Raw genomic sequence first — 60,948 nt, forward strand, 5'->3', positions numbered from 1 at the left:
TACAATGTGAGAAAGCCTATTTTGAATTACCGATGAAGGAACCCAATTCAGTGGGAAGGGGGCGCTCATGTTTTGTGAGAAGGTGTCTTATTTGCATATATTTACATATTTTTGCACATAATTTACGTTCTATCAGTGTGCACGATACTGCATTTAGCAAATATCGCATCTGTTGCTCTGGCATGGGTTGCGTAACTTTACGAGTCCCCAAAATGAAGTTGTGTCAAAGATATTACTGTAGTTAAGATATGTATTTAATACATGGATGTTGTCTCAAATTTAGTAACAACATTATATTTTAAAAATTAGTCACTGGAGTGATTCACTCTCATAAGTTGGGGAAACAGGTCTTACTGCATCAGATTGTTGTTTAGGTATGACGAAACGTTACTGGCCAATTCCAATTTTCCTAAAAAAATAGTCTTTCGGTTTAAAGGTTTTGCAACTAAATCTTCTGGCTAGATTTTGGTTTTGTGGGAGATTATCGTAAAATATCTGAAGAGTGTAACTCTCCTCTTCACTTACTTCTACATTACACCATGATTATGGTAACAAGTGATTGCAAACGACCATGAACAGCAGTGACCTTCCCCATGTCTTTGTTCTATATGTAAATACAGTTCCTGAAATCATGTTAAAGTACTTCATATTGTGATGCTCAGAGTCTAACCCCTTCGTATTATTTACTGTTGAGAGATTGCAGAGGCAGGCAGTACTGTGACTGCACATCCTTGAAGTTACTGTGCTATGCTACTGCTCAACTATATTGACCACATTTCAGAGGGTCTGTACTATAACTGTGCGAATTTGGCACAAATACTGGTCATCATTAAGGATTCAAGTGCAGTTGTGTACTATTGCAAGTATACAGAAATGATAGAAATATTAAATATTTATCAACAATATTCATAAGAATACATTTATTAAAACAGGGTCTGGTCTACAGCTGGGTGAATTTCGCATTAATACTGACCATCATTCGGGATTTGAGTGCACACGGTACTTTTGTAAGTATACAATAATGATACAAATATTAAGTTTTTATCAACAGTATTCATAATCATATTTTTATTTTTACACTCTTGCTATGACATATAACAAATAAACTTCAATATATTGAAACACATTTAACAGGTGAAATTACTCCTGACGCAGCAATATAAAACTGTATCATCCATAAATATAGTTCCCCTGGGTCCTATTTCATTTATTGATATATCATCACCTGAATTTTTCTTCATTGAACATGACAGACACGTTATCATGGAATTCGGGCTTCGTAAAGATGACAGGCCAAAGTACTCAGACACTCTGGCGCTATGGGCGACTGTAACTTAGCGAACACTCCCCGACTTTCTGTCGTGGCGAACACATTTTAGCTTTAAGTGTTGTTTTGTCGCTGTTGTCGCTGCATTTTAATGGCCACACCTAGGGAGTATAGTCACCTCACGCACTGAGAGCGTTCCGTCAGGGTTCGAACAGCAACATTATGATCGGGAAGAAGTATCAACGCCTAGGGGGGAGAGAGAGAGAGAGAGAGAGAGAGAGAGAGAGAGAGAGAGAGAGAGAGAGAGAGAGAGAGAGAGAGAGAGCGGAGCGCAACGCCTAACCAAAAGATAAGAGAAACATAAGACAGATAGAGAGTTAGATTTTATGAAAAAATATTTTTACAATTATTGACAGCTTATTGATGATAATGCACCTGGAAGGAATGACCAAGGCATTCAACTTTTTGACGTGACCCGCATATGTGTAGTATCAAAAGTTATTGTTGACAACTGATTTTTTTGTCCGGACTCAGTAGACTGTATTAGTCAACAATAACATCGCAGTATTTACTCAGTGCTGTTATGTTGGCAAGGATACTTCTTTTTGTTACAACTCACTTTAGGGAGAGAAGTAGAAGATGTATTTGTTTAATCGAGCAGATATGATGAAAACAATATCAAAAGAACCATTTACGGCAACTTATAGCAGATGTCACAGGGTGACGGTTTAATGACACACGGGAAAGTGAGCCGAGCACAACTGACGTATAAGTTCAGTAACCTCTGAGAATAGGACAGGACTTAGACGTCTGATGGATGGCTGGTCCACATAGTATGCGTGGAGAAAGGATAGCAGATTATTGAACAAAGCGTTCGATCCACCGAGGTTCTTCCACCTATTAAAATCCCCATGAGCCCCTTGAAGGATCAATTGCTCATTCAGTTCCCGGTGGCCTCGTTGGTGTATCTCGTCCCTGCCGTGGGCGGGTTGCACAGAAGATGATCGTAAAACGTTGGGTTCATGACATAGAACGCTACAGGCTGCGTTAAACTCCTCGCCAATCGTTTCCCATTAAAAACATCTTAAGTTACAGTTTGTCATCGTGTCTCCAGACAGCTTGAGCGGACGTATAGAAATTTGCATAATTCAATAGGCTGCAGAGCCTCGTTCTGAATGTAAACAAGCAATATGTCGGAATACACGTCGTTCGAGCGACTTGGTCGTGAAAATGGGCTCGAAAGCTCACAAATATGATTATTTAATGCGACATTGAACATGCTATGAGGTAATGTACACTTTTGAGAGTAATTTCATCGTATCTATGCATGATAGAAATAAATACTAATGATAATTGACAACTGAATTCGTACGTTGCAATGATGGTTTATACCTCTCAGCTGTGTGCTATTTTTAGACTGTGACCCGAAACACACTGATACAGGTCTTGAACAAAAATAATACTTGTTGTGTCAAACCACTTGCTATTGAACAACGCTTGTGACAAGTTTCGTGAATTTCTGACAGTGCGCATATATTTGCGGCATGATTTCATGATGCCATGTATGCGCTGTTAGTGTTACCGTACAAGGCTGATCGTACAGCCCAGTGTACGCGAGTACAGCGTACAACGCTATGGCACTGAAACTCGCCTTTATGTTATCGGACTTCAGTCAACATTGACGAGTTGAAACATGGTAACTGAACAGTGATATACTACCCGTTACCAGTGAAAAGGAAAACTGTGACAAATCACGGTCACTCAAATCCACTCTTACAACGATATTATTATCTTGAAAGGCTGAGGGGTCAGTAAAATCAGGCGTGGGAATGTCCGACCACCACATCCTGCATCGACTCCAAACAGACAGACACTGACAGTTGACAATGACCGAATACAAGAGAAGTCGGCCAGTACAGTATGCACCCTATTAGAATGTATGCTCCATATTAGTGTTTCTTTTTTTGAAGTCTCACTTAAGTTATATACGAAAGCGATCTAAATGTCATTCATAAGATGAGCGTAATGTTTGCAAACTTCACAGATCACAGTTCAACGCACGTATGGGTAAAATTAAAGATGGCGGTGTATCGCGATCGTGGTAGCGAGTTTTGCAGTCTTCGTCATAGTTACACTTGAAGTTCGTTAAAAAGTCATAGGAGATGGCGAAGCAACTTAGTTAAGAGTCATCAAGCCATGAATTTTACTGAAGAAATGGCATAATGTTTGCCTGAACTTTAATACGGTACGCGCGCGATCTGCAGAAACACGGAGGCAGACCGTACATGTTTTGCAGGGTGGACGTGGGAGCTCTTCGACTTTGAGTTGTTTTCTGAATGTTCGTAGTACCCGGTAGTATTAAACCGACAAAATAACAAAAACTATGGTAGTAAAAAGTTAAAATTGTTTGGCATATTCAACTGTGAAGAGAATGCGTATGCAATCATATTGCTTTGTTGCGAGTGGCAGACTTCTCCTGGCCGAGTCCCACTGCACTGGCCGAGTTGGTCGGCACCATCGGCGCTGGCCGAGTTCGCAACTGCCCGACTTCTCCGGTTACCCAATGGAATATTGGTAGCCAATGCCTACGAGGACTACCGCGAAATTGTAACCCAAGCATCAAATATAAATATAACATAAGTTGGATTGACAACAGTAAAATATGTGATATTGTGCAATCTTTGGGCCTAAACAATTTGTAAACGTGAGCAAGGCGTCAGCGGAGTGCAACACGTTCCTCACTATAAGCGGCCATCTTGTCTTCTGATGGCGGGACGGTGTACGACCTACACGAGGCCAAAGCAGTGATTTGCAGGGCATGAACAAGAATAAAACTAAGTTAGGGGGCTTAAATAATGATTAGACTGTCTAACTATGTAAAAATATTCACAAGAATCAGCTGTGCATGTAGTTGCGGCAGCTCAAAAGTAGGCCTATGTTTAGCGAGCCATAGATCGACAATACACACATAGCACCAAAAGTAAGCCGTAGAAGTTGATAAAAATCATAGGCACAAACTTAACTGCTTTATATGACCATAGAAACGTCTCTGACATCGTTTGTTGGGAAAAAATGGGCTGAAATTGCCCCCCAAAAAACAGGAAAAATCACACTAACGGTCAAGTAGAACAGCGCCCTCATCACTTCCATTTGAACGAAATTCTAATATAAATATGCAATAGGGGTATCTCCGCTCAAGCTGAGAGCAAACACCCATGATTAGTGTTTGTTCGCAAATGTAGATACAAGCATGATGCAAACTCACTCAAACACAGAAATGACAACCCAAGGGACGTTGGATATACACTCACTTGAGGGGATTTTAAAATCGGTCATCTTTGGAATCATATTTGGACATGAATAATCTGTAATTAAAGGAGTGAATATTAATATCAATATCACAACATTTTACAGATGCATCTTCAAACATTCCAGTCGAGCTTTCATCGTTCCGTTTTCAGTTTTATTCACTAGATAAGTTTAAGTTGGACCATTTTTGTTTCAATCTATTGATGATTATTTTATTTAAATCGATGGGAGAGTATCGAACCATAGTGACCCTCTCGCCCACCCAAAGTTAAAGGGACAAAGTCGGCCATTTTTCATGAATTTTGTTTGATGTGAGATACTACTATATTGTTTGACATGTTGAAAGATACTGAATGAATGGGTGACCATAAATATGTTCGACCACGGTTTTAGACAAATTAAATGAAACCCTAGCAAAAATGAATTAATGGTCATGACCATTAATTCATTTCGCCATGGCTTTCATGGTGACTCATAGTAGTATCTCGCATCAAACAAAATTCATGAAAAATGGCTGACTTTGTCCTTTTAATCGAAAAGGGCGATGACTTTCTATGCAGTGACAATTCGAAAGCGGCAATATCTGTCGAGCTATAAAATGTTTGTGTGCGAAACTAAGAGAAGAACATAGCTCCTCTACAACATTAGAGCTCCTTAAACTCATGATTGACACAGGAAAGCGGCCATATTTTGTGGGGAAAGAAATAAAATGAATTTATAAAATTTACACTGGCGGAAAGCAGGTTACGGAGCAGTTTTGGAGACTTTGAATGACGCCTTTCACTGGGTTTGGTCAGAACCATCTCCGTTTCTTTCTAGCCTTTTGAGGACTCTCTTGATTCTATATGATCAGAGGCATATTCAAAATCCACTCAAACGAAGAAACATTAATTGCATTTGACAGGGCATCTCACACAGAATTACACGGCATTTAGTGTCGAGCTAGCGATGAACTGTTCAACGTGACGGCAAAGCTGTTGCTATGAGAGTTAGTGAGTGGGGTTTCCGCCCTAACACATCTAGAGGGCAGAATTCAGTAAACTGAGTTTCCACTAAGTATAAATTGCAAGACATTCAAGGAGATACAACATTTCCAGGAGAATTTTCGTCGACATCATGATGGACTTCACTGGCCATAACTCTGCTAAGGTTCTGATCATTAACTTTCCTTGTGCATTTTTGTAGCATCAAAATCGCGGCATTTACATGCCTGTCACCATGAAGGGCCCTTGTAGACTTAATCATCAAGATGTCGAGTGGAACTACTCGAAGCACTCGTGGTCTTGCTGAACGCGCGTTGAATAAAAAGTAAAGCGAACGGCAGTGTTGTTAATCACGGACCTTCTATGTTGCAGTGACAACATGCAAATTGTGAATTCTATGACCCAGCCTTCGTTAGTGTACGCTCTTCGATAACGTGAAACTTTGGTGTGTGTCAATAGAGTACTGAAAATAAATTCTGCCTCTATAGCAACGTCAACAATTAGAACCCCTGCTACACGTAAAGGGTGTTTTTCCCGCGTTTTAGTCATCCGTGTACTAGCTTGGCTCTAGGTCTGCGGGTCCCTCTTCAAAGTCTTTTTTTTTCTATTTCAATTTGGAAATTGTTCACATTAAGTTTTAAACACCTGTCGCTGCACATGCTGCGGTTTTTTGAAAAGTCAACTAAATTTTCTTGATTTATTTCCCAAAACGCGTTCCAATACCAAGTATTCTGCTGGTCAACATAAGATACGTACGTGTGGTGCTATTCTTATCGCTGGCTTCATAAAGTCAAATCCCCGGACCCGACTTTGTCATTTTCAAGCAATTCATGTCGAAAACTCAGTATTCAACATCAGCAGTGTGGAAGTAGGTCGGTGAACAGAACATAAAAAGATCTTCACGAGATTATTATTTTTTGTTGAAATCAGGAACCAAAACAACGCAGTGTTTTCAGACTACTTGTCAGAAGTCCAAGTTTATTAGTAATTGTGCAGTTTTCACCTGACTTTTCGAGGACTAGGAAAACCTTTGGCGTGCCGTGGATAGTGATTCTTTTAGGCCGTTTAATTGTGCGAGTAAACGCGCTCTCTCGAATTACAGCGTCTGTGTATTTTACCGGCAACTTTACTGAGCGAAATGAATTCATGGGATCGCATAATTGAGCGCTGGAAATGCCTGCCTTTTTTACATGGAAGTTAAAATCAGATTCTGTCTAGTCTGAAAAATGCGCATAGACTTTGTTGGCGTTTCGCGCCACACGGAGACAAAGCTGACGATCAAAAGAGGACTGTACCATTCTCCGGTTGACTATTACTTTGGCTCTTCCATCATTAGTCGTCTTGCATTCGACCTGAGCCTTTCAGTCGGTCGATCGACGTTTGTAATGCAAGGTTGTGCGAGTTTAAGCGTTCCATTTTCTAGGGTAATTTCGGATGACTTTAGCAGAGACGGCCACGGTGACTTAGCCGAGGTTTAATTGACTATAAATAAAAACGGGATCGCCAGATATCGGGGAGCCATTTAGCCAGATTGCAGCATTACGATTACAATCTCTACAGAACTCTAAGCGAATCAATTCTGCACTCGTCGGGCAGTTTCCCGCTATTAAAAGGATCTTGCAGCAGGGTTAGCTTTTGACTTTCGGATCGGCGCGAAACGGTGCGAGTATAAAGGAAAGGGGCAGTGTTCCTGCTGGAGTCGAGATGAACAAGAACGAACTGGAGACTGATTGCCAAGGGCCGCGAAATGTAATTATCCTTCAGAGGACGACGGTTATCCTGGTGGTGTCAGCTGTTGTTTTATTATTCGTTGCTATGGCTCTAGCTTTCTACTTCATACCACTTCGGTCTAAGTCGACCGAATGCGGTGAACTTTCTCCGGCAACTACGATGCAGCCGCAAGACGACCGAAAGCCATTGGCTCCGATCCCGTCAAACCACAGCAATATCTCCCTCGACGCGATGTTGCCGACGTACGACCCTTTCCTCGGACGTCTGCCGGAGTCTCTCGTACCGGAGCATTACGATATATGGATTAAGGTGTATATGGATGAAGAGGAATACGACAGGGCGTTCACTTACACCGGGAGAGTGTCTATCGTTCTGAGATGTGATGAAGAGACGTCGATAATAAAGATCCATGCTTGGTGGCTCAAGGTCGACTTCGACTCCGTGGTGGTCCGTCATCGGGGAAATTCGGATGAAGTGGCGCTCCAGGGCGTGAAGTTTGACGAAACATACCAATTTTTGATCATTGACACCGAAGAGCCGCTGGAACCGACGGAGAAATACGTCATCGAAATGAGCTACGACGGAGAGTTGACAGAATATAATCTTTGTGGGTTTTACCCGTCTTCTCATAAATACGGCAAGGAAGCCAGGTCAGTAAATTTCACCTTTAAGATGCGTTCTAGATTTTACATTCAACTAGATTCCAACGACTTTTCACAGTAAAAATTTTACCACATAATGTATATTAAGGACCATCAAAATATATATGTAAGGTCAGTTTTCCTTCTCCGTCCATAAGTAGGCTTAATGCGATCTAAAATCTTTTTTTGTGTGAAACTGAAGAGGCGAGGACTAACGGCCAGAAATACAGTTACATCAGAAAAGTCAAATTGAAAGGGGGGGGTTTTATTACGACTTCGGAGAAACGTTTGACAAAGCCTTTACAGGATTGTGTGGAAGATACGTCTCCTAGTCTTTGAAAACTATTTCAGCGACAATTTTCATTTACATACATCGCTCCATCCCTGTTTCTTTCCTCCGAATCAAGATTATTATCTTCACATTAGTTTGAGGAAAAAAAATTGAGCTGGCCTAATATGTGGTAATGAAAAATTGTCCGTCCCAACGTTAACAAACCATAGTTTTATCGAGCCTTTGTACTATTGACAAGCGATGTTAGTACAAGTATGTTCAGTAAGATTAAATTCGACCATTTAAATGGTAGACTCTCATTACAATGTCACGGTGGAGTCAGTAGAGTAAAATATCATAGTTTATGCTCCTTGATCGCCGTCAGGGAAGATTTGAGAAAATAGCCTAATTATCACGATATCTATTTGCTCAAACACTCGAGATACCACATTCATCAATTCTATTGTACACCTTGATTTTTCCAATGTGCAAGACGGTGGGCATGTGATCCAATACTTGCCGCCACAATAAGCAGATAGTACACCATCATGCATCTCCACATGGTTGCGTGTGATTAATTATTCATGAGACGAAGCCATGGTCGTATAAGTCGAGATGATTTGTAGCACAACGGCAGCGTAAAGTCATGACCTGTCGCCGTGACCTTTCGAGGTTTTGGCAAAGAGGAATGACTGGCCATGTATAGGCCAGATGAAAACAAGTCAATGGCTCCAGAGCCGCTTGTTGTGTTGGAGCTTTAAGCAGTGTCTTACATTGCGCTGTTCCAAAAAACTCACTTATGTTTCTCTGTGTACATTCTTAGATGATAAGAAAAGTCTAGGTAGGCCGGAACGAATATTCGAACAGTTTAAATCAAACCTCTTACTGACAAGCTATTACTCTAGGCGCAGTAATCTACTTGAAGCGATAACACTGTCTTGTGTTCTCATCGAGTTATTTTCCTCTCATTCTTTGAAATCTCGCCGAAGGGATTGCCTAATATGTGCTCACATCGATACATCGATGTTTCCCAAGGGCTTGAGAACATCACAGTAGCTGGATAAAAACAAAGTGCTTATTATGCCTCTTGGTAATAAACTTTGAGATGGAGATTTTCCGCTTTAGCCCACGTGCACTACTAATCCCCTCCGTCAACACAGGACTCGTCCCTTTTTGTGACATGCGCAGAGTACGTCATCAGATCTTTGCCGCAAATCCACTTCTCTGAAAATGTGCCTCGTGTCAAGATATGGTTGGATATAATAGGCAGTCATCAGCTGAAATCCGTCCCCGTTCCGTCATTTCATCGATGTATTTGATGCATGCATCGCCTTAGTATGTGAACGCGATTTATTCATGCGAAAAGACATTTTGCAATCGCGTAGCAACAGCAGAAATGTTCTTCGGCCTGTGTGCCAGAGAAACCCATTATTTCTAAAATGATGCTATTAGCAAAAATCCACTATGCTTTAAAATAATTTCACAAGAAAGCTTGTGCCCCTGAGCTTCCAGTAGCATTCGTACTGCGCTGATGGCTTGCGTGCTTCAGGTACGAGACAGCGGTACGGTAAATTACGGCTGGGTAATGTACCTTGTTATTAGTCTCAGTCTCTCAAAAGCCATAACAACAGAAAACTGTCTGTGGGCGACAATTTAACCATTGACAAGTGTGCTTTGCCTGTTACGGCTTACTGGGTCGGAAAAAATGAGTGCACTGCCAGAAACGGATTATGCCAATCAACCATGTTGTTCACTTATTTTCTTTCCACGGCGTGTACCGAGGGGAAGGACAGAAAACAAAACGAAATTAAGCACTCGCTTAGAGGGAAGACAGAGAGGGGAGGACGATTACGGTGGAACATTCATGGTTTACCTTCAAAATTGAAAGAAAACAAAATCGGCCACGGTGTAAACAGAGGCACTGATTTGTTGTACCACAGGCAATGACCGCTGCATTGCCTGTGGCGTTTTGAACCATTTGAAATAAAGAAACACAGCAAAAGACAAGCTGCTGGGAGGGTCTTTCATTATCGGAGATCAGTTTCGCTGCTGCTTCCCGTTTGACAATAACCCCAATGCCACTCGCCCTCGCCTTCCATCCCCCAAAATGAAAAGGAGAAGATTAATGCCAAGCGTGAATGACTGCTCTTCGGGATGATTGACAGATCTGTCGACTTACTGATTGACTTATTGGCAGTATGATTGACGACTCGCTGATCACCTCAGCTCCGCGACTCTGCGATTAACTTGGCCGCCATACGTTGCTGGCACGGTGACAAGATCGCCCGGCTATCCAACAAAGCCTTGTGAAGAAAGCGCAACGCAGTCTTTCTCATTAATCCTATTTCGAAACACAGAGTAATGAAATTGTAGCATCTGATAGCACGTAGTGTTGTTTCATGGCCAGCCGACCTGGTGGATGCTTTCTAGCCAGGTTTACAAACTAGAGATAGGTAACTGCGATAAAGGTAACGGTATAGACGAATGAAATGTACCTGACTAATGCATTCCAGTTGACAGATTGACTGACAAACTGACTGGTCGCCCATGCAGTTGGTTTCTATTTGACAGTATCCAAGTCGTATCAAACTGGCTAACAGTCTCAACGACTGATCGATGCACAGTTTAGGAACGATAGTAACCAACCGGGACATAGCAGAGATCACAACAACATCCTCTCTCCGTGCGTTATTATGATCTGATTACACTCCAAACAGTGATCACTCCGGTCTTTACGCTGTTTCCCATGCCTCCATGTCAGTATCTGCTAAAGAATTTGCCATGACTTTTTTTCCGCCACATGGTCAGTCACATTACATTGGAGGCATAGAAAGGACTAGATATACTCAACAGATCTCCCTTCCAGGCGTCCTCTGTGTTCTTTCAAAGTTCAATCCATTGCCTAAATACACGATTCATCACAAAGCCTTTGTAATTTAAACCCTCTTTGCAGTGTCTTAAATCTCTTTTGCAGTAATGTACAATTTTGACACCGAGAAAGGAAAGCCAGCGTTTGAGTTTTGTGCGGGCGATGACGGCGGAGGATTTCTTTGTGCATCAGCTCTAAAGCCACTTTACTGAAAACAAAGGCTTCGAAACCGTGATATCGATATTGATCGCGTGATTATGTAACCGTATGATATGTGTGGCATGATATGATATGATATGATGACACAAGCTTATGTCATGAAATATAATATAATATAATATAATATAATATAATATAATATAATATAATATAATATAATATAATATAATATAATATAATATAATATAATATAATATAATATAATATAATATAAAGGTAGGTAGTTAGAGAGTAAGGTAGGTCGGTATGTGTGTACAATAAAATGCTTGGTGTGAAATACGAATACGTGACATGTATACATGAATATGCAATACATACATTCATGTACACAGGTATGGATGTGTTATTATCTGTGCGAGATTCTCTAGGTGGTGTAGTCAGTTAAGAAACTCCATCTCAAAACTGGAAGCTATACCAAGAGACCTTCTTCCAGGTACATGGAATGGTTCATCGCACTTCTCCCAGGTTGGCATTTAGTGTACTGGAGTTAATCAAGTGTATCTGAATTGAAGTTCCACTGTTCCGTGTGGTATCTGAAAAATATCAACGCACAAACAGTCAAGAGGTAGCAACTGACCGGACCCAGCGTTTTCCCTGATCAGCAGGCCCTAAGAGTACGCCACGTGGGAAATTTGAAACAACGTCGAGAGACTTCCCCACCCAGTACTCGCAACATCAATTGTACAAGATGAATAGATGCTAAGTTGTAGCGTGACGTTACAGTCAGATTCAACTCACCGTTTGTCATGCCTGATAATCGCTCCTCTACCTTTCAAAATTGAAAAAAAAATCGGAAGAAATACCAAAGCGTTTTTGTTACAGTATTTGTTTCATCACTGCCCGAGAGGCATGTTTTAATACCTTCGCCACAAAACTTTGATATGGCGTTTGGACCCCAGTACATGGAGAGGGAGAGGGGTGAAAGGGTTAAACATCCAAGGCTGATTTTTTTTTTGCAGGAGCTGCCGTCAGTTCCCATCGCCGAACCACCGTGAACTAGAACTGCCTTCTCGTGATCGTTTCGCATAAAGTAACCATGAAAAAAAATAGCTATTTGTATTTTTGTAAAAACGTTTCGAACTGCAAAGACAGTCAACAACTATGCGAGTGATGTTCACTAGTTTTGCATGTACTCGCCGTGCATGCAATGCGAGCGCAAAATCATCACCACTCGTATAGATACCCATCAAAAGACGGCTCGTACAAATATTCAAACAACCTAGATTTAAAAGCACCCGAGCCACTAATGATTTCAGATTTCAATTAACGATTATTTGTCCCTATCATATTGAGCTCTCAAACCGCGAGATGTCAACGGTAATTGCAATACATTTACCACACAGTGAAAATTTCATGGTTAACGTTACAACTGATCATGCCGAATGTACAGAGGCTGATATCAGGTACATCATATCAGTGTTCGCTGAAGACCCCTTGACTATCACGTGTACATCCCTAACAGTAAACTGACTTAACTGATCAAATATTGAATCGTCAAACAAGAGAATGTCATTATTGAAATGAATAAATGTAAACTATTGATCAGGTCTTCAGGGGAATGACAGGAGTCGGAAGGTACACTTAACTTTGATACTGAAGATTCGAGAAGACGATATTTGTCCTCGGGGAAACTACATGCGTCACCAAAGAGATTGCATCATTAATCGTGCATTTATAACGATTCCTGTGTGCAACGCCGCTATTGTTCGCAAAATACGCTGTTCCAATTTCGCATGACCTGAAGAATCTCATGTCACTGGACAGAAATGTGATTATTCCAACTTTGATTGGGACGTTTGTACCAGGGTGATTGACCAATCGCTAATAACATTATTTATTCATGATCTCTGAGCAGTGAAATATTTTAGCAAACTCGATTTGGATATCCCTTGCTTCAACCTTTCGCAGTAAAATGCACGTTCAATTTTGTATCCCACTGGACCAATCTGTTTCCTATTACTTTCACTCAGACAAGGGGTGTAGTTTATTTGTTCAACTTTATGGTCTTGAAAGTTTGGCCTTAGGACACACAAACTGTCTGCGTGGAAATTTCGCAAACGAGTCATATCGGGTTGCCGAGGTGTTTTCTGGTTTTTAGCGCTAAAAGACAACTGCAGAGACGATGACAATGATGGACGCTATGCCAATGTCGCTGAAACAATGGCTGCGTTATAGCTTTTTATCAGTTGAACTGCATATGACATGACCTTGATAAAAACAAGTACTATAATCAAGAAATAAGACACTGCAACTCTGTCTTGTCACTACAAAATCTGGACATGAATTGTTCTACAAATACGATGATAAAATATCTTCAACGTTGGATTTTGAAATCAGCTTCTTTCCCCGTTTTTAACAACCACAAATAATGAACAAGGTCAGGCTTCGATTAATGTAATGAAGGTGCAATGCCCGCTTCGATGGGTGGGAGAGTGCTATTAATTGATTTATATCTCTCCTGATATGTTTCTCAGATCGAAGATGGCGACGTCATGACAACATGGCACACGCACATTATAAACAAATGGCACCCTTGATTTATTGCCATGGGCGATCGTCATGATTGCTCATTTGAACATTTGAAAACGAGACCATTTCTAAAGCTGCTTGCTTCAGTGACCATACAATACGATTTCAATAGTGTCACGCGGAACTAGCGCAGTCACCACTCAAAGCGATCCTGTCTATCGATTATATAAGCTGTGTTGGTCAGCAGCAATCATGCATGTACACGACTCAAAACAAGAACCATTTCCACAGGACAACACAAATGATCGCTGGTCCGCCTTCCACCTACCTTCCACCCCTCCTCAGGTAATACATGCCTTGAAGAGGCGTTTTCTGCCCCTTCCCCTAAGGAATAACTAAACAGTCTTTCTTTTTTATCAAGAACAAAAATCAGGGATAATCTTACAAAGTTGGGTTCAGAGAAACAAATGACCTAAAATTTGCCTATCTTGAAAATTCAAAATGGCCGCCATACCATGTGTCAAACCTTGGGAGAATATAACATTTTTTCGATTTTCACAAAAACAAGACGGCTAAACTCCAGTCACTCTCCACTGGCTCTAAAACGAGTGCACACAACAGAGTATTACCACAATGTGGATGTCAGAAAACTCTTCCCGGGGTGCACTCTACCTCTAAGTTTAGACCTTGCCATTGATTACAGGGAAAAGGACGTTTGGGGGAGGTTTGTCTACTCTTGTGAACTGTCGGTGACATTACATGTCGTCAAATGCAGCTAAAGACGGACATCCCCGTATGACCCTTGTTAACATATTTGCAGTGCAGACTGTCAATAAATAGTTCATTGAATGTAGGATTGAAAAAAAAGAGGCCCACACAACACGTTTTCTACATACTTCACTTTCAAATGTTCACTCTCTCTTACAAAAAAATCGTGGTATACAATAAATTTACAGTCATATAACATGTTGCACGCTTTTGCCAATGGAAGGCAGCAGGGGACAACAGAAAGGCGCCAGGCGCACTCAAACTATAAACTGTATACTGGGGCGAACATCGATCTGGAGAATCAGTTATTCGGCGGGCGGGTGGACAGTCAGACAGACGCACAGAAGTTGCCAGAAAGACAGACAGACAGCCAGCCAGACAGACAGACAGACAGACAGACAGACTGGTCAGAGACACCAGAGGCATACTCAGGTGAAAGACACGCAACCATAGAAAAACCAGATATAGTAAGCTTAAAACCAATACCCTTTACAAATTGTAAACCCTTGGCAAGCACCGTAGTTTAAAAGACCGAAATTCATTTTTTAAACATATTTTGTAAAGTTATTAACTCTTTCAGATGAAGTGACCATGATCTGTAAAATTTCCCTGTGCCTATCTGTGTCGAAATAATCAATGTCTCCTATAATGTACACTGGATGCTCATTTAAAAGTAATATTTTGTATTCTTGCCGCCTCGTGATTCATTCAATTTCCATTTTCTGTTGTCAGTTTCTTCATCAGTGGAACAAATACGTTATGAAATGAACAGCTCGAAAGCGTAATTTATCGCCCTCTCGGCAACCCTCACAGCCGAAAAACCATTAGTTTTGTTGGATTTCGGAAACACAAAACACAGATTGGACACATTAATCCTTCGCAGCTCTGCGATATATTTGTCTGCATAGACCAGGGGCTCTGTTTGACAAATCGCAGCAGAACGCAACGCCATTACAGGCCGGATATTTGCAGTTACACGGAGCCTCACAGGAGTCGAGTTTCAGGACAAATCTAATCTTTTGACGTAGCGTTATTGGAATTTATGGCTTTATGTAATGTATCAAGACTACATTAATTTTATAACGCGAACAATTAAATAAGATATTTTCCGCACAATGGGCGATGGAACGATTAATGCTGTTTATATTCAAAGTTTTGTGAGGGTTGCGATAGTAGCCATACAAATTTTATTAATCTCATAACGGTATAAGATTACACGATGCGCGCCATCAACGGAAGGAAAATGCCATATATTTAGGGCAAAGAGGAATCGATCGCCACCTGTGCAAATGGAGTACACTCATGTGTACAGCCGCGGTACATGTACCTAACCCAATAACTGTTGGTAACAGAGTTTTATAATTTTATAATATAATAATCTTCATTTTTAACGGCAAGAAATATAGGCACACCGAATCCGAGTTAGCGTTGAAAATAAAGGGACCATTTTGTCAGTAAAAAGCTGCCCTTATAGAGAATTGAAAGCTCTCAGATTTGAGTGCAAAAGGAAAGATCGCCCGCTTTTCTTTGTTTGGGCAGTATTTCTGAATCGGTATATTTAGGCTGACGGGCTTATGCAGCGAACTTGATCTCATCTGCCAAGTATACTTCCCCAAATAAACGTTTCGCGACGCCTCAGGAGTCACACCTGCGCTTTACCCTTGTTCAATAAACATCAATGAACCAAACAGAATCTGAAGGTCTCTTAAGATCGTTACACATACTCATCTTTCAAAGGAAAGACACTTGTAACTTCGTGAGCCTTTGACACGGGCTGTTTTATGTCGTGACTTTGCACATAACACAGACAAACAATCAGGGCGCTGTGGGCATTTTATGCGCATCTCTCAACGTATACAAAGGCCGATGAGACTCGCATTGTGACGACGTGCTTAGCAGCCATTATTCTGGAAACCAAATTATCATACGAGGAGAATTTAGTTTGTATCTCGTTAGCAAGCTGATATGATAATGACCTTGTTAGGCGTTCTGATTTTCAGAGCAATTTTGTGTTTCCAACGAGAAACGCGCTTGTTTTCTGGCTGCCTGAGAAGCCAGATCCCCCAGCATACAAACATTAGATGAATAGTTTGTGGCGATGGTTCAGTCCACAGAAGAGACTTCTCATTAATATATATCTCATGTTGCCTCCGCAAAATATTTAAAAATTAAGCATCCTTTTTTATGCCCCTGTCATTCCTGACGTCTGTTCAAAACTTGCGTGCCGTTTAGGGGTCATCTCATTTTCAACAATAAATCGTCATACTCAACAACACGTGCCAGGATATTAGAGGTGAGAGCCCAGACTCCACTCTGTAGGTCGATCCAACCAAGGAATAATATCCGTTCAGTCTTAAATGCTTATCGCGTAGGAGTGTATTTACAAGAAGCACTGGTCGGGAGAATTAATTGTTCCGTCCTCAACTCTCAACATTGCGACTTTTTTCCTCTCACGAAGGGCACAAAACACCTCACGTTAAACAATTACTGGAATATTGTCAAAATGGAACAGTTTCCATTTTAACCGCTTGAAATATCGATCAATAAAAACCGTTTCTCGAGAACGAATGCTTCCTATTACCGATACACAATACCGATCCATTGCTGTGCAGCGGAGGTGTATTTTTCATAAGTCATGAGGTATATAAGGGAGCGTTCAGTTATTACGGCCTGAGGTCGGCCGGCAAAATCCAGGGGGGTCACCTTAAATTTGAAAACCGCAAGGGGAGGGGGGGTCATGTATTTTTTAAACAGCTCAGAGGGGGGTCACTTAATTTTCATAAGTATCCGTCCCGTCACGTCTAAAAGCAGCTTCAGTGTTCAGAAATATTCTGAGAGATAAAAATGATTCGCTGCATGATTTCATTATTTCAATGTAAATCCGAACAAAACCATAATTATTTGTCACATGAACATCTTGACTAGGCAACTTTGAGGCTTGTCTTATTGTAAATCCAGCTCACTGAGGGAAATGAACAATTCCTATTACTTACATATCAGGGATATAGCAAGTTTTGTCGGGGAAATTATTAAACAGTTACCTGTAGACTACTAATACCATGAAAAGTGAAAGTATACTTTTAAGTGAAATTCCAATATCATAATTGTTGTCGACATCTGAACTTTCAAATACCCTATTTGAATCAAGTGTATTTGTATCAATTATCAAGCACCTATAAAAGCACAAATTAATTTAGTCTAGCATTGTATAAAAATTATTCATAGTTTTCTCATAGACTCCAATGAATGGTGAATCAACATTTCGGTGAAATTCTAAAATCCAATTTCTTGCACACATATCCATTTGTAACCACCCTAGTCTAATCAAGTACATTAATATTAATAATCGAGAGTACATAAATACACAGATTTACCACTTTTTGTATTTGAAAAAAAATCATCATAGTTTCCTCATAGACTCCCATGTATAGTGGATGGACATTTTAGTGAAATTCCAAAATCAGATTTCTTGTACACATAATACGCACCTTTAACCATCATATTCTAATCAAGTACAATTATGTTAATTATTCAACGTCTGTATATGCACAAGTATAGCAAGTTTTTCATCGGAAAAAAATTATTCACAATTTTGTCATAGACTCCCATGTATAGTGGATGAACAGTTTTGATAAAATTGTAAAGTCAATTTTTTTGCCCACATACCAGTTGTAACAACCCTATTCCAATTAAGTACTATTATGTCAATTATCAAATAATTATAAATGCATAGATATAGTTTTGTATTGAAAAAGTATTACATAGTTTTCTCATAGACTACCATGTATAGTAAATCAACATTATCAACAGCTGATTATCAATTAAATCCAAATATCAAAATTTTGTACACATGGCACACGCTTGCGCAAAAATTTGCTTTATTAGGCCTACATGCCTCGTCATGCCTCGTATATCGAACGTCGCGCGCTCCATAGGATTCAATGGTAACTCGTCGATGACGTCGCAGGCCGCATGGTCATCACTGGACTGAAAGTGGACCGGAACTATTTTCAACTTGACAACGTTTTGATGTAAAAATGTTGAAATTTCATGTTTTGCATAGGAAAATCCGGTTTAGGAAAAATTTGCGGAAAAAAATGATAAACCGCATAATAGTAGTTTAAATATATCAATGCGCCATTCGATGATAAAAATCGTTCCATTTTGAACGGATTTTCAACTAAGATGGAAATAAAGCATTTGATTATCATTTGCAAATAAATCTAAATATTTTGAGTGAAAACTGTAAGAGAGACATGTAATAAAAACATTATAGCCCAAACAAGGGACTATGTACCCTCGGGGCAGGAGACCATTTGCCCTCCTTACGTCGGGCAAATGGTCATCTACCCTCGGGCACATAGTCCCATGTTTGGGCTATAATATATATTACTCAAGCAATGTGGGGGGGGGGGGTCATGACATTTTTGTCATCTTAAAAGGGGGTCATCAATTTTTTTGGTACAATGGGTAGGGGGGTTCACTTATTTTGACTGATGCGCAGGAAGAATTTGCCGGCCTACCCCCGGCCATAATAACTGAACGCTCCCTAACCCAGCTTTCTACCTAAGTAGCGAAGCGCACAGATTCCACGAATCTTTCACTAAGGCCGCCACTTCGTCCTCGTGATAATTTTGATACATGTCATTCAGGGATTACGGTCATATATTGATCAACTCGTGCGTCATGCGTCTTGACAGGAAATATCTGTTGCTATTTGTCCACCATAAAAGTGAACAAGCCATGCATACCGTTTGCCAATGACCAATCACACTTGCTAATTCATTTTAAATTTGCATGTATCCTTATATGGTAAAACGGGCGTGTTGTCCATAGTTGCTGAAGGAAAGTCAGCCGCACCAGAATCTAACTTTTACGTAAGGAAACACAGGAAAGTAGTTGTAGTTGCTACTGCTTATGTTGCTACTTCTGATAAAATTGAAAAAATACTTATTTGCTGTTGTAGTTCCAATCATACCATTATCGACGTAAATGCATGTCAAAGAATACCATATCTTCAAAGTACTATGAAGATGTCGAGTCTGTCGAGTTCAGCATCGAATGCTCCTTCTACAGGTGTGGATGCCGGCGCACTTTCGCGTGACGCCCGAGTGAAACTCAATGATTGGCCAATTCAAACAGTTATTTGAAATGTTCATAATGAAACTAAATGGCTGTTTTTGAACATCGATTGTGACGAAGAAGATAATCTCACTGTTCGTGTACGGAAATTCATTTGTGTCGAAAGCTGGTATAAGTCAAAACTTAGCTTTCGATAAGTTATTGTCACTGAAATTTTCGGTTCCAACATTCCAACGTTCATCAGCAGATTGACCACTCTAAATTAAATATCCTAGCCTTTCGGACAGGTGACATCAAAATCGGGTCATAGACTTTGGGTAATTTATACCGACCAATGCCTCTATGACGAAATGGTTGTAACCCCGGATATACAGAACCTCCTTGACGCCGCTTTTCAAATATCTGAGATCCCCATCTAGAATTTGTACATTTTTTGAGTCAACGTGGCCTGTGACTTGGTGTGAATGTGTTGGGAGAACTAGGATGTCGGTTTTCAAGAAATCTTTTTTTTAATTATCTCGCTGTTTCCCTAATATAGAATTCCGAGCAAGGTCCCTACTTGGCCTGACATGCAAATCAAAACCTGAAATGTTTACCTGAAATGCAATCAGGTAAACAGGATCGGTGACGTCTTTCAGTTTTATATTTCAATAAGGCCACTTAAAGAAAATTCTTTGTTTGCCGTCATGGATTTTTGAAAAACCTACCAGCCAGCCAGGGAAAACAAACACAGACAAAAACACAAGCTCAATTGCAATTTCGTTTCTTTTAGAAAAATGATGTTTTTATTTGTAAGAGTGTTAACATTGTGTCTGTTTTCTTGATTTTCTCTGTAAATCTATCAGCACGCGGACGGCAAACAAAGAATTTATTTTACGGCATCTAATCAGTTTTGAACATCTGTGTCCTCCAACGTTTGCATGTAATTCGAATGAAGAACAAGGCCGCTCATTTGCCACCGAATGCGAGCATTCTGTTCAACTTTTAAGTCCTACTCGTATCAATTTCAAGCTCATTTTTGCCTTTTGTCTTCACCGCAGATGGGTCGCTCTGACCAGTTTCCAGCCTGACTGTGCCCGGAAAGCCTTCCCGTGCTTAGACGAGCCTCAGCTGAAGGCAACGTTCAACATATCAATAACACATCGACCAACCAGAAAGGCGCTTTCTAACATGCCAGAGATACGCAGTACGACCACAGAGGACGGGTCGTGGAATACCACATATTTCGATATTACTGTCCCGATGTCAACCTACCACATCTCGTTCGCCTTGCTTGACTTTCCGAGTCTCGAGCGAGAAACCTCAACTGGGATACAAGTACGTTAATTGCCTCGTATTTCAATCATATGATGTAATTACTACAATTTTTCTGATGCGTTGCAATCATTCAAATATTTATCTATTCCCCTGCGTGATATAGTTGATGATTTACTGCAATTTTTAAACGATCAGGAGCTATGTATATACAGAACAACTATTATAAACATATGAACCAACTGAAGAAGAGAACTGGAAATAACAAACATATTCAGTCGTCTTTACGAGTCGCAAATTATCGATAGGACAATTGCTAGTTCAATGGCAACAAAGCATCTACTGACAAAAGTTATGAATTTAAAATGCCAAACTCAGGGCACACACGAATGAAGCTTGGGGCACACAAACGAGATGTTAAAAGTCAGGTGTTTCGAAAAAAAGTAAACATACCCTATTCAATCTGCCTTCATGCTACATTAATCTTTTAAAGACCATTGAATGAAATGACTGATATAATAGTCTTTTTGGGATAAATTTAACTACTATTTTCGCCGAGAGAAGGATGTATAAACTTACTATCGTGTCAAGATTTATCAATTTGTGTTCAACATGCTGTATGAAGACAAAAAAGAGAGTCTCAGTGTAGTTTCATGGAAATCCGAAAATTACTGGAAGTTCGCTGATGATTTCTTAGTAATTGTTTGTAGAAATCATTTTGAACATTCTGACAAGACAAACATCAGACATGTTATCGAGCGTAAACGACAGAAACAAATAACTGACGTAGCATTTGCCAAGCCGTAAAGAGGACTGTATTTTTACGACTCGGAAGAAACAAGCATCAGTGAAACTTTGAATCCGTAAAGAGGCCTGTTATTTTACGACGATGTTCTGCAAACAAGTACTAACATCGTCTACAACGTTACACCATGGACTCTACAGTCTATGGTTGAACGAATGCATTTAATTGTCTATCATGGTATCTGGCACATTTCAAAAGTTAGACTTTAAACGGTTTCAAGTACGTACATTTGGCGACAGTTTCATTCATTAGAACGATTTTTCCGGTCAAAGTCGAAAATTACTCTCTCTGGTGGCTCCTTCAGAAAATGTATATCTGTGTTTCACGATTCTCTCTTCTTTCCCCCATACAGTTCAGGGTTTGGGCTGAACCGACGAGAATCCACGCTGCAGAGTACGCACTAGAAATTGGAGTTCAGATGTTGACTTACTTTGAAAATTCTTTCCAGATCAAACATCCGATACCAAAAATGGGTAAGAATATTTCTGATGCCCTGCTATAAAACCCAGCTGACGATTCCGCTGTGTACCAGTTTACACTGAAGTGACAAATTATCAATCTATTGGCCACTTTGTCATCAAGAGATTCCATCTGTGTGAATCATCCCGCAACTGAAAGCTATATTAAAATGTTACAAGCGCCAAGTCACTTTAACCCAGCTTTGCTCCAAGACTATATGAAAATGCTCGAAAGTTTAGGACAAATAAAAATAGTGCTCAATCTTGATACTCGCCACTAATATCCACTCAAATACCAAATAAGTTCAGGGATTAACATGAACGCATTAGTACACAAAAAGCCCCTTAAAATACCCAAACAGGGCAATTTGACAAAATGTCACAAATTCCTTTCATACATCAATTCCATCACAGTACAGTTCTGAACAAGTGTGGGTATGCGGTAGCTTTTCGGCGGCACATGGCGGCCCATTTGAACTGACGTCCAGTCAGTATCGAGTGTAATTATAATGTCATTATCTGTTCGTTTGGAAAAATTTTACTTCTTCTAGTGCGTTTGGTCCCTCAATTGAATTTTTACAAGATCTCTGTAAAGAAAACTAAACGGCAGTTATAGTAGAATGATAGTCACGTTGCTTCGTTAACCTGTTTGTGAAAGATTCAAAAGTGTGTACGACGTTTTACGGTGAAAAACGTACAAAGTACTCTCGTTCAGTTGATAGAGTTGTCCATAGTTTGACAGAATCTCTTGTTGTGTCACGTGAAAGTCCCCGGATAGATCATTTCAACGTCAGAGATGTCTTCTCGCCTCGTCGGTTTTTGCTCCATCTTTGCTAAACACATACAAATTACGGCATATTTAGTGTGTTTTATAAGAACATACGTCGTTATGTGTGATATAGCAAGTTCAGATCGCTCAACCAAATCTACACCAACGAGAGAAACAAAGTCAACGCCATTTTCAGCAACAAAACTCGCCAAGATATTTTACCTTTTACATATATATTTATGAGATTTCGAATTCCTTGACCCATCCATTTATAGCGTCCGTTCGATAGCTATCCGGAAACAGGTGCAATACAGCAAATAAAACACAACGTGACTTGCACAGTGTCGGAAGTTTTATTAATTTACTATCGTCACTTACTATCTCACAGCTGGCCTTTAGACTGTTTGCAGGGCTTGTCAAATCAAAACCTTAGGCAACTGAAAAACACATATTACCTGACTACATACACCGGCGATAGTATAGGGTCGGGCTGCGTATTGCTAGAATCTATGCGGAAGGCCACTTGACGTATACTATGCACTCCATTGGTTTCACAAGTGTTATTAAGGTCGTAAAAAGTAAAATGTTGTTCGCATTCATGGATAAAATCCCTCCATATCATCTCATGTACAGTCAAAATCACAAACAAACGTCTATGAGGAATTCTCAGAAGTATATCAGCAAACATTTTCCAACGGTGAGACTACTACATCAGTTCGTGCTGCAAGTGCCAGCGGCGGAGCTCCGCTGTCAGGCCGTCGCTCTGCGGCTCAACAGACTGGTGTACATATTTATCTAAGTGAGAGGAAAACAGTTTTTGTAACTCTTGCTAGGATAGGAAATACAATGCAGTGAAGAATATGACAAGACAAATATTTGTGCCTTTTGATGCCTTTACAACACCCTACAAAATATCTCAACTCACATTAGTATATTATCGGAAGCCGATATTTTCTCCGGCTGATGAAAAACGACACAGCCTCTTTAGGGTTTAATTTTGATCTTGTATTTAATCTACCTTCGATAAAGGTGGCATCAGCGGTTTTCAACACGTATGGACAAGCGAGCACCCCGGGAATGGTACGTTCTGCCGGGCGACAGTTCTTCAAACAAAAGTCGTTTCGCCGGTCAAGTCAGAAAATTTTCACAAGGAATAAGTTATGACAAGATTAATTACACAGTTATACCGAGTATATAAACGACGTAAAAAATTTTCCCGGTGAATTCCTTTTCGACATTGCAACGTGACTAAATCAATTTTTTAGAATTATAGCCTCTAAAAACTTAACACAGACACACAACATAACGTGATTTGTGTTGGGAATGCATACTGTCAGGGTGGAGACAGCCATTGGACACATCAGGATGACTTATCAACGCTCGGCCGACATTTCAAAACAAACCGCTGAATAACGACCCCCATGGTTCACAGTCGTGATTTTAATGAAAAAGGAGCATTAACCATGATTGATCGTGTCTGCATCTCATTCCCCAACAGACATGATCGCTGCCCCGACCTTTATATCAGGCGGTTTGGAAAATTGGGCCTTGATTGTATATCGAGATGATTACATGCTTTACGACCCGAACCAGGACTCTACGGATCATATGTTTGATGTAGCCACCATTGTGGCACATGAACTGGCGCACATGGTAAGCCCGCATGCATCGATTTCAATGTAAATAACCACAAGCTCGATCTAATTTTCACAAAGCTGGGTGAATATCGATAGCCAAAAAGCATCTTATATCCATTTTTATATTGTAACCGTGGGCTCAGAAGACTGGAAGTATGTTGCAATTATCATTAAGTCGTGCAAGACAGTCACTGAAGCAGACGTGAAGTTGGTGCACGCAAAGTGAATAGTGTTTTTAATATGCGGTGATTCAGTAGAGAGCGCCAAACCCATTCATACCGTGTTGATGATAACAGACGAGAACAACTGTCGTCAATTTATCTTCAGCATATGACAGAAATATTCTAGGTCAAAATAATAAAACATGAACGACGGCGAGGATAAGAGACGGTCACGGAAATAGATATTCGTTTTATAACAACATGAAAATATCATTAATGGCGTTTGGCTCATTTCCGCACGATTTCCAGGACAACCAGTCGCAATGGCAATCACGCAAATTAACGAACACCCGATTATGATGGGGACATACAGTATTTGTGCGATTTAAATGGAATACAATTTAAATTAATGATCCCCTTCAAGGAACAGGAAACAATTATTGCTCGTTATATTATAGCAGTCTGACCATGATAATGCTGTTATGAATAGCAGATTTTTCAAATTATATCAAACACACGTAGCACTAATTAGCCATGGCGAATGATGACGGCTTCGATGTTCGTGAACTTTGAACGGAGGTCATGAATCGTTCCAACGTGTGTATTATTAGTATATGTAACAGTAAACGTTCACTGTCAAAACAGTTTCGCAAAACTAGGAGGGCGCAAGTTCTGGATGGACACTGGACAAGTGTACAAAATCATACATAATGACCTCAACTATATGCATAATACATATGTAGATATCTGAATCGTTCAGCAGCATACGCAACCACATTTTCACGATTGTTGACAAACAATGCAAATTATGAATTTGTGATTTACAAAACTTATGGAGAGCAGACGTCGACGTGCCTATATTGTCTCTACCTTTACCATCTTTACCATCTAGCATCTTTCTTTTTTCCGCAAACAAATAGTGGTTTGGTAATTTGGTGACCTTGAAATGGTGGAATGATCTGTGGCTCAATGAAGGTTTCGCTTCATTCTTGGAATACCCTGCCGTTGATTTTGTACACCCAGAATGGAAAATGGTAAGCAATACGACTGTTTTAATTAACACGATTGGAACTAATTTGGGATAATTAGATGGTGAAGTGTAAAGGTCGTTTTAATCTGCAAATGTAAGGTCATCTGCTTTTATTTTTAAGTTACACACCTGTTTTTATAATTAATTTGTAATATTGCAACATTCAGCCATATGGCACCTAACACGTTTGAGAAATTTTAAAGATACGAAGATCCAATTATTCCAAATTAGTTCCAATCGCGTTAATTTTAAGAGAGCCATCTCTCTCTCTCTCTCTCTCTCTCTCTCTCTCTCTCTCTCTCTCTCTCTCTCTCTCTCTCTCTCTCTCTCTCTCTCTCTCTCTCTCAAATTCATTTACACTATTTATACTGATTTCCCGAGATGGGAAATGGAAAAGATCAGCAAAAAATCAACAATAAAAATCACAGCGAACATCAAAGTTTCTTTTAAGGAAAGTTTTCGCAAAACTTTAGATTTTCAATTTCGAGGCGCGTTTTACCGTGCTATGACTTAGATTGCACACAGTATCGGTGGATCTCGCCTTTCTATTTGACTTCTACTTCACGATAACAGCGCAAATAAATTGAGCTACGATGAAGACCAACACAAAGCATACCAATAGACTCGGAACTTTTCAGTGTGTACACTCTCACAAAAGGGTGCCCATTGTTATTTACTCTGAACATTTAACTTTCCACACATTCAGGAAAACCAACTTTTACTCACGGATGTGATGTTCTCTATGAGAGAAGACGAGTCATATGACGTCATACCGAAACCAATCGTCAGGGAAGTAGGAGGTTGGTCCGGAGAACTCTGGGATATGTTCGACTCGCGCATTTATCAGAAGGTGTGTGAAGACTGTCTTGCAATATGGCGGAGAAATATTTGAATTTTTTTTACAGAAATATTTAGTCTGCGAAAGTGTCAAAATCAGGATAGGAATATGTCTTACAAATAGCATACTGTCTGTGAGACCTGAAACAGACAGACAGACAGACAGACAGACAGACAGACAGACAGACAGACAGACAGACAGACAGACAGACAGACAGACAGACGTATATGTTCAGATACAGAAGATAGCATAATATTGACAAGGGGAATGTTTGAGGGCGCTGAGAGATACAGCCTTTTTAGCTATATCGATTGATTTGACTAAAACACGCAGAAACCGACCCACAAGGCTCCAGTTGACATAAGTCCGGGCATTTTGCTCCAAAATCAACGTTACGAGAGAGATGGAATAGTAGCATTTTCTGAAGCTTCTGTAAATCCACTTGTAGGTATAAATTTGTAGATTATCGTAGTATCATGAATTTTGAATGAATTTTGTCATGGCAGGGAGCCAGTATCATCAGATCTTTGCGAGCGTTCTTGGACGAGCAAGTTATCGAGAGAGGTCTCAAAAAATATCTCAGGGCGCATCTCTATGACAACGTCGTCACAGATGACCTTTGGCATGCACTCACAGAGGTATGTGCGCAAATGCAAAATGTCCAATGCATGCTCTGCTTTATGTTACTTGTCAGAATGCTCATCCAATGAGCTACTCGATGTTATTGATAGAACACTTTTGCTGTACGGAAGATTATTATTAGGGCCATGTTTTTTCTGTAATTTGTTATACTCGCGTTTTCTTTCCTTTTTTTCGTTTTCATGCAGTTTCGTTTGGTTCGTTTTCGCGCCTCTTTTTATTTCGTTTTCTCAGGAAACCAAATTAAAAGAAAAAAACAATGCCTAAATGCCTCTATTAAGCTTCTATAATATAGCTGTTGGAAATGTAATATCTTTTGTGGTATTCTCGGGTACTTTCTGTTGGTTTGATCAGCTTCACGCAAGCAGAGTAAAGCAAAGGCCGATGGGAGTTGACGAGTGAGTCTACGCATTCAAAAGCAATGATTGACACGATGAAATATTATTTTTAAAATGTACCGACGGCTGCAAACCAAATCATCGAACAAAGTTAGAGTTATTGTTATTATTGCCCATACCAAGTGTCGTCTACAGATTCGCTGTAGTAAATGATCAGCAATATCAATATCTGAGCTCCGTTCAGTTCACGGAACTGACTCGGGCAAGCGACACTCGAAAGTCTAAATACTCAGATTTAGTTCAGTTTGTTCAGGATGGCAGGGGTTTGTTAAGTTCAAAAGCAGATAGCAAACTTTCTAAGGTTTGCGGTTGAATCGACAAGAGAGCGGAGTGATGGAGTGCATGAGAGGTAATGAAAGCAAGTGTTTGAAGTTTGTGGAACACCATGGTCAACAAGATTACCTGTGGTGATATGAATTCTGAATGATGTTGCTGGTCAGTGAGAAATGTACGTTTTCATTTTTGAGCACAAATCCTTGTGGGGAAAAAGCACAAGTTGTATTTACACCTTGATGGCAAAAATCTTGACAGAATTCGACACTTGATTGAGTTGATTTCCGATCTGCTTGGCCAAATTTATAGCTTAAATTACCTCAACTTGAAACGTACTTTCTATATCCTTAGGCAGACAAAAAACATGGCGGTACAGATGTGAAAAAGATGATGGATTGTTGGCTATTGCAAGCAGGTCTCCCCTTAGTGACGGTAACTAGGATTGATGAAACCACTTTGAAAGTTGAACAGTCCCAGTTCATCAAGGACCGCGATGGGTTATGGGAAAAGGACTTCCCTAAAGAGTAGGTGAATAATTTACTGGTCAATTTATTCAACCCTGGTTACACCAACAACGAGACAGTGAGGATGGATATATCGGTGCTTAGATGCACCAATTCAGTGAAAACATTTACGAGATGATTGGCAATGAGTGGCTCTAAATTTTATAACATTATTCGGGACTTCAGCAGACATGAAAAATATACAGAGAAAATTGTGACCGCGATCCATGGAAGTGTTATGTGGATACTGCTTGAGGATCACTGTGTGCAAATATACCCACAGTGATAGGTTATTGATATGTGCAAAGGTGAATAATGTAGACTTGTGTAGTGCCCCATCATTGCATAGAAATGAAGTGTTGTATTGTACTAATAGGAGATACGAATATGGATTATTAAGTTTCAACCAATCTCGACTCGTTAACACGCGCATGATCAACATATGATCTATCGAGAGTGAGGCATTGAGTTTGCTGACAGGCATGGCGTTGTTTTCAGTTGACGCGTTCGGGCCTTTGCTTCATTCTGCTATTTTCATGTTCTTCCTCTTCTGTCTCTGTGCAGTCAAAAGTGGAATATCCCTCTGACATACACCCACAGTGGTATAACTGACTTCAACAGACCATTTAGAGCTTGGCTCCTTGCTGAAGACGAGTACAGTAAGTGTATGTAGACATCTATTGAGTGGTGAGGAGTTTACTATAGGCCGAGCAATTTACACAGAGACTTATATTCCGATAGAACATCGGGAACAAATGCGTCATACATCGGTCAGCTGATCACCTTTGATACTCGCAATACGAATTCATCACATCAAATACAGCTTTCAAATGGTGTTTTGTTACGTGGTACTTGCTCTTTCAACTCGAATTTTACCTTCAAGGTGACATCACTTGGTAACACTGAGTATAGTGCTCGCAAAACTGTTAATGGACATATTGGCTTGCTCACATGGTACAATCACATAATGAAAGTGGACTATGTTGTAACAAAGAGGGAGGGAGGAGAAGGAAAGAAAAGATAATTTTCTCTGAAATGTTTGCAATGTCACAATTGTCGCTAAAGGGTCACTACAACTCTTGCACACACCTTGATATGATCCGCAAATGCAATGATGTGCTCTTACCGAGTACCCTGGATTTGAAATGTTAACGTTTAAGTGCAATGTCACTGGAATGGCGCTCTTTACCACAGAATCGAACTTGTCCTACCGTTAACATTCCATTGTTTTATAGTTACCATAGAAATAGATGACCTAACAGAGAAGGACTGGGTCATTTTCAACGTAAATCAAACCGGCTATTTCCACGTGAACTATGACACAGATAACTGGAATAAGTTGGCCAAGCAGTTAAAAGATGATTTTGAGGTTATTATTCTTATTATAATTATTTTTGTCGTTGTTTTATTGTTGTTGTTGTTGTTGTTATTGTTGCTGTTTTTACCGTTGTAGTTGTTAGTGGTGGTGTGATGTTATGATACCGTTGGTAACTATTGCATATGTGAATTGACCGTACTCATATATATAATTAACGTTCATTGAAACTATATTAATATTCTCTGCACAAAACCACGTACACATAACAAGATCGGAACTAATTTGGTATTATTGGATGGTGAAGTAGGATCGTTTTAATCTGCAAATATACGCTCATCTGCTTTTATTTTTAAGTTACACGCCTGTTTTTATGAGTAATTTGTAATATTGCAACATTCAGTTTTATGGCACCTAACACATTGAGAAATTTGAAAAATACGAAGATCCAATTATCTCAAATCAGATCCTTTCGCGTTACATTAGAATATTTAGGCAATAAACTACACCCAGCGACGGTATACCACGAGATTTTGACCAGTTCACGACATCTGTGCATATATGGAGTGAACTAGTCAAAGTTGAGTGGTACATCCATTGCTGCTCAGAGGTGGTTTGTAATTATTATACCATCATTTTTCTCCAGCTGAGAGTTTCTGCCTGTTCCGCGGTTATTTTCGCGTCTCGACCGATCAGATCGCAGAATTTGCGCCATCAATACATACCGTAAAGGCAATATTATTGTCATTGGCCATGTCTTTACAGAAGTCCGGGGATTCCGAATAATATCTTTCTCGTAAACGGCTTTAAATATCCAAGCTTTCTCTACAGGTTATTCCTACCCAAACACGCGCAGCTCTGCTCAACGATGCGTTTGTTATTGCCGAGTCGGGTGAACTGGATCTCGTTGTTGGTCTACAGCTGACCGAGTACATGTACGAGGAGACGGAATTCATCGTCTGGGAGACGGTTGAGCATTACCTCCCCTTCATTAGGACTGTTCTCCTTCGTACAGATGAGTTTGAACTTTTTCAGGTGAGTGGTTACTTGGTCACAGAACGCAATGAAGAACAACTTTTTTGAAAGTTAAATCCATTCCAGGCTTGCCAATGTAGATGCAAAATCATCGATTTTGTTCATTTGCTAAATTGCAGCGTATTCATTCATTGAGTCATTGGGACAAATAGTATTTCCGTTGCATTACGAATATTATCTAGGGTTTCAACTTGGCCACAAATATGGCATATGCCATCACTTAAAGCAGAATATTTTCCCAATCTTCTATTAATTATGCCTCTGTGAAATATATATTCCAATTGATATCATTGACATGTTGCTCACGATTCTCGTTTAACTAAGACGACCGATGACTGAAATTGGAGGCTTTGGGCGTTTTTACAAACCCCTCACTCGTTTTCGTCTCCTAGACGTTTGGCGATCGAGCAGCTAGCTGCTTTAGCGTTTTCAGCCGATGTCTGACTTGCCGTAGGTGTATGTTGACATGTTAAGATTGTCCGGTGAAATTTTCCGTTGACTCTCGCCAGCTGACCTCATGATCAACGGAATATCGATCACGGGGGATGTGTGATCTGTTAATCTGCACGATAAGGAAATTCATCACTGATCAACTTTTCGATACTTCTGTCACAGAATTACTGGAGGAACCAAATAACCCCTTTGTATGAATCACTCGGTTGGAATTTCACTGGATCGCATATGTTAGATTAGTAAGTGTATTTTTTTTTAGTTCCAAGCTTTGTTTTTTTTTTGTTGATAGTGTCAAGTCTGACTTTTAGGAGCTCAAAGGCAAAGCTCGGATCTACGATCAATTCACCGAAGATTTCTGTTCTTAATTAAACCGTCTGACAAGTCATTCGGGGAAATTGAAAACAATTTTTTTACTGAAAGATTGACGTTTATATTACCCCGAAATTCGTCTTGAGAAATTTTTGCTTGGTACATTTACGTTTGAGATGGATAATCTTATTTGATTTTTTTTTGTAACAGCAAGCGTCGTTTAAAGGCTATAAAGAATGCGTGTTCCTGGGGAAATAAAAATTGTATTGAGATGGCAACCGCAGTATACCGTCAGTGGATGAGTGATCAGTTCAGCGATTCGTGAGTACTTAAAACGTTGTTCTCTAGTGCCTCAATGTGAGATCATTGCATGAATAACATCGTGTTTTGGGGTACTTTCAGACCGATCGACCTGAAAACAGAACTTATACTTCTGGCAGTGTGAGGATAACCATGATATGAGAAGTGTTTGCAGTGCTTCATTTTATGTAGATAAACAATAAGAATAAAGTTTAAGCGAGAATGAATAAAAGAAGTAACGACATCCATTATGCAGTCTATGTCAATATGAGTGCAAAGACTTCTCTCAGAAAATAGTATACGGAGAGAACTGCCAGCTTCACGTTGAGAGCGAACGCTAAACGATGTGAAAACGCGTTACATCACCGTGATTATCCGTTTATGTTTAGTCCTCTCGGTTACGCACTTAATCTCTTAAATGACAGCAAATAGAATTGTACTTTTCGTCTTCGTTTTCTCAGCGTACCACAGGACAACTCTTTGATGGAATCCTTGAGTTGCGCGGTAATTCGCCAGGGCGGTTTGGAAGAATGGATGTTTGCTTACGAGAATTCGGATGAGATGGATAATCCGGAAAAGCTCGAACTGTTCGGCCTGATAGCTGAATCGGCCATGAGCTGCTCCCAGAATGCCTGGCTTTTGCAAGGGTTAGTGAAGAGCACGATTGATTTTATAAAATCGAAAACAGAAGAATAAAGGAGACAGAAAGCAAATCAAGACACACAGACACATGCAACATAGGTCTCCGATTGGAGTTCATCAACATCTACTATAAAATCCTCATCCTTTACCATTCCATAAACTTATGTAATTTTTTTTCCAGATACTTGGAAATGTACGATGAAATGGAAAAGCTGTTTGTGGCGAGTTACTACATGAGGGAAAAATCAGCGCTTGGATTTTCTGTTGCCTGGAAGTTTATGATTGAAAGATTCGATGAACTTTTTGAAAAGTAAGCAAAGCTTAGTTACATTCTGTCGTAAGTTTACCAAAATGCAACACGTTGTAAACATTATGGATGCATAGTAAGCTTACATTAAGAGTTTTTGAGCGATTATTTGGTTCATTTTAAAAGTTGTGATAGCCAATCTATATCCATGTTCCTTATTTTTCAGATACGGAAACAGTTTGTATTTCCACATATGGCTGTTCGGTCCTTTTCTTAATTCGGAATCAGACCTAAAGCAGGTTGGTTAAATACAGTGTTTACACTTTTATTCAAAATACACTGTTTTACAAAATTCTGTACAATTGTAGTTATATGACAGGACAGTAAACAATTACAGGAATACCGTTCTAAGGTTAACAGACAAGTCGTATCGGACTGTCCGCCTGGGCGTTAACTCTCTTGGCCCAGGGGAGGGGGTGTCCTAAATGGAAATAAATCTGCAGCGCCAACATTGTCGACATTTAACAGCCTTGCTGCGTTTGCAAAAATATATTCACGTGGTTGGAAACTGTTGGGAGTACGCATGCTCTGAAAACGCCGAAAAAGGTAAAACTTGGTATGGCATGGTACGGTAGAGAAATTCGTGTCGTCATTCAAACCATTTAGCCAAGAGATATCATGATCCGCCCAAAAGTCGCTGTGTACTCTTCATAAAGTCATGTGGTTATGCGAGTAATTGCATATTTTCTCGTTTGTTGAATCTACATCACTCGATGTTAAACGTTTAATGCTAATGAGCTTGAGTATTGGAATCCAGACATGATGTTGGATTAAAATGACACAACACGCTTGATCCTGCAGGTGACATCATAAGCCTGTTTCGGTATTTACGAAAGGTTTGATGCGATATGCTGATGCAAACATTAATATAAATTTAGACATAATAGACGCTCTATACTTGAACCCGTTTTGATTTTGCCTTTACCGCGAATATACTCATGTGATCACTTGTTTCACAGTTACTGGACTTCGGATCAAGAAGTACAAATATGTCGGACGGAGCAGTCACTCAATTCTATCGCGCCGTCGGCAGAGTGAAGGAGAACATCGCTTGGATGGATAAGAACATGGCTAGTGTCCGGGAGTGGTTGGCGAGAGTTGCGCCAGAAACACGGCATCAAGACGCTGGTCCGGAATACGTTGACTTTGACCGTCTTAACGGCGATTCAGCAAAATCAGGTACAAAGGAAAAACGAAGACACGGTCGAAGTATATACGATTCTTCCAATGGACACCACGAAAGACGATTTCATCGGCGTCAGAAAGTGTAGCTCAGGGGTCAAAAAAAGATCGAAAGTAGAAAGCGACCACTGTGTCGATAATATTTCCGATGTTCTTTTGGCACACACAACAAGGTACAGCTACATTTTTACCCAGAACGTCACTGAGGGCAGTGTCACAGTGGGAGAGTCATTATCAGTTATGTAGAAGAAAAGTGGATATCAGTATCGAAATGAATCGTTTTGTGGATTCCGAAAATAAGTCAACGCTGTCCTGTAAGCACTTGAACTGCTAGATATGTTGAGAGCCTCAGAGATGCCATATGGGATAGAACATGTGTTGTTACACAAACTAAACTTCATTAATGTGTTTCATAAAAGTGAATGAAATTTAAACTAGGAAGATGATCCTTTGAGATGCAAATGCATTTCAAAACGAAGATGACTTATTTAAAATTATAAATTTTCACCAGGATTTAATTTCACCATTTTGATGTTTTAAGCATTTTTACTGTATTTCACGGATTTCCCAGTAAAACAATAAGATCTATTGTTATTTAATATTTTCTCGGAGATTTTATAAGCGGATGTCCTCCATCAGCGCAAAAGAGCGAAATCTCAGTGAATAATTAATGCCTTTACAACTTCTATTTTAGTTGATTTTGTACTCTTCTAAGATTTGATCCAGTTTGCAAAGTTTGTCTAATGTGAATTTCGGATATCGATGGGTATACTCTTTTGAATAATGCCTCTGCAGGGGACGGAAAAGCCCGAATCGTTTTGTCGTTGGAATAATCCGAGCGAGTTCAAATAATTCTGGTCGTGCAGTCGTTACGATTGGGTCTTAACCCCGGAAGAATCGAATACTGGCATATGGTACCTCCAGTAAAATCTGACTTTTAAAAAATTCAGGATATTTAACTTGTTTCAGGGAATTTAGAAGTGTCAAATATTTTAAGTATTTTCTGTAACTGTAATATTATCTTTAAACACTATGTACCGTGATCACCTGAGTAGCACTGTGATATTGAACTTTCCGGAAACCTGATTGTGCGAGTTCAGCATCATCCTGACTTCTCCAGAAGAAGAGAAGAGCACTTTTATAAAGACCAATGCTTATTTAACAAGAATCCTTCAAATTTTAAATGCTCACGTAATCTTTTATCTTTTAAAGACTCGTTTCAAGTGTTTCGTAACTTTTACATATACTAGATAATTGAGTGCAATACGAGTACCTAAAAGTAGCACATGTACAAATAAATCAAAATGTTTTTTATGCGATTTGAAAGCCATGATTTATTCTTCAACATTCTGTATTACTGTTTTTTTCACATTTCCGGTTTATGCGTTGTCATGGCACGTCGGAAGAATACAACTTGAATGTGTTGTGTGAAATGGCTGTGTTTTCCAAAACCGAATATTGAAATTGATATATGTAAATTTGATCTGAAATACCCGTCGTCGTATTCTTTAAAGGCACTGGCTTGTGACTTTTGAATGTTGCGATATCAAAGCATCGTGCATTGTCTACAAGGATTTCTCCCACAGAACATGTAGACTGTTGTATCCTGACTCAAAAAGTCTTTCCCCTACCAAGTGTTGGAGGAGGCATCATGGGCCAGTGGCTAGAGCAGTGGACTCACGATCAAAGGATGGTGAGTTCGAGCCCCGGCATGGCTGTGGTGTTGTGTCCTTGGGCAAGGCACTTTATTCCTCATTGCTTCTCCCCACCCAGGAGTGATGGGTACCTGGTAGGACAGAGGTTGTTATGTGTGCGTTTAGCTCTGCTGCGCTTATTGGCTGCACATGTGAGCTGTTGTCTGCTCCCCAGGGAGTTGAGTGGTATCATATCAGGTCCAGTGACCAGGGGTAATAATAATTGTAAAGCGCCTTGATCACATCTACTTGTGGATATGTGCGCTATATAAGAACCAAATATTATTATTATTATTATTAAGTGTTTCCCTCAGGATGACCATTTACAGGCCATTGCCAATATTGAAAGTCGAATGCATGAGTTGATCAGTCATCTATCAAATATCAAACGAATCTTCAGACACCGAACGATGCTTATGGTGTGAGTTTATGGTGTACGTTTTCGTTTTTAAAATTGTATATTTTGGTTTTCTGGAACTTCGTGTACAAATATGTATGGACTTTAATCTATGTCACATTACAAAATCTCTTAACATCTTTAAATCTCGAGAAAAAAAAATGATGTTTAAAAATGATTTGATGTATTTGTACATTTCAATAAAGGGTCAATTAAACTACAGCTGATGTAGTGAAGGTTATGATCTGACTCTGCTGGCCGAGATGAGACACTGGGCTACCGTACCAAGTTGTACGCAACTTGTTTTGTTCCTCGCTCCGTGATAATGAAGGATTAGCTCCGCTCAGTTCAATGTCAGCCTTTACAGTTTCCTCGAGTTTTTCATGCTTTGTCTCTTTACATGCTACATATATTGCGCCAATGTATCTTCTTAATGTGCCAGACTCCACGTCGAATACTAAATCATTTTGCGAACAACAACATCAGACTATGTAAAGTTCTTACAAATTAGAGTAATAATCTAACGCTTGGTACTTCGCCACGATAAGTATGGATTCAGTTATGTAAGTGCCTACAACATCTTTGCCCATTGTCAATACAAAGTCCCTACAATAAGAATTAAAGAATAATTGTGTATACACATTTAATAGTAGTTTTGTGTTGTTGCAGAGTCTCTGAGATCGAGAGATGTGTGCATTAGCTCATAAAAAGAGATGTTCGGCGAAGAAGCATGCACAAGCTTGGGTCATTGCATTAGAAAAATGACAACATCTGAGAACGCGGGATCGAGAGAGAGAGAGAGAGAGAGAGAGAGAGAGAGAGAGAGAGAGAGAGAGAGAGAGAGAGAGAGAGAGAGAGAGAGAGAGTGAGTGAATGTGTGTGTGTGTGTGTGTGTGTGTGTGTGTGTGCGTGTGTTCCGGAAAAGTTCTTTGAACAATATGGTTTGCTTATTTGTTTTCTGAACGGAGAATTTTTACAGCGTCTATTTGTACGTCTCCAGGATTGTGCACCCGGATGTGGGCAACATTGAAGCGTGTCGATAACAATACTCCAGTATTGTTCAGGCTGTTTTTATGTGTTAAACGTACGATTTTTTACAAAATTTTATGACCCGAAAAGGCTTATCTATACACGCCAAGACTTCTTAAGCCATCAACTTTATAAGTCTTCTCGATGGATAGTGATATGATATGATTGACACAGAATTAACTAACATCCTCTGATGTATCCAAAATTCTAAGTGCCGAATTTCAGTGTAAGTTCATTTAATTGCTAAGAACCGATAGAAAGATCTTATATTTTCCCTTTCATGGACAAGAACTTGTCAAAGGCATTTCATCTCGATCTGCATTTTGCGATGCATCATTAAACTTTATTTGTAAAATAAAATGTAACCCTCATACAACCGTGCGATGGGACACCAACCATGATATTTGCAGAAAAACAAAAGGATACACTGAAGAACTTATTGGAGGCGTGCTAGTGTTTCCGTCCTCACTATGGCAACGGCGCGAAATCAAAATGGCGACCGTCGATGAGTGGTCATTATGGCGGACCACCGTATTTCAGAAAGAACAACGCTACATTCCATTGTGAACACGTAAGTAGACATTTACCAAAGTCATTTGAAATATCGGAGATCGACACTTCCTTTGTGTCGTATTATTTACCAACAGCATGCCGTCTCTGAAAGAAAAGGACGGGTCATCAATGACTGTGGAAAGGTCACATACTGATGGTGCGGTAGCTGTGTTACCATTAGTGCCAGACACAATGGCATATAATAGAGGCCATATCGGACACTATAACCTTAGCGACGTGTTGGGGAGTTTTTTGTCAAGCGTCTTTTCTGGGTACCATACACTCAGCTCAGAAAGGCTAGATCATGGCAAGCCCTGCGTACCGTGCTGTGTGTTTCGGGCGTTACACGGCCCCCACCACAGAGCAGAGCTAGGAACCATGTCTGCAATATTGCAAACGATAGGGGTCCCATCCACGGTTCTGTAAATTACCGCTTTGCCCTCACCGCGCCTTCTGATTGAGATGGGATTGGTTTGTACCCTTTACTGTGTTGGGTAGCATACCAAAACTACGAATAGGTTGTAGGCAAGGAACACTGGACGGTACTGCTAGGAATCTGATCGAAATGCCGAAAATAACGCTTTGTAACAGTTAAGGGGGCTAGCTCCCATTTATTAATCAATTTATCATGTTATTTTGAATTTAAGAAAGCACTCCTTCATCCTCCATGGAAAAGTGTAATTGAAAAAATAATATGTTATGCCACTACCCACTGGTAGTTAGTTATTACATGGTATATAATACCTACATCCCAAGACAGAAAGAAAGATGGACGTATACAAGGGAGTGCAAAAAATGCCATGTATCTTAAGGAGAAAAGGTGAATTGTTGTTTGTCTGATTTGACCACAGTTCCTCCATCACATTCACATATATACTATAGTATGAGTGAGGTATTAAAATCTGAATGCAACAATTGAACATAAAAAGAAAGTATTCATTGTTTTACCTTTAGAAGCACGGGGGTTCATATTTGTTAGCCTGCTGGCTTTAAAAGGGCATAGCTGTAACTTTATTCACCATTTTTGGTTTTTTTTAATGTCAGCTACGGTTTCTTGTCCTACTCTGTAGTGCATACTGAGATACAAGTATTCAGCTTGTCAACTAAGCCTGTACACGTGTGCTCTACGCCGATATCGTTGACGCGTGAATTTTGGTGTGGCGTTGAATTCAAATGTAAACAGTAGCACAGCCTTTTATACATTGACTGTGTTGACAAGCTATACAGTAGATGTTTCAAGATGCTTTTGAAAGCAGAAAAGGATATTGTGATTGACATTAAGAACAAAAAAGTTAAAAATTATCCAAAGTTACTGTATAGTAGTTCTTTATAGCCCAATATACTGATTGTGTGTTGTGTGGCACTTATTTTATTGAAAGTTATAATCAACATGTTACATTTGTGAAAAATGAATTTACTTAGTAACTTTTATTTTGCCGCTTTCCAACAGAAGATATTGAAAGGGGATAATTTAAACATGGTGGACTTCATAGAGTGGTCAGACTTGGGGCTGAAACGCCTGTTCAACCCAAACAACAGCGAATTCTTGCCAATTGAAGAGCAACTCAAGCTGTACAAGCAGCGTGACCTGAGCAAAACAAAGTACTACAAGACCGTAATCAAGATATGGGGGAACAGCAAGCCGAGGAAGAGACTCATAGTGGCGCCGAAGATGGAGAGGGTGGAAGGCGTGGACATCCAAGTGAAATCACCTCCAGTAAGATTGCAGCCAATCGAAGGCCAGAAGGGAAGGGAGTGGTCCAAGGAAGATTGGGTGCTATCTGAGGCAGAGAAGCTGAAGTTGCACGATGAAGAGCTGGCTGAGAAGAGGGAAACATTTAAAACGTGGTACGATGAACAGAGACAGTTGAGGGAGAGTTTAGATAGTCTTGGAGTCAGTGAGAGCTGGTTAGCAAGGAAATCAGACAGAACACCTCTTGAAGAGAAGCTATACAGAAAAATGGTGGAGGAGAGATTGCCAAAAACTGAAACTGTCCAGGTAAGATTGTAATAGGATGCCATACATGTATTCAGAGTTCTATCATACCAGTGTATTGATGGCACAAATACTGCGATCTGATTGGTTGAGACATGAAGATAACTGTGCTGAATTAGCAATATAGCACGGTTGATGTAGGCACAAGTTCTCAGCTTGAGAACAATTCCATTTTTGACGTTTCACACCAGAATTTCAATTTAATATAATGGTAGATGATGTAATAGCAATAAACCACCTCAGCAATGGGTATACAAATGAATTTTAACCAGCTCATTCCATATAATATTCTCTCACTATCACTTGTGCACATATGTTATGAACTGTTCAAAATCTTGCGGTATATTGTCATTGCATGTGGTTTATTGCTTCATTCGTATGTTAGAGGCGTATGTTTCTAATCCATTCTTAAACACATAATCATGGCTGTGATGATCCTATCATCAAAACATGTACTATGTGTATGCTGGGCATTCCAAACACATGCTATGATTGATGCAGATATCAGCTTCACTCAGATACTCATTACAATGTAAATTCAATGAAAGTCTGAGAGTTGTACAATGAGTATTTTGTCCGAGCATCGCCGGGTAAAATCTGTTCTCCAGTGAATGTGACGCATTTATTGCAAAGAGTTTGTGTTGTCGATGAGTATTTTGATTCGCGAGCATATGCAATAATGCCACATCATCAGAAAAACATGTCATTGTGATTAATCAAATTTACGCTACCAATTGTGAATCATGCTTTGTAACATTCAGGCGGATGATGGCATGTAGATGAATCTGAAGAGTGGGATGAGAGAAGGGGAAATAAGCAAATAAGTAAAGCTCAGAATGTAAATATGAAATAAATTGATAACTCATTGGAATGACCATATGGTCTGGTATAGTTGAACTTGACCTTTCACCTGATGATAGCCTGACTTCATGCTTGTACGGGACAACGCTAGACGGCTTCCGATACAGTTTCAAAAAATGTCCTGTCACTATCATTACCACTCTGGACAATATTGTCTAGTGTCTGCCCAAAGAATGTGTCATGTAACAGAGTTCAAGATTACTGTACGCCCTTGCCTCTCTTCATTTCAGTAGTTGGATATGTATCTGGAGAATGTTTGGCTAATGTGCAGCATTTTGGAAGCCTTCAGCCAATTGCAGTGGTTTTGCTAAGGTTGGGGAATATTGGTAAATGATTCAGGAACCCCAGTAAATCACTGCTGTTCCCTTATCTGATTGCATATACCAAGGGGAACCCTGGTAAAATGATTGGGGAACCCTGGTAACATTTACATGTTTTCGCCTTTAGCAAAGACACTGAATTGGCTAGCTAAACTGATCGCTCTCATTATTTCCAAACAGCCAATCAGGTAGAGGATATCGCTAGCTTCAGACTCCATAAGTGGCTGTAAATAATGACAATCTACCAATGAGATATGACCTTCCAAGCCGCTGCACATGGCAAGGGCTAGCTGTGGAAACGCAGCTATCTTTGGTGGGGTAGCATGTGTCTGTGCGGGGTTATCAAAAGGTCAACCCTGCCACGGACAGATGTGGGCTGCCTCGTAGCGAAAATGGGTCAATTACGACGACCCAACCTGGGTCGGGACTTTGAATGACAAAATAAATCAAAGTGAGCGTAATTCAATAAAATGACCTATACCTCCTGATCATTGCTCATTCCTTATATCCTTTTCTTAACAAAATCTCTGGTTCCTTTACATATTTCGGCTGATTTACCAAGCAGTACTCAAGATTTCACTCTGGCACCAGACTCTGACTTCCATTGATATGCTAATAAGAAGGTCATGCGTTTGGACGTGAATAGAGACATTATTAGCGGCTCAGAATGCAACACTGGCAAAATTTGTCCACATTTCAAGCTAGCTGTGTCCAATGTCGCATGCGTGCAGCTACATTTAGTAACAAACCTGTAACAGCGACCAGCGCCGCAATTCATTTATTTTTGTCTTTCCTTTTACCACATCATATTTTTTCCTGTTTGTAGCAGAGTAGATTAGAAGACAAAAGTCGTGAGGACGCAGCATTTTTATCCAGGTTAACGTCGCGAAGTGGCAGAAGTACCATGAGTATCAGACATGTAAATGCTGAACTCTATTCAATTGAGTAAAAATGCATCGTGTGTGCTGTGAAATGAACTTCTTGCTCACTCTGATCTTTCATGCGTGCTATTCTGTAATTAATCGATAAATTTGCCTGGTTTTTGCTGGTGCAACCTGCAATGCAAATACGTACAGTGATTCATGCTTAGAAAAGTGCCCCATATCTAGAAAATAATCATTTTTGATCAAAAGAATAAATATGACTTTATTATAATGAAAAAGTATATTTATATATGTCTATCAAACGTTTCGGTTCTGTTATCAAGAGAAACTATAGTACATCTATGTGTAGATACTCATAAAATTTATTGTGAATGTAATATACTATGAATTATGCATAATAATTGTACATGGAATATTTTAATGTAATCTTTATATGTTGTGAGTTTTATGCAGTGTTATCCGTCCTGATAATTGTAGATTTGCCTAAATGTACTTGTTGTACTGTCGTATGGTATAAGTACCTGTAAATATAGTTTGTGAATGGGAAAATAGAATTAAATGTGTTCCATTTTGGCTACCTACTCAATTGATTAGCTTTGTATAGGACTAAAGTAAAATACCCTGTTAAAAGATAATGGTTTAGAATACAATCATTTGCTCAATGCTGTACTCGAAAATCTTACTGCTAAGATTGCATAATCGTGTTTTAAAGTGGCACTGTCTATTTTTTAACATTTTTTGAAAACTGTTATTTTAATACCAATTGTCAATATTTAAGTGTACTCACATTTTGGGAAATTGGAAGTTTCTTGACACAACTCTTGGAATACAATATTTCAGAACTGTTTCAAATTTTGAGCATATATAATCATAGGATGTGTTATCATTATGATTAATATTATTCTGGATAGTCCACAAGAAAGACCTACACTGTGTTACACTCAACTGGGTTGCAGTGGGTACTCACCAGTGTTTGAACACATCTTGCGTCCCTAGCTTTGATTACAAGAGTCTTGAGAAAAACTTTCAATCTTTCAAACTTACAGTTCACAGGGTCATCAAATCACAAACTTCTCCAAAAATCTTATATGTTTTCTGTGGACTTTATATGCAACTGTTCATAATAAGAAAGACGAATATATCCATTTGGTAATTACCCTTTGAGTGCAAAAGTCAATTTTTGTCTCGTGTATAAAATGTAACCCAGACTATTTTTTTCAGATTTTTTCCAAAATGTATTATCAAAAACTGTAGCCAATGAAAACTGATATTCATGCAGTCAAAAATTGTCAAAAAAAATGATAAAAAAATTCATAAAAATTGGTAAAATTTTGCAATAAAATTTTGGTTGGAAAATTTAGAACACTTAAAACAACAATTTTAAAAGATGTTACAAAAAGACAATGCCACTTTCATTTCAAGTGTGGTTTGGACCGCTGTAAACGATAAATTGATGCCATAGTTGCCGATCAATGACGCCCTCTCTCTCTCTGTTTCTCTGTTCTTGTTCAATGATTGTATGCACACACACAGTGAATATGAGGATATTTTACCTATCTTGTCCATCAGATCTTTGTGAATTCAAAGCACTGCTCTCACCAAGCCATGCACATTTTGTGTGATATGTGATCATTCAGTGAAGATGTGGTGTTTTCTTGTACAAATACTGGAGAGAGAGAGAGCCTCACAAATCAACTTCAACAGACAGTATATGAAATTTTACAAAAAACTGGCTTTGTAAAACTGCTTCTGCATATAATGTGTGTGTACATATAGCATGTCTTAAATGATTGTAAACTATTATCAAATATTCCACTCTGCTTTTTTTTTAATTTTGATTATCTGTTCTCCATTATCAGGTTGAGAAGTCGCGGTCACCAACGCCTGTACGAGTTGATTCCCCCGTCATTTTGACACCTCCCCCGGAGGCACTTGCGATTATTGTAAAACACCTCAACAACAAAAGGATGAGACTGATCGATCTCTTCACCAGAGCTGATAAAGATAAGAACTGGATGATCACCAAGGAAGAATTTCAAAACTGCATCAAAGATGTAAGTCAATTAGCATTTTCTTGTCATGCAAACCTAGATCGATTAAAGGAATTGACGGCAAAAGTTATGTCTGTAATATATTCGTAATACACATATAGTGTAGTTGTTTTCAATTTTGCTCGTAATGGCTGTGTCTTTTTGCAACATTTTACAAAACTGTTACAAAATACTACCACAGGTCAGTATGGTATTTGGCCACGTAATTGTATGCAGACTTGGTGAATTGGATATGGCATACATGAATTTTGAATGCCTGGTGAAGTTACTGCACATCAGTCGTATATCAATTGCACTCTTTCGATTTCGGACATGTTCCCAAAATAGCGAGCGTAAGTCATGGCCAAGGGCAGGCCTTGGGTTGTGCATCTTGCATGTTAACTTTACAGTTGGTTGTTCTACTCCCCAAAGCATGTTGAGATACACAGTATTCAGCTTGTCAACTCAGCCTGTACACGTACAGGCTGCATTGATATTATTGACAAGTGAATTCTGGTCCAGTCCAAAATTCAAGCAAACAATAACAGTGCATCGTTAAATGCATAGTCGTTAAATGCATCGTTAAAAGCTTTGCTTCCCATAATGTACTGGGCTTTGCCTCGTACATTTGGTTCTGCAAAGTAATTATGGTACAGGAGGGGTACACTATTGCACAAATAGAATTTACCAAGAATATTCTCGCTATTGCTATTTACTGATTTAGCAATATACCGGTATTTCATTTGCATTTCTCTTATTTGTTCATACTCACCAGATATCTCATAGTGTAATGTATTGATACCTGATTGTACGAACAATTATTTTGTCGTTTCCTTTCTTTTACATTATACCGTACAATACATTCAAATACATTACCTGGTGAAGTAGATTCAAATTGAGATCACGGATAACTCGTGGATCAAGTTGATCCTTTTGATTGAACATTTGAAGTTGTCCATCTCACAAAACACAAAGTCCAAAGACAGTGAGAATGACTTTGACATTGTTCACTGCAATTGCATCCAGGGTATACACGTAGCTGATAACTCCAGCTTTTCAATTCCACAGGCTAAAATTCCCCTGGCTGACGATTTACTTGAGGAATTAGTTCATTCCCTGGATCACGACATGAATGATCAGCTGGATTACAGGGAATTGGCACGCGGCATCAAGGAATATCAGCGGGAAGAACGGAGATACCGGAAAGCTAGAATGAGAGGTGAAGGAATGAGTCCAACATTCTAGTTCGTGCATGAACATTAATTTGTGGAATTTTATGTAACAGCGGATTGAAAACATTTTTCCATTTGATAATATATTTTCAAAATTGGATTAAGTCTGAAATTTCAAGCATTCATTCTAAATGCCCCATGGTTCATTTATTTATGCCTTTCCTGTACATAACTGCACTGCTCAAAGTTCTGTGTATTACCAATGATTATCAAGTGTATAGTCAAACTTGTGTTAATATTCAGTTGCACTTTTACAGTGTAAAATTTTCACAAGCGTTTTTTTTGTCAAATGAAGATAAAACTTCAAACTTGCCAACATGTCTGAATGTCAATGGAGAGAGAGAGAGAGAGAGAGAGAGAGGTTTTTTCGTCCCATGAATTCATCCGTTGTGTGATGATTCCAAAATTTTTTTTGAGCCTCAGAAAGTATCTTTATATTTCCTGTCATTTTATGTAAACTTATGCTTGTGGGCAATATGTCCTTTTGCTGAAGATACCAATGTTTAGCCCTTGACCATATGTAAAAAATCATATTTTGTTAAAAATTGACAATAAAAATGTAAGTTTGATAATCATGTGGTAGGAAAAAGAAGCATGTGAGCAGTTGACCATGATCTTCGATAGTGTTGAAAAGAGTGATTTCGTTAATACCGGAATTAAAGAATTGTGATTTGTTTATTTCACAGTCAAGAGTGAAACAAACTCCTCCAAATCAAAGGATTTGGACAAACAAGGAAGTTCACGGAGTTCTCCGCATACCAAATCTAGGAGTTCCCCCTCAAGACCTTCCTCCAAGGCGACTGACAAGCGCGTCAAGTCGGCGGCATCCGAACACTCTCATATCAGCTTTGCTGTGTCTGAGGTCTCCACTGTATCGCTGGAAGTTCCAAAAGTTGACATCACGGAGCAGGTTCACATAGCCCCGGATACAATGATAATGAAACGCAAAAAGGAAAAAGTCTTCAATAAACAGGTCAGTGTGGTCTATTTATACTCTTCATAACATGAAAGTATAGAAATAAGATGCAGGTGCATTGCAAAAGCAGATATAAAATTGCACACCATGAACAAAACTTTTAGATCAAAGACATTTCTACATCTGATCTGGTCAAATGCCAAAATATACAATATGAAAATATACATGTATGATGGTAGATTTGCATAACATTAATTCTACTGGCTTTACTCACACAATAACTGGGAAATCCTAGGGCTTTTTTAACTTGAAAACTCTAAATGAATGATTCTTTTGCTTTTCACCCAGGCACAGATGACAAGTGCCGGCAAGAAGAGGTCTAAATCGGGCAACAAAGGCAAAGTGAAGACAGGCAACAGAGCCGTGGACAACCACGCATTGGCCAGCACTTTGTCCGGTGAAACGGCCGAAGGGATCGATAGGTACAGAGAGGCGAGACTCAAGGAGTACCACAAATTACTGCAGATGTGTGAAGAGAGAAGCATACCCTTGACACAACAGCTGCTAGAGAGAGGTATGTACATATCAAAGTTATGTACTTCAGTGCTCATGTAGTAGAGAGAGCAACCTCACAATACGACCATTTTATTTATTTATTACAAATACTTGATATGAAAAGATAAATGTTAGTGATTCAGTGAGGGAATCTCTTCTGATAATCTCTCTTACAACAGAAGTATTCAAGGATTTGTTGCCTGAGCCACTGTTACGTGAGCAAAATTCTACATGATCCCAATCATACAAGGGAGAGGATGTAACAGCGCCCTCAAGTGACATCTTTTTGGGTGGAAGACCAGATGTGTAGCACAAAGATTACACTCAGTATGCTCCCTTTGAATCTATATAGCATAGCTGTAGTCTTTTAAAAATCCTTGAGAAGTCAAAAAAACAAGCATTTTTCACTTCCTATCAAAATGCAAGAATTACTTTACAAGTGTTAATTGACTTTAATTCCATTAGATTCCAGAGTTGCTAACAGAAATAAAAAGTGACATTTAGATTTTCTTTCTTCGTGGTGCACCTTTTGTTGACGTGAAATTTACGAAACTGAAATGGTCATAAAAGTCGACTGACAAATTTCAACTTTCTCACTATTTCTCAGCTCTACTTTCACCCGGAGACAAGAACATATCCAGGATCGGAAAGAAGATAACACAGCCTGGGTCATCAGTGTTGGTGTCATCGCACTTTGCTGACCCTCCGGCAAGGCCAAGGACACCCATCGAAGTCAAGCATGCAGACAAAGTGCATCGCAGCAGGACCGGCGAACTGCTGATGGAAGCCAAACACACCTACCCTCAGAGAAGGTACATAGAGCCACAGAAGTCAGTCATGAATTTGTCCACCGGTAAAGCTTTTGTCGCTCCGAAAATTGACTCCTGGCTGACATTTGAAGAGTACGATGAACTAACAAGGTATGTACGACTGAAAATTCCTAAATTTCAGAATAGATTGTATTGGGATATTTACAATGTCATTCAAAATGTACCTTTGTCAATTCAGTGAGTCAGAACCTGTATAGCATTTCCCATACACAATTACAGTGTCATAAAGCACATGGATTAATTTAAACTTTTCTATGCTACGAATGAAAGAGCTGCGTAGTTTAGATGTGTAAAGCAAACTTCAGCATTGTATCTTGATAATGCAAGCAGGTACTACACACAAGCTCACAATCTTATGTAACTTACCTTTTCACCACCATGGTCTGGCCCAAACCAATGGGTATCAATTTATAACAGTGGACCAGTTTACAGGAAATGGGGTGAAGTGCGTGTAGTGGTGTAATATTTGCAGAATTTTTGTGATAATGTAGAGATCTTTCAGTGGAAAAGTGAACTTCAAAACTAAACACTTCATCAACTATTACCACTACTAATTTACTCTGTCATTTTGTCCCCCTCATCAGGCATCTACAGAAGAGGTATGTAGTCCTGGATGGCAAAGCTGACAAGCAGTCAGTCCGGGCCGGACACATGCTGAACAAAATCCGTCTCTGTATGGATGACATGGACAGCGCCGTGGGCGTGGCGACAGTGTACCAAAGTACGCATCAAAAGAAACCGTCCAACCTGGGTTATAACAACAATCTACGGACATGGCCGACAGACTCTGGCTACATCCAGTTCGCAGATATTACACAGCAAAAGAGATACACAATCGATCCAAAATGAGACGAAACTGAAATTTATTTATTGATTTAGAGAAATATGTATATTTCATACCGATACTTACATAATGTTGGGAGGTTGCATTCTGAAACGTGTGCTATGGCTAACTTTTTGATTCACAAACCAAGATATTTATCATACATTTTCTTGAATAGAAAAGTATTTTTGTACGTAGAATCATGATGTGGTTTACTTCTGTGCAATCATTCATTTCCGTCCTTCAACTTGTGTTGCTGCCAAAATATATATGATATCAAACAATGCACAAGGTGAATACAAACATGTACATGTATTCTGATATAAACTTACCACACAGCATTATGAGCCTTTTCCTTTATGCTCTGTCAATATTCTGGACTTCATATACGACTGGTTTTTATTTCACAGATGTGTTGTTCAGTTTGCAGGCTTCCAGATCTCACTACATGCTGTGTACTCTATGCATTATTTGGGACTTAAAAATGAGTCACATGAATGTCTCCGGTTTCGTTTCTGTCTTCCGCGTTTCATTCTAATCTCTGTCACTTTAGGAGATTTATAGACATGAACTCACTCTTGTCTGTTCGGTGCAAAAACTTCAATCTTAAACATGGCTAAAAAAATGACAAATTTTATTGATGGAACAGCTGTAGACTTTTGATCTGCTACGGCATGGGCAAAACAGGTTAGTGGACTCAAAACTTCTACAAGATTTCTTACCATAATGTAATGACCGCTTGCTTTCCATAGTAGGATTGCCAAATGATTTCTTTGGAATACTGTGATGTTTACTCAGCATACTTTTGTGGTTCATCAAAGGACTAAATGGCTATCAAATACATCCTGCCAAATATCCAAGTATTTACTCGCCATTTACAGAACCTAGCATATCTCATATATCTTTGAAGTAGGTTTGTTCATATCAACTTCTCTGCTTTAATGATTGAGGTGTACATAATTTCACAGGACGTGTACATAATTTCACAGGACGTGTACTAATTTCACTAGATGTGTACATAGTTTCACAATTATCTTTGATATTTCTTGCATTATCATAAACTACCCATTTCAAACACGGCTATAAACCCTCACATGACAAAGTATATTTCAGTTATGTAAACGATACCATCACAATTATTTGTGCAATGGATCAAATAGATGCTTCCAAAGTGTACTAGCCACATTCTGTGCTTTTGTGGCTCTTGCCAAGCAAAGCTATATAGCTAGATGAAAACTTGCACACATGCAAATGTGAACACTTGGGATTTTGACAAAGGGTCATTAAAAGCATAAGTTATGATCAAGGCTTGAAATTTTGATGTTATTAATAAATTTGTATGTACGAAAATTTATGTCATCATAGCATACTTACATAAATACCTCACTGCAAAGGAATTCTAAATGTTCAGAATCTATGCCAAATTTTGGCTGTTGCAGTATAGCATGCAGTGTGTATGACAATGCGTGTTGGCAGTGTTACCTTTGGACTGCCCGTATGCGTTCAGTGGCTTTCTTTTCCCATCACCACAGAGCTGAAAGGAAATCACTGTTGAACTTATTCAGTGATTTTTCAATTATTGTAGAGCGGAAAAGCAGATCAACCCTGATAAAATACCGATCTGCGCTTATTAATAATGTTCATATGTTATCATTGTAATATACTTTTTCTCTGTAGATACCTTATTTTAGCTTGTGGTTTCGAGTCAAATTATTCTGCTTCAAAGTGTGAAGCGCCCTCTATAGTATTGCTGTCTTTTTACCAGTCTGAACTATTCTGTGCTCCGTTTTGATACTAGTATTCGAAAAATATACACACCTACCATAGCTTCTTTCTATACACCAACTCACGAATAACATGTCACCACTCAGCGTCGACCTTGTGCAGATCCAATAGGGGAGCCTGGAATGGTAAGTGAGCCAAACCACTCTAAGAGTAGCACCTTGTGAGTGCACATAACTCATTTGCGCCCTCTCAACAACAGAGCTGAGCGAAAGAGGCCACTGTACGAGTTGGTGATGACAGCAAATACTTTCGATTTTTTTCCCATTGGCTATCATCAGGTCTCGATTACCATTGCGATTGGGGTACAAGATCGGCGCATTGTCATTTGTCAGTCAAACGTTTTTTCCTTCTTTTTCAACCAGTTTCCCTTTTTTTAATAGAAAGGCAAAATAGTACAACGACTAGAAACTTAAAACATACATTTCGGAAGTGTCTACATCGCAGTCAGTTTGTAGAATTTTTCTACCCATACAGTGTAAGTCGGACGTATAATACCAGAAAACTCGACTGCCTTATTAATGAAAGTCACAGCAGATCGAGGAATTATTCCACTTTCAATCACAGTTGCTAAATTTGTCCAATGCCACACATATGTTTCCAAAATATAGTAGTTGTCCGCAAATATATGAAGATATTGACCCTTGATAAGTCTCTGATTGATAGGTACTCTTGAACAGGAGAGACAGGCAGAACATTAAGGTAGGAGTATTCAAGCAAAGTTTGTTTTCAGCGAAATCCACACAATTTTAAGAAATGTTGTTAACGTTGCGTCTGCAATTGACAAAAAAAACATGCCTGGGCCTTTTGTCGAGCAATTCTAATAAATTTGTTCATCTAAAATATTACAAATTTCGATAACGTGACATGAAGCCATCTCAGTGAATCACGGGTTTTGCCAATAGAATCGTTCGTCTTGCTTGAAACTTTGGATCTCTTCCTCCTGAATCGCAAGGGTGTTAATTAAACAATGAGGAAATGCCATATAATTAGCATATTTTATTCCAAAAATAATAAGAATTGCTTCAATCAATCCCACATGCATAAAGTTCCAATCATCCTTTCCATCAAAGACGTATGAAGTGTACTTGATAATTATTCAGACTCGGGGAGTGCCTTTCATTTTGAATTGACCCCTACCACAGAGTAATATCATAGATGTTTATGTTACTCTGTGCCCCTACGCATTGAAACTAAAGGTCAACAATCCCTTTATGAAATTATACGTTGAGACAGTGGAGCAAAGTGATGGTGTGTACATGAATTTTAGTTCGAATAAACTAAGTGAAAACCTATACTCTTAACATGAAAGAAAAATGTAAACAGACGTTTTTGTGCTTAAAGTGGAATAAAATTGTAATCTGCAAAGCTCACATCACAAGGCACTCGGGATACAGTATTTTGCTTTTTGTAGTATTATGTGATGCAAATAAGAAGAGACTGTAAAATAAAATCAAGTTAATAAGCCCGGTACAGCCAGATTCTACAGTAGTGTTAGATGGCAGAGATGGCGGACGGTACAATATGCAATAGTTTCCTTGTGGCTTCCACTTTGGATCTACTGTAATGGCTTATTAGTTTCGAAAAGTTAAATGCTCTTCCGTATTAAAGTTACAGATTGTTATGGTGAGTATTTTGATGATGATGATGATGATGATGATCATAATGATGATGATGATAACGATTATGTACGACCAACCTTGGGTTCAAAGGTCAGGGACTTGATCCCCGGGATCAAGTTTGTTCTAGTCTTTAAGAGGATTATGGAGTGTCAGAGTCTTTTGTTTTCCATTGAATTCTAACCTAGTAAATAAATTTCCTTGCAAGAAAATCTGACGCCAACACAGGCCTTTAATGATTTGTATATTTTATGAGAACGGAAAACAGGTTTTTAATGCAAATAACAACTTCCATAAGGAAAAACATGTCTCTATTTTGTTTAGATTTTGCAACAGACCAGATGATGCACAACTAAACATTCCCTTATTTTATTTATAACAATATTCACAACGAAAGTGGCAAGATTTAATACTAAAAATGCATTTACACTGGCTCAGCTGCTTGAAAAAAATCTACTTATTCAAATCAGTATATCATAAATTATTGCTTTCAATTTTCTCGTATAAAAACAAATTATTAAATTTTTGCATCCATGTATGACCTGAGATTTATGTAAAATACAATGAAGGCGGTTATGTGTTGACACACTGTTGTAAATGAAGAACATAATTCATACACCTGCAACTAAGGAAATAAATATACTGTTTAATGGCTTCACACAGAGCGTATGTTTGATAAAAGCTGGAGATTAAAAGTTCACACTCAAGAAGAAAAGTTGGTGCACAACCCCACTGTTTCATTGTGGATTAGAGTAACCGTGTTTAATTGATGTTTTCCATCAGACATACCGGTATATGAAAATATGCAAATAACCGTCATCGAAATCACATGGTTTTTCGGATCAAAACCACAACATTTTCTCTGAGGGGTCGACCATTTATATAATTTGGAGAGTGGCTAACAATGGAAAAAGTCTCTGGACCAAAAAATAGAAAAAGTAAGTCTTGCAACATTGCTGCTTTTGCCACAAATAGACACACCCTGTAGAAACTAAACAACTGAGCATGTGTTTTATGTCACGCTTGGTCTTATTTCATCTGAAACACGTGCCGTGTGAGAAAGAAAATAAAGTATTTGAGCCTGGAAAACGTGCACAATGCCGTTCTTACCCACATATCTGAGAGTCCCATCCTCAAAGGGAAGTCCTAACCGATGATGATTTCCACCTTAACAAACTTAGCTTTATAAATCTACAGTTAAAAGAAGGTGTCTTTCATACACGGTGTGCAAAACATTTATAACGTGTTCTTAAAAAGTCAAAGGAACAAAACACCTTTATTTTGTATAAGTTTGGCAGGCAAACCTGTCAGAAGTTTGGAGTGCACTGACAGTGTCGACAAGAACAAATGGCAACACGTATAATATAACATACAGAAGTAAAAATCATGATCAACTGAAAAGTACATCAGCAAAAATCACTGCCAATTTCGACTCACATCAGTTTTTGATGACTGGAGGTCAATATCTCATGCATGGGACACAATCTTAACCGATAGGATCAAGTTCCTCTCAGAATTTTTTTTCAGTCGTTACATGTAAGTCATTTTTTACAACTTATCTGCTTTAAGATCTCAACTTGAAGAAAGATGTAATTGAATATCGTAAATAATTGCCAATGCTAAAAACTACTATCATTCATTCTTATTTCTTTCCTCGTAAAGTCTTGTTTACGGTATATTGAACAAAAAAATCAAAGTATGTCTGGCAAAATTTTTGCAGACCTTTGGGTATACAGGAGTAAATGGGTACTCTGTAACACAAAATGTTGTTCGAAAACAGATGATCGCCCTCTATGAAAAACATGAAGATAGCCTCATAACAAAACTATGCTTTAATGAAATTATCGATGAAAACACTGCAAGCATCGATGTCGTCGATGTAGTTGCTTTGTCAGCGAACTTAAATTATATTCTTTGATAAAAACATTACATCTCGATTTTTTTAAGTATTTAAAGGGAGAGGGTCGTCGGAACTCTGCTCAAAGGTTGCCACGGACCCCTACGACCGATGTAAACACAGTATGTAGGGGACGTTTGCGATTGATGAAAGTTAAAACATGTTTGTTAACAATGAATATCGTAAAATTAAAATGTTGCATCTCATGCATGAAATGCATTGTTTGTTTTAACGAAAGTCGCACATGCGCAGTTCCGACGACCCTGAGTATGTAAACATTTCATATCCAAAGCGTCTGTAACACACGCTTCCATGGAATAAAAAACTTTGCTCTGGATACATCTTGGCCTAAATTGTAGGCACTGGATGGAATAGTCCGTGGTATTAACAAAACAACCACACCCCGAAAAGAATGTTAAAAATTTTCCCGATAGTTGGGAGACATACATTAAAATATTTGTACAACTCTGAATAAATTATATTGAGAAGATAAAGATGGTGTAGTAAGGGATGGACCATTAGATCTTGGGGGGGGCGGTCAAAAACAGAAAAATAAATCAAAGCAAAAAATAGGAAAAGAAATCTTTAGACTAGTTTGCCAAATAAAAAGAAATAAAATCAGAACGTATAAAAATGATAAATCTGACAGTTTACTTTATAAAAAATTAGCACATCATGACTCACTTGGAAAAATAAAATAAAAAAATTACGATTGTAAAAAAATATTCACAATCTGATTGTGACCACCCCCACCTCCCAAGATCTAGTGGCCCGTCCCTTTGATATACAAAGTAATTTGTGAAATTTAGAAATCTAAAAATGTTTTCAATTAATACTGCGGTTTTCTTGGCAAAATTCCTCGCGAACCACATCATATGTCGGGATAAACTAATGGACCTCTAATTTTACTATTTCTTTGTCATTACTTTGTGACCTTTCTTTGATTTTTTGATCTTTGGATTTAATGTATTTTGAAAATCATTTGTTCAAGACAGTTTCCACAATTCGCGCATATTAAGATGAAAAATCGAAGTCTGGCAACTTTGGCTTGTCTAATAGCCGGATTTTGTCACAAAGCGACAGAAACATCATGGAAAGGGGTATTTCCTTATAATCTGACTCTTAATTAATATAAGGGCACACCCTTTACAGAACCGTCGAGCATATACGTATCAAAGAGAGTGTCGGTCTCTCCTAAAACTGTTTGTTAACTCATTTCGCATGTATACAGACATGTGTTAGTTGTCCATGTCGTATAACGAACGGATGAAAATTTACCCGAAGAATCCAATGAAACCACGACTTGACTGATCAATTTGAAAAATCGCTTCTCTACCCTTTACTTACTTTCCCAACATTGACTTGCCACCCTACCACCTTAATGGGCGGCAGGATGTAGTGCAAGAGGCTTTCTTTGGCGTAGTGGTCACAAGCACTGGGTTCGTGGGGGAAATGCTGCTCTTCGAAGTCCGTTATCTCTTTGAACCACCTCTCCCACTGTTCCCAAATCGAATAGATCGATGGTTGAAGCAAAGGCGCTTCGCCTGGCTTCAACTTGGAGCTGCAATCACAGCCGCGGAACGAACGAGGAATCGGTCGACTATCCTTGTCAAAATCGACACCTTCTTTGTTCACGATGCAAAACGCGCCAAGATTCTTATTTGAGCTGACAATCCGGAGGATATCTGTTGCCATCGCGACGCTCAAGTTATCAACAACAACCACAACGATACGCAAGGAACCATTGTTCTCCTGCACGCTCTGACAAAATGACTTCAAATCGCGTTCGTCGCCCCAATGTCGGAAAACGACGTACTTTAATGATTTCGACATTCTTATGGCTTTATAAAATTTGCTGTTGGGACCCTTTCTCGCGTTGAGCTCTTCAGACGTGTCACGAATGCTTTGCCGATTGGGAATGGTGTCATCGTACATCAGACCCGACGAAACGGCATAAATGTTGTTTTCGAATATGATCAGTTTAGTAACCGACGTATTCTGCGTCAAGATTCTCGCCAAACCCTTGCGCCTCCTAACAAGACAATCGAAGGTAACAAAATTGGCGCCAATTGACGTAATCGTCCGTCGCTTCGCCAACTCGTCTGCCAAGACATGGAAAAAGATCTCTGCTCTCTGGTCTCCGTACAGCGAAAAATGCCTCAGCGACTGGCCGATGTTTATACGCTTGCAATGTTCTTTGAAATCGCCAGAGTCATCGACACTGAAAATGCTGAGTTTTAGATATTTCAGGCATTTCGCTTCGGACAAAATCTCGTTCACATATGTCAAGCTGAGAGGTTTTCGACTGACAGCTTGCGGCTGCATCAGACAGACGATAAGCCCAAGATCTCTCAGGGACGCATTGTTTCTCAAGACGCTTGCGATTTTTCGCTCTTGGAGATGTGTCATCTGTAATGCTAATCTCTCTAAACTCTTCACCTCGCACAGGGCGTCGTAAAAATCGGATGTTATCAAGTCAGAGGCTGTCGGGAAATTTAACTCTAGACTTAGTACCTTCATGCTCACATCTACCTTTCCTAACTTGTTGCAATGTCGAATAACCGAAGTCAAGGCCGAGTAAAACCACTGTGTATTTGGTGCCTCGAAAAAATTCAAACCGTTGTTTCGAAGAGTCGCCGGGGCAATCTTGCCGACGAACGACTGCTCATTATTGGTCTCATACAGACAACGAAATGTTAAATAAACTAGGTTCATGAAAGACTCCGTATTTACTTCAACTGAAGACGACAGTTTGTCGCAGAGAAAGTCGAACAGGCATGTCGATTGATCGGTAAGAAGGCCAGCGAGAAAGACGCACACAGTATGGAGATGGCTATTGAGAATAATTTCTTCAAAAACATCTCCGCTGTCAATTTTCTTTCTTTCAGTCAAATATAAGGCGGCAAAAAACTCTTGAAATGTCTTATGCTGGAACACTATAGATGCTGAACGTTGAAGTTTAGAGCGGGAGTATACTTGATTCCCAAATGACAGAAGCAAATCCTTGGAAATGCCAAACTTTGCCAACTCGTCATCAAGAAATTGTGCCCTGCCTTCTTGAAGTCCAATAAAGGCCATTTCACCGATTTTCAGAAACTCTTCTTTGCTTTCCTGTGACAGAGTGGCAAGTGTCACACTTTGGGAAGGTTTGTCGTTTTTAATGCAAAATCGTCTGTATATACTCACAACGATACAACTAAATAGCACTGTTAGTGTGCCGGGTAGTTTCATTTCACCATCTTCCCATAAAATGCAAAACAAGATTGTATTCAACGGATTGGTCAACAGTGACAATACTAGCATTTCATTGTCACTGCTGTCAATCTCGTGTCTGAGTCGGACTACGCTATTTTTGTCAACTTTGAAGTATCTATCAATGTATGAAATGATGTTGTCACGAGAAAATCCTTTAATCGTATAATGGTTATCAACATGGCCAATTAAATCATCTCGTTTTGTGCTTCGAGACGTTAAAATCACAACCGTTTTCGGTAGAATCTTCCCTTTGATTAATTTCATCACTTCCGCTCGGAGCGACTCTTTCAGCTCGTCGTATCCGTCCAAGAGAATCATTACCGCTTCTTGATTTTTCACAATGAACTCTTCCAAGTGTGACCTATCAACCCCTGATTGTTCAGGGAGCAATTGGTCAATTATTGCATCAAAAAGATTTACGGAAGCGACCATTTGACCCAGTTCTAAAAGTAGCAACAAAGAGTATCTTTTCAAAGTTGGTTCTGAGTCTTCGGTCCAATCTTGTGCAATTTTCTGAAAGAAAGTACTCTTACCGATACCAGGTTCCCCTTCAATCAGGATACGGTACGGATGTTGCTCGCAAGCGAGGTTCTCTAGTAGCAGCCTTCTCGAGCTTGAGCATTCTTCTTGAGATCTCCTCCCCTTGTTTTCAACTAATGCCAATTCAGTGTATACGTCGTTCAGTGGAAGCTTAAATCCAGGGTCACTCCAGGTCACTGGGTATATGCAAGCCTGCCTTTGTGCATAATGGAATTTTAACCAGCTGGCACAACCATCCCGAGCTTCTGTTTCATGATCTGTCGCAGAATTACGTGGTTGACACCATTTGTGAATTGCAAACAAACAGTGATCGACTTGTCATAAATTAAACCAATATTCCTGAGATCGCCATTCTTCAGAAGTCACAGTGACCCCCTCCCTTATCAAGTGAAACTATTTCAGACCTAATATCACTCTTGATGAATATGGACAACGTATGAGGTCGAACGAGGAAATATTCAAGACACGCTTTTTTGCCAATTCTCGAAATCTAAGATATCTTGATTGTCAACAGCTCTTTGAATTTATTTTGACACCTATGGAGATAATAACATTATTGTGAAAATAGAAATGGAAATTCCCATAAAGCTGACTATAGACTGCAACAAGTTTGATTTCCAAATGTCTGCAAGTTTAAACTCTATTTACTCCTCTAATTTAATTTTTTTACAGTTATGCCAGGTTTTATTTCTGATTTACTGGGTGCATTGAATGCGCGCAAAATTTCATTTTGGGTCGGTTTTATTATTATTTCAGTAAATTACAGCTGAACATCAGAAGGTTGGGCCAGTAGCAGTTTACCTGGTGGGTAACTTTGGTTTACTGACAGGAAATTAAACATACGTATAAACATGTTTAATGAACATGGCAACTTCGCTAGCCAAGAATTTTTCTTCGGGCAGAGACACAGACTGAGTTGAGCTGTGGGGACCGGATGATGTGAATGTGCGAAATGAAAGCTTGTTATGGCCACAATCAATGTGCCCCCTCCTCCCCCTCACCCCTCCCCGTGAAACGTGAAAATATATCGAAACTTGCTTACTGTCCTCGTCATTTTACTGAGCACGGAGATTTCGGGTATTTTAACTCACCTTTTTGGCAAGGCGGAGATTTCGTAGTATCGCTTAGACGAGGACTGCATTCGCGTCTTTCTTCTAACATATTTCAAGAAAGGGAAGAAAAAGACAAGAAAAACAAGGGTTTAAACTTACTCTGAACAAATTCCGTGTAAAATGGTCAACAATGGTACATATTTCCACAATAGAGGGACTGTGGTATGTCACACTTCATAACGCCCTAACCAGGTACCAACCTCCATTGTTCCACAGAGGTTCTTGGTAACAGAGGTAAGATTTTACATAGTATTGCAAACTGATTCGCTTCGTTTGAACGCTTCCTCAATATGGTATTAAAAGTCCCGGCTAGTACAAGAATAATATTTTCAGGGACTAGACTGCTAAGCCTTTGGGCTCACCTTCACAACTAGGTACATGGCCAAAGGTCACGGTCGAGTCGGCTCCAGCTACAACGACAATGTTTCTATCGCCTGATACGCTCACTTGTCTTTGACAGTTAGGATGGTCATCAATGGTACTCCTTTCGACGTCATAGCGAACTTGTTCAACACTATCGCCATCGCCACAACTCGCCTGCAATGTAATCGCGTCAGCGTCAGACAACGTGCAGTGAACAGCTCAGAGTCCCAATATATATCTGAGGATTGCGGGATGCATGAAGCCAAGTAATAGATTTCATTACTTTGTACTTGAAGTACTTTGTTTTATATATATATATATATATATATATATATATATATATATATATATATATATATATACATTGTAGTATGTATGTATGTATGTCAGTTAGACCACACGGTTAGACCACATGTAACGTCATTTCAACCACCTGTTCAATGTTCAATGTACTATACATACCTTTCTCGCATGTCCAGTGGCACACACGATGCGATTACAGCATGCCAAAATGATCAGTATTAACTCATAGTATTTACATCAATTTTTTCAAAAGCTTCGAATTTCGTGACACGTCAAAAAATAGGTTGTCAGATGGCTGAATTGTTTTCACTCGTAAAATAGATGTTCGTACCGCGGCTACATGCTCGTCAGAGTAAATCAGTAAAGCCGGAAAAAAATTTGTGAAAATATCACCGTGGGGAAATGTTACATCATAGAGACAATAAAATCGCTCACTCAGCTACAAGTGATCGCTCTTAGGTCAACTCTATGAACTTTGCGTGCTCAGGCTGTGAGTATAGGTGTTATAATATTAGAACAAGGAAGTTGGGTCAACGCCAGCTCTAGGGGCTGCAGCTTGACACTGAGTGTGTCGTGGTTGGTAGACACAGCTTCTAAACGTACGTATTCCGTATAATTCGTGATCATGAACTCTTCAGACACCAGACAAAATACGAAGAAACCTGTTCGTATTGTGTACCTGGTATGCAGTGTAATAAATATATGTAACTTGTATCCGCACATCAACGAAACTCACTGACGGAAAATGAAAATGGTCCCAGTTAGGCGAAACCAGTGGGACTTCCTTTTTTAGTATACATCTGCTACGCTACGGGACAGTTTCAGGTAACCGAACGTCACCCTAACTTTTTACCCCCGTAATAGACAAAATCCTGCGACTTTAAGAAGTTTAAGGAATCTTTGCCAAAGTGTGAACTTTTCTTTTGGTCGCGCAGACTCCGAAAAAATGTCCAAGCATGTTTCGGAACTGGGGCTACCCACCAGATTTTCAAAAACAATGCCACAGGAAGCACACAATACCAGTATTTATTTTGTCCGACAGATCTCCGATATGGCCTAGTAGTAATTTACACACAGTTATCAGAAATTTTGATCGGAAGGCATATAGCAGACGTACAATCAGTGATATAAAGGGTCCGTCAGAATTGAAATTAATCTATATTGTGAGCATAGTCTATATATAAAACTACGTACTGTCGACCCTTTGTTAAATTTCCCCGAATTACACATTTTTGACTTGCAGATATTAGCGCGCTGGCTTTGTTGAAGAATGTGGGTAAATTGTACGCTTTGAACAAAAGATCAACACAAGAATGCCATAAACATATGGATACAATCAACTTTGGCGCGGAGCTTCAGAAGAGTGCCGATTTCACCTGTGTGGCCTGTCTTGCTTTATCAAAGTGAAAGACACTGCACACCTGGACTTTGTTCATACGCAATCCCGATACGCATTCTAGAAACACGAAGTCACCTGAACTACAGAAGAACACGCTCATTTAAACAAAAGTGAAATTATTTACCATTTACAAGATACTGTTGTTAACTCAGGGCTTCTTTGGAAACTTCCAATGCAATATATACAACCAACATTCTGAACATTTTGGCATTAATTTGGAGACAGTACATCTTTAGAGACTATTGTTGTGACTGCGTAGTGGTCACGTGACAGCTTTGATGGCTTACAGCCAATGTGATTTGTGGAATCACGCCAACTTAAGTGCAATCGTATAGAAACTAAAAGGCAATTGCAAACTATGTAAACTATGTAGGTAAAAGCATAGTTTAGCCACCAATGTGGAAAACGTCACATCACAACTACTGCATTATTGTTGCACTACCTACCAATTCTGGCATGTAGCTGTACTTTTACAGGAAAGTCTGCTTAAAGACAAACTTTACGAAAGATCAGAACACTGTAGTGCTTTTCTGATATTTCCTCACAGTATATGCCCTCGATATTATAATTCTGCAGTGGCAGGCAGTGGTATGCAATTGCACCCTCTGTTTGTAGTTGCGGTTAGTACAACTTTAGCCTGCA

At 39.3% G+C, this 60,948-nt stretch overlaps 3 protein-coding genes across 5 annotated transcripts; 2 read left to right on the forward strand and 1 right to left on the reverse strand.

Moving 5' to 3' along the window:
* Positions 1–6,886: 6,886 nt before the first annotated feature.
* Positions 6,887–36,612, forward strand: LOC139135460 (aminopeptidase N-like). Its single transcript, XM_070702855.1, has 17 exons — positions 6,887–7,940; positions 20,650–20,926; positions 22,021–22,141; positions 24,394–24,548; positions 25,614–25,727; positions 26,430–26,573; positions 27,068–27,199; positions 28,223–28,395; positions 28,939–29,033; positions 29,610–29,743; positions 30,521–30,724; positions 31,340–31,416; positions 31,697–31,807; positions 32,248–32,433; positions 32,610–32,738; positions 32,902–32,974; positions 33,695–36,612. The coding sequence occupies exons 1-17, from the start codon at positions 7,264–7,266 to the stop codon at positions 34,004–34,006; spliced, it is 3,114 nt and encodes a 1,037-aa protein (XP_070558956.1). The 5' UTR covers positions 6,887–7,263; the 3' UTR covers positions 34,007–36,612.
* Positions 36,613–37,520: 908 nt separating this feature from the next.
* On the forward strand, positions 37,521–49,342 carry LOC139135502 (EF-hand calcium-binding domain-containing protein 12-like). Of its 3 annotated transcripts, none has more exons than XM_070702906.1 (9): positions 37,521–37,608; positions 39,040–39,588; positions 41,593–41,685; positions 43,510–43,704; positions 44,749–44,899; positions 45,599–45,885; positions 46,177–46,402; positions 46,991–47,303; positions 47,798–49,342. In XM_070702906.1, exons 1-9 carry the CDS (start codon positions 37,543–37,545, stop codon positions 48,060–48,062), a joined length of 2,145 nt encoding a protein of 714 aa, XP_070559007.1. In that variant the 5' UTR covers positions 37,521–37,542; the 3' UTR covers positions 48,063–49,342. The 3 variants fall into 3 exon arrangements, with proteins under 3 accessions (XP_070559007.1, XP_070559008.1, XP_070559009.1); XM_070702907.1 differs by having other exon boundaries at positions 41,596–41,685; XM_070702908.1 differs by lacking the exon at positions 41,593–41,685.
* Positions 49,343–51,244: 1,902 nt separating this feature from the next.
* Positions 51,245–60,560, reverse strand: LOC139135461 (NACHT, LRR and PYD domains-containing protein 14-like). The gene is made up of 4 exons (XM_070702856.1): positions 60,431–60,560; positions 58,604–58,778; positions 58,221–58,283; positions 51,245–57,386 (listed from the first exon to the last, which is right to left on the reverse strand). Exons 1-4 carry the CDS (start codon positions 60,431–60,433, stop codon positions 54,667–54,669), a joined length of 2,961 nt encoding a protein of 986 aa, XP_070558957.1. The 5' UTR covers positions 60,434–60,560; the 3' UTR covers positions 51,245–54,666.
* Positions 60,561–60,948: the final 388 nt, after the last annotated feature.

The sequence above is a fragment of the Ptychodera flava genome, chromosome 6, assembly GCF_041260155.1.
Source record: "Ptychodera flava strain L36383 chromosome 6, AS_Pfla_20210202, whole genome shotgun sequence".
Taxonomy (NCBI): domain Eukaryota; kingdom Metazoa; phylum Hemichordata; class Enteropneusta; family Ptychoderidae; genus Ptychodera; species Ptychodera flava.

Coding starts and splice junctions, on each gene's coding strand:
- LOC139135461 (XM_070702856.1), bottom strand. Junction 58,284..58,603: donor CCATGTACCTAGTTGTGAAG/GTGAGCCCAAAG, acceptor GAAATATGTTAG/AAGAAAGACGCGAATGCAGT. Junction 57,387..58,220: donor ATCTCCGCCTTGCCAAAAAG/GTGAGTTAAAAT, acceptor ATTCTGCGACAG/ATCATGAAACAGAAGCTCGG.
- LOC139135460 (XM_070702855.1), top strand. CDS start 7,264: ATGAACAAGAACGAACTGGAGACTGATTGCCAAGGGCCGCGAAATGTA. Junction 27,200..28,222: donor TTTGGCATGCACTCACAGAG/GTATGTGCGCAA, acceptor CTATATCCTTAG/GCAGACAAAAAACATGGCGG. Junction 29,744..30,520: donor AGTTAAAAGATGATTTTGAG/GTTATTATTCTT, acceptor CTTTCTCTACAG/GTTATTCCTACCCAAACACG.
- LOC139135502 (XM_070702906.1), top strand. CDS start 37,543: ATGAGTGGTCATTATGGCGGACCACCGTATTTCAGAAAGAACAACGCT. Junction 43,705..44,748: donor TTCAAAACTGCATCAAAGAT/GTAAGTCAATTA, acceptor TCAATTCCACAG/GCTAAAATTCCCCTGGCTGA. Junction 44,900..45,598: donor CCGGAAAGCTAGAATGAGAG/GTGAAGGAATGA, acceptor TTTATTTCACAG/TCAAGAGTGAAACAAACTCC.